This window comes from Ochotona princeps, chromosome 14 (assembly GCF_030435755.1).
Source record: "Ochotona princeps isolate mOchPri1 chromosome 14, mOchPri1.hap1, whole genome shotgun sequence".
NCBI lineage: Eukaryota > Metazoa > Chordata > Mammalia > Lagomorpha > Ochotonidae > Ochotona > Ochotona princeps.
In genome coordinates this window covers 58327630-58399718 of record NC_080845.1, presented here as the reverse complement: position 1 = coordinate 58399718, position 72089 = coordinate 58327630, and the positions used below count along the sequence as shown (strand labels likewise).

The 72089-nt window shown below is 44.3% G+C and overlaps 1 protein-coding gene and 1 non-coding gene across 2 annotated transcripts; both read right to left on the bottom strand.

Moving 5' to 3' along the window:
- Positions 1–10737: 10737 nt before the first annotated feature.
- On the bottom strand, positions 10738–10844 carry LOC118759984 (U6 spliceosomal RNA). Its single transcript, XR_004996508.2, has one exon. It is a non-coding gene; the product is annotated as a U6 spliceosomal RNA (small nuclear RNA).
- Positions 10845–23714: 12870 nt separating this feature from the next.
- On the bottom strand, positions 23715–71882 carry SPTLC1 (serine palmitoyltransferase long chain base subunit 1). The gene is made up of 15 exons (XM_058672800.1): positions 71781–71882; positions 69461–69568; positions 68651–68745; positions 61797–61890; positions 61332–61404; positions 53872–54004; positions 47376–47505; positions 44964–45053; positions 41464–41571; positions 38064–38159; positions 36727–36823; positions 35726–35780; positions 30147–30264; positions 26792–26865; positions 23715–25118 (listed from the first exon to the last, which is right to left on the bottom strand). The coding sequence occupies exons 1-15, from the start codon at positions 71835–71837 to the stop codon at positions 25025–25027; spliced, it is 1422 nt and encodes a 473-aa protein (XP_058528783.1). The 5' UTR covers positions 71838–71882; the 3' UTR covers positions 23715–25024.
- Positions 71883–72089: the final 207 nt, after the last annotated feature.

Here is a 72089-nt window from a genome sequence, read left to right as displayed (position 1 = left end):
GCCCATATGGATCACCAATTAGAATGGGGAGGGTCGAGGAATGGGGGAAGTGGATGAGACAACTGTTTCCAATCTCCTTTTTTCTTCTGCTATCTGGGAAGAGTGGAGAGAGAAGAGCAGAGGGCCACTCTAAGCAACCGAACCACATCAGTACCCAGGAATGGGGGAAGGCCACCTGGTGTCATCCCAGGGTCCCAGATGTGGAGCATGTTCTGAGGATACTGGTTTTGAAATTCTGAAATGCTATGGATTTCATTGCTTCAAGGTTGAGGAAATCCTTCCAAGGTCCGCCGGCTGACACAGTCCATCATAGAGTTATTATTTGCTCAAATACTTGTCCTTGAGAGTTGCCCAACTTGTTCTGCCCTCCATGGTACTAGATGTCCTCTGCAGGCATCGATTAACTGGTTGTCATGTCTCCCATGTGCTCTGGGCACATCATCTGCTGTACCTTCTTAAGCAGCTGAGGAGGCCTGGTTCTGACACATACACTCCACAGGAAGACCACAGATCCTGTGAGTTTTCCCATGGTTGGAGTTCTGAGTCCAGTGATCCAGTTGTGAGTGGTTCCCAGAGAAAGCTCACTAGAGGTGACCCCACTCTGATCAGGACAGGGTCTGGCTCAGCCTATATGCACACTGGTGTTTGTAGCTGCCTGATCAGTTCTGTCCTCAGATCCATCTCATGCACACCAATGGATGCTGTGGCCCAGCCAATCAGTGCCTACCACACACTTGGCCTGCATGCACATAAATAGGAACTGAAGCCTAGTCAGAGCAAACCCCAATAATCCCCACCAGCCCTGGCTCCTGTGCATTCTGGCATTTGCAGCAGGCTAGGCCAGTTTGTCCTGCATCCTATCTGGTTCTTGTATACATCAATGGGCCTTGGGTTTTAGCTCAGTCCAACCAACCCACTATCCAGCCCACACTCATGCTGGCAGTGCTACTGCTTGTCTAGCCAGGCACTCTTCCAACCTTAGTTCTCAGGCTCATTAGTGGGAGTTGCAGCCCATTAGAGAGGTGCCCACAGTTTCTGTACTGGGTCCAGTCCTAGTCCTGGATCTTGCACTTTCCAGGTGGTTCTGCAGTCTAGCTTGACAGGGCTTGTCCCCAGTCCCAACTCTTGCCAACTGATGCTGCAGTAAAGCCCAACCAGCCTGCACGTATGCTGGCCCATGCATGTATCAGTGGATATTGTTGCTTAGTCCAACTCAGCTTTCCCCCTAAGCCAGCTCACATGAAGACCAATGGCTACAACACCCTGCCCAGTGTGCTCTGCCCCGAGTTCCAGCTATCATGCTCATTTGCTGGAGCTGTGGCCCAGCAGCAGAGTCCCCACAACTCCCCTGCTGTGCTAGCCCCCCATCCTGGGTCTTGATGTGTGCTGGTGGGAGCTGCAGCCCAGGCTGGCAGAGCTTGCCTCACCTCAGCACCCATCAGTGGGTGCTGCAGCCTGGTTTGTCCCAGCCATCCCCCATTCTAGCTCATGCTGGTAGGTGCTAAAGCCTAGCCTAGCCCAGCCAGCCCCAGCCCTGGCCCTAATATGAACTGGTTAATGTTATGGCCAAACACAGCCTGTGCTGCATCCCATCCCTGTCCTCACATCTGCCAGTGGATGGTACAAACTGGCCCAGCCTGGCCCACCCCCTGACCTGATGTATTCTGGGAGGTACATATATGCTGGGAGGTACTATAATCTGGCTTGCTCTGGGCTGCCTTGGTTCTTGCGCTCATCTGCAGAGATGGTGACCTGACAGAGGAGTTCCCTCAGCTCCTTTATCAGGTCTCTTCCCACCGGCAAATCTTGCGTACACTGTTGGGTCCTTGGTCCAGCCTGACTTGACTCACCTCCTGTCCTGAAAGGAATAGTAGCCTTGCCCAGCTGGTCCACATCCATTCTGGCTCTCACCATTGGGTGCTACAGCCTAGCCATGCCTGGTCCACCACCAGATACAGCTTTCACATGGTTCAGCAGGTGCAGAGATCTAGCCTAGCCCGTCCTACACCTACCCTGGCTCTAGTGAACACCAGTGGGTGCTGGAGCCTCGCCTAGTCTGGCACACTGCAGACCCAGTCCACATCCATGCCAAGAGACACTGAACTCATGTCCAGCACAGTTCTCCACTTCCATTTCTACCCCTGACTCACTGGAACTGCAGCCCAGAAGGGGTATCCTCTCAGCTCTCCAACCAAGCTCTTTCCCAGCTGCAGGTCCTGCACATTCCAATGGTTGCTCTAACCCAGCCTATCCCATCACCCAGCTTGGCCTTTGCGTTCAGATGCTGCAACCTGTCCTGGCCTGGCCTGGCCTGCCCCGAGTCCCAACTCTCACTGGTGGGTTCTGCGGCCTAGTTCAGCCTGCTCCCCCCGCCCCATTCCTGGCTTCCATGCAAACCAGTAATTTGATAGTCTCTAGCCTAGCTGGACCTGGATCTCACCCCATTCTGGCTCCTGCACATGCCAGTGTGCTATGGTTTGACCTGGCTCTGCCCGGTCCACCTCCACAGAGCCAACTCATACACCTGCTTACAAGTTAAGTAGACCTGCCTGGCCTGACCAATACTTAGCACTGACTTATGTACTCACCAGGGGGTGCGACAGCCTGCCAGGGATATTTCCCAAGTTCCATCACTACACTCTCTCCCAGACCCAGATCTCATGTATGCCAGTGGGTGTTAGGCACTCACTTGGCAGTCTATCCACCTGTGTCGGCCTTTGTGTGTACTGGTGGATGTTGCAGCCCAGCCTGCCCAACACCCAGTTCTTGGGTACGCCTGCAGGTATTACAGCCTGGATCAATTTGGCCTGTTCTCAAACCCAGTACCCATGAGAGTTGCTGAGTTCCATGGTCTTGCCTAGCTCTGCCTCTCACCACCCCCAGCCCTTGAGTAAACCAACTGGTATGGCAGTCTCACAAGGGTGAGCCCCCATATCCCCCACAGAATCTGCTCCCAGACTGGGTTCTCTCACATGCTGACTAATGTCATGACCCAGTCCAACATGGTTTACCCTCCTGTCCCAACACTCACTGTCGGATACTGTGGCTGAACCTTGCTGGGCAGGCCTCCCAGCCATTGCTTTTGTGTGCACCAGTAGGCAGTGGTTGATACCAATGAGCTCAGCTTAGGTCTCCCATGTGGGTGGATATATTGGTTTGACCCCTAAAGGGCCTCTGGTATCCCTCCTCTGAACCACTCAGTCTCAGCCCTCATTTACCTGCAAGTGCAGTAGCCAGGTTGGTGGAAGTCCCCCAGAAGTCACTCCTCACCTGTCACGTTTTCCCTCAGCAGTCCTCCCTCGCACGTATCCCCAGACCTACTTCCCTGAGCAATCTACAACCCTCCCCATGCCCAGTCCTCTGGTGGTATCACCTGCCAAGCTGGGGCCCTGCCTGTCTACCCAGTGCCCATGTACACACCTGTGTGGGTCCCTACACCCCCACTATCTTCAGGGAAAAATAGAATAGATGACTCTGCTGGCATACTGGTATACTTAACACAAATTTGGCATTATCCAGGCCCAGAATGCCAACTAGCTATTAGCTGTTTTTCTCCCAAATGTATAACACTTGTCTAAGTACAATGCAAACTAGACAGGTGCCTACAGCGGGGGTGACATCTATTATTATTTTTTAATGTTTGCTTATTCTCGGGCCTTGGGGTTGGGGGCAGCTTGCAGCTCCCTGCAGTGTGGTGGCTGTGGGGGGTGCCCCTGCCGGACTGGACCCAATGCTGGGGACTCAGGCCAAAGTTGCTGCAAAAAAGCAGTGAATGAGTCCTTGGCTTTGCACTAAATGGTGCCAGGCTCTGCCTGCTGGCCGCAATAAACTTTGGCTTTGACCATCAGTCAGGGTCCACACGTGTTATTATCGGCTCTGTGCACCAAGTCCATCGCTGCGGGACAGTTTGCTAATTAGTAGACGTTAAAAGTCTGGTTTGCTGGTCTTTGAGTTAAGCAGGTGTTGACAAACCTAGGGGCTCAATAAACATTAATCATTATTGTTCCTACTATTGTTAATACTCATACAAACAGTAGAGTATTAAACAATAATATTCATTCAGAAAAAAATGCCTTATGTATGGAATGGAAATAATGCCTGTCCCACAGAGTTAAACACACACACACACACACACACACACACAATACAAACATGCACAATAGATAAATTTTGGTCCCAATGGGGTAGCCTAATGGCTAAATCCTCATCTTGTATGAGCTGGGATCCTATACGGTTTGTGCCTTGGCTGCTCCACTTCCCATCCAGCTCCCTGCTTTTGGCCTAGGAAAGCAGCAGAGGATAGCCCAAAGTCTTGGGACCCTGCACCTGTGTGGGAGATCCACAAGAAACTCCTGGCTCCTGGTTCCTGGTCTTGGATTAACCCAGCTCCGGCCATTGCGGCCCCCTGTGTAGTGAACCAGTGGACAAAAGATCTTTCTTTCTGTATCTCCTTTTCTCTGTAAATTGGCCTTTACAATAAAATATAAATAAATCTTTTTAAAAAGATTAATTCTACTGATATAATTTTTCTGCATATGTTTCTGGTTCTAATCCCGGTGGCCCTGCTTCCCATCCAGCCCCCTGTTTGTGGCCTGGGAAGGCAGTCGAAGACGGCCCAAGACTTTGGGACCCTGTACCCACGTGGAAGACCCGGAGGAGTCTCCTGGTTTCGGATTGGCTCAGCTCCAGCTGTTGTGGCCGCTTGGGGAATGAACCATTGGATGGAAGATCTTCCTCTCTGTCTCTCCTCTCTGTATATCTGCCTTTACAATAAAAATAAATAAATAAATCTTAAAAAAAAGATAGTGTGCATTTTCCATGAACTTTTTGTAGTAATCTCATAAAAATAAATCTCTAGGCTATAAAATAGGTAATAATTATTATTTGTTAAATATTAAGTGCTTCTTTTTCAAACATCTTTTTCTTCAAAGCTCTCTTCAAATCAATTGAACTCATTTTAATCCGGATTAGGTTACTTTTTCCAAGCCTTGAAAGTAATGTTTTAGGTGCTTCAGCGACGTAGGACTACAGGTGATTTTGTGGACATAATGTTCTCCTGAATTCTTAAAGCTTTAATGCAAGAACATGCATTTCTACAGCAAAATGTTATTTTAGATATTTTGTAGTGTAACCTTCCAACCTTGCTCAAAATGGAGTAGGAATCTCCTTTTTGGGGCAGAGTTGTGGGAGTGCTTCAGGGGAAAGGCGGCATTTCCCCTGGGGCACACAGCCTGGTTTGTTTACACACCAGAATGGTGTTAGGTAGATGGTTTTGTTAGTTTGTAACACATACACAATTTTATTCATGGTTCTCCTTTTGAAAATAGGACCATGAGGAAATTACCCGCAGTTAAAATGTCCCCCCACGCAGTAGAGAATGTTAATTTACTTATGTTTTGGCTTTGAGAAGCAGGATTGCTTAAACAAACTCCCTGAAGACCTTATAGTGTTGTTGGCCAAATACTGGATTAAATGAAACAAGTTGTGTTTCCTTACCCAAGTGTAACTGAAGACGACCATTAGCTCTGCATTAAGATGGAATTTGTTCACCATCTTTTGTTAAAACCTTGAATGGCACTTTAGCCTAAATCAGTGTAATTCAGAAAATTCCTCCTACAGAAGTAAGCCTCGAATGCCTTGCTGTTCAAGAAAGTGGTATAAATCCACCCACCAGGCCTCTGATGGAGATGAGGTGAACTGAGCACCTGCTGCTTCCTCAAGCTTCTTCAGAGATTGGGAACAGTTTAGGCAAAGCCCTCCTCCAGCAGGTGGACCAGGGCTGGCACTGTCAAGATGCCTACTGAGGGCCTGAATTCCACGTCCTCACGAACCCTGGGATCACAAAGGGCCCCTGTGAAGCCCACACGGCACTTATTTTCACTTATTTCCCGTATGAGGGAAATCCTCGGAGTGTGTCTTGTTTAATGAGAACTGAGGATCCTGGCCTGGAAGAAGCACAGTAGGACAGAGGGAAGTGGAGGCCTTTCTCAGCTGTCCACTCTCCTCCAGCTGTGCTCAGAAGGTACATTAGCAGCAAGTTGGATCAGAGGCAGAGATGCTGGGAACTGAGTCAGTACCCCAGAAGGGTATGCTTGTGCGCAGGTTATGGCTTAGTCCACGGTGCTACACAGCTGGCTCCTAAAATTGCCTTATTTCAACCATCAGGCGCCCCCTCAGTCTGTCCTGTGGAGAGGACCTCACAGCCAATGGTGTCTGAATGTGTGAGACAGCACACGCACACAGTGAGATTCAGAGGGGGGCTAGCTCTCTTTGTAATAGCTGACTCGCAACAGAAACGAATTCAGTGCACAACAAAGGCATTAATCCCCTCTGAGGCGGGTGCCTCTGAGTGACAGATCTTCCATCTGCTGGTTCACTTTCCCAAATGGCTGCAACAGCCAGGGCTGGGCCTGGCAGAAGTAAGGCACATGGAACTCCACCTGGGCTTCTGGTGTGAATGGCTCAGGTACTTGGGCCATCATCTGCTGGCTTCCTAGTGACTGCCAGGAAGCTAGGTTGGAAATTGAGCAGCTGGAACTTTGGCCAGAGTTCTGATATGGGATGCTGGTGTAGTAGGCAGCAGCTTAACCATAATGGTGACCCTAACCTCCATAATTTAGGTCATTTCTCTGGGGCCGCCCTCTTAATATTGGGTCTGAATACTACTACATTGAGAACCAAGCCCCCAGCCCACGACCCTGGGAACATAAACCACATACAAACCATAGCACTCACCAAAATCCAGGTTTCCTCCCACCAACCTTGGCATGTTGGTGAGGCCACTCTTCGTTAACATGAGCTGGCCTCACCAGCTCCAACAGTCACAGCCTGAGTCACAGGGAGAGTATCAATAAAATGAAACCATCACCAGAAGGGATTTGTACCATTTCACATGCGGGGCACAGGTGACTGCCACCGGCCTTGCCATCATTCCTCTTTCTCGAGGGGCCCATGCTGCAACTTTCTCAATTTGAGTTTCTGTGAACAGGCAAGAAGGAGGAGCCGGCCGTCTGGCACCAAGGCCAGTGTCTGTTCAGTGGATACCTGCATTGTTTCCTCTCTCAAGTTTAGCATTATCTGCTTGCTCATGTTTTGGGTGGAAGTTGATAACTCTAAGCCCCACATCCCTTAATGCAGACTTGGCCAGAAATTTCAGATGCGGCACAGGCATTTAGTGAAAAACTTTGAGAGAATGGCAGTCTGTTAAAACATGTATTTGTTAAAGAGCCACCTTGAGAGAGACGTTGAGCTTTTTGTTGGAAAGGGAAGCAAGCGTTCAGTGAGCAGCCTGCTAAGGCCACGCGTTTGTTCTGCATGTCACCATCATGCGGAAAGCTTCTGGTTAAGTCTTTTCCTTGGTCATCTTGATAAAGTTGCATGAACAGGGCTTGGCAGCGTGGCCTAGTGGCTAAGGTCCTCGCCTTGATCCTATATGGCTGCTGGTTCTAGTCCCGGCAGCTCCACTTCCTCTCTGTCTCTCCTCCTCTCAGTATATCTGACTTTGTAATAAAAATAAAATTAAAAAAAAAAATAAAGTTGCATGAACAGTTCCAAGGATGGCTTTCTTGTAATTTGGGGACTAAAGCAGGTTTGTCACAAAACAGCCCACAGTTTAAAACTAGACAAGTGTGGAGTGTATTTACTCATTGGAAATTTCTTTCTTTTTCTCTTAAGACTTTACTTATTTATTTCTGAGAGTTGCAGAGAGAGAGAGAGAGAGAGGGAGAGACAGAGAGATGGAGAGAGACAGAAAGAGATCTTCTATCTGCTGATTCACTTCCTAGATGGTCACATGGCTGAGGTTGGGCCAGGCTGATGCCAGGAGCCAAGAGCTTCTTCTGGGTGTCTCATGTGGATTCATGGGTCTAAATACTCAGGGCCATTTTCTTCTGCTTTTCCCAAGCCATTGACAGGGAGCTGGAACTGGTACTCATACGGAACACTGGCATTGCAGGCAGCTGCTTTGCGTGCTATGCCATAACACCAGCCCTTCAAATCATATTTCTTTTTTTTTTTAAGGACTTTGCTCACAAACTTCAATGATTCACAATAATTCACTTTGCTTTAATTAGCTTACTCTCCTCAAAATAACAGTGCACATTCTTCTAAAGTTATAAACATAGGTCAGGCATATAGCCTTTAATGAATACGTATTTGTAACTAGAGTAACAAGATGTTAACTGATTTAACTTCAATAACTCAGAAGCTCACTTTGCTATGATATCTGAATTTGATAATGGAGTGCTTTGGTGTGAGTCTGAGAAAGCAGTCTGCACTAGTCCGACAGGTCAGTACCTAGCAGCTAGTGTTCTGGGACATTTTCAGTCTATGGTTTTTAACATGTGTTTTATAATCTGAAAATCAGAGAGGCAAAGACACTGAGAGTTAGAGCTCTCGTTGACTGATTCACTGCTGAAATGCTCACAGGGCTGGGTTGGGCCAGAGCTAGGACTCACCTAGGATCGCTCATGGGCGTGGCACTGGCGCAGCTACTCGAGTCTTCCTTGCTGCCTCTGACACTGCATGCCAGCTGGGACCTAGGAGTGGAAAGGGCATCTGCTCCCAGGCAGTACCAAGTGGGAAGCAGGCCTCGCTAAGTGACGCCTTACCTGCTACTTCAGGTCGTTGCCCCGTGTATATTTATCCTTTCATCATAGGTCCAGATCAAACTAATATTTCTGCTAATCAAGCTTTTAGATAGTTTAAACGATTTCCTCTTATCCTCTCCAATTCATCAGATCTTTTCCTGCCAGAATGTTTCTCTAATTTCCTTCTTTCCATTCTTTTTGGAAAAGAGGTTTGTTTATTTTTATTTGAAAGGTAGAATGGTTGGGTTGGGGGTGGGGGTTAGAAACAAAGAGAGAGGGAGAAAGGGAGAGCGAGAGAGAGAGAGAGAGAGAGAGATCTGTTGATTCCCTCCCCAAATGACTACACCAGCTAGGTCTGGTCTGGGCCACAGGAGTCAGGCATTCCAGGTGAGTCTCCCACATGGGTGGCAGAGTAGCTCAAGAGCTCGGCCCGCCTTCCACTGCCTCCCCAGGTGCAATGATCATGAGAAGGATCATAAGAACGCAGCCGAACTCTGCCCAGCCCCGTGAGATGGGAAACTGGCATTGCAGGAGGCGATTTAATTCACGGGTTGTAATGCCAGTCTCTGCTTTCCAGTTCCTTATCCCTCTTACTCTGATATTTCCTTGACTTTTCACCCCCTTTTAACTGAATTGTGTCTGTCTGTTCATTCATTTTGGTCTGCCCTCTCCCAGGGAGATCACTCTTTGCATAACTGTTCCTATTTAACAGAAAGGCACAGGTTGCCTGTTGACTCTGAGGCTCTGGGGCGGGGATCTTCAGGTCGGCTAGCTCCCCACTCAATGTTATGGATTCTTTCAGTCCACAGGTCAGCACCTGAAGGCATATTGTCCAAAGAAGGGTTCCCCAAGAGGGAGGCAGTGAGCAGGGCAGAGCTGCGGGCCAGGATTGTGGAAGGCAGGCAGGACAGGTGCGGTGGACAGCCTCTTTTCAGGCAGACCCTGTTGCCCCCAGGGGCTCAGCTCTCAGTTCCTTCGGGTTCTGCCTCAGTTGCAGGAAGCCCTCCGACAGTCTTTGGCAGACTCAGTCCCTACTCAGCTCTCCTTCGGCAAACCTGTGACCCGGGGTGTGGCAGATGCTGTGGGTTGCCTCATTCTCTCAGGGCTCGTCTTCTAAGTCCATGACTCTCAACTGCAGGCCACTCTGTCAGGAGGAGCAGGTTCTAGGCCAGCGGGTAGTACCTGGAATTCAGGTACCTGGAGCAAGTCATGACAGAATGGGAGCAGCCACTCAGAGAGTGACCAACTTCCTAATGCAGCAGTCAGTACAGAGGCTCCAGCATGGCTGCCTCCCGGCTGCCGGCGACGGGAGGCTTCTTACTGCCTTGGCTCCCTGGGTTTCTTTCCCCGTCAGTGCCTGCAGAAACTCCTGGGACTGACTCCCATTTAAACGGCCTGCCCTTCAATCCTGGTCTCACCAGCTGCTTCTCAGAGTGCTCAGGCTAAGACAGGAATCACAGCAGAGATTCACCTGGATGCCTGACTTGCGTTGTCATGGGCAGTACTGCCTCCAACCGGCCAGGACGTACATCCTCAGTTTCCCCACAGGGAAGCGGGCACTATCAGCTCATTTCCCACAAAGCTGCCCAGGGTCACAGAGCTGCAAAACTCCGAGGCTGTCATTGAAGTTCTGATCTTCCTGACTCCGAAGCCCTCATAGGGCTCAGAGTGCCGTGCCTGGAAAGCAACCAGATGAAAGAGATGCAAAACACAGCTTCAGGGCCAGCCACCAAGAGTGTTAACTCCCTGAGACTGTGTATACTTTGGCTAACAAACAAGTTGGTTTTACTTACTCTCTTGTTTCTAAGAGTCCTTTCTGATGCAGATACACATCCCAGAATTTGAAAAGAGCAGAGCTTACACTAAAATATAGAAGGTAGTGGGAGGGGCGCAGAAAATCTTTTAGTTCAGTGCAACCAAGAAATGTCATTCTGGATTAAGTGTGCAGGTTGATTCAGGGTCTCAGCTGTCGTGGAGAAGCTGTGATGGACAGCTTCTCCTCAGCACACCAGCTTCCTCCGAATCCATGGGGGGCTCTGATGACTTCAAAGAACGTGTATGTGATGTAAAACCATGTAAGGATTGCATTGTTTTGTATCAAAATAACCATATTTTTAAATTCCATTTACCATGAGCTTTTTTTTTTTGCCAAAATATGGGACGCGTCACGAATCTGCGTGTCATCCTTGCGCAGGGGCCATGCTAATCTTCTCTGTATCGTTCCAGTTTCAGTATATGTGCCGCCGAAGCGAGCACCATGAGCTTTTTTTGCATCCATCTTGCTTACCCAGATGTGGGATTGCTGAATTCTACAGTAGATCTAGTTTTTGTTTTTTTATGCGCTCTGCTTGTCGGTTTCCATTGTGGCTGTGATAGCTTAGCCTCCTGCCACCGGGGCCTAAGAGCTGTCCTTGCTCTTGCATCCTCAGCAGCACCTGTTGTCTTTGGAATTTTTGACAATAGTCATTCTCCCTAGAGTGAGGTGCTATCTCATTATGTGTTTGCTTTGCCATGGAATGTTGTTCAGCGATAGCAAAGGGTAAATCCGTCATTTGGGACCATATGGATGAACCTGGAAGATGCTGTGGTCCAAGAAATAAGCCAGGCAAGAAAGAAAAACACTGCATAATGCCACATTTCACTTGCACATGGAATTCAGAAAAGCTGACAGATGGTGGATCCCAGAGTCTGAGGAGGGATGGCGAAATGCAGGTTAACAGACATGAAGTCACAGTTAGACATCAAGAATGAGTTCTGGAGAATTGGAATAGGAAGTAGTGGCTATGCAACACTAGCTCCAGGTAAGTTAATTATTGCTTCCTCATCTGTGAGAGGAGTTCAAATGAGATACAACTTATTAAGGAGCTTTGAGATAAAAAAAAAAAAATGGCAGATACAAATTTCTGCATTCTTGGATACCTCAACATTTTTTTTATTTGTTTGAGAAGCAAGCAGATTAAAATCTTCTGTCGACTGGTTCACTCCCCAAATGCTCCCGATAGACAAGCTAAGATAGACTGAGAAGTCCAGAGCCCAGAACTCAGTCTCAGTTTCCCACATGGGTGGCAGGGATCCACTTTCTTGAGTCGCCACCTGCTACATTTACCAGAACCTAGAATTGGAAGCAGAGCTGGAACTCACACCTGGACACTCCAGTATGAGATGTTGCGTGTTCCAAACAACACCTTAACTATGGCATCAAACCCTGCCCTTTGAGTACTGGGGAAGAGACTGGTGTGGTTGTGAAAATGAGAATCTGCATTCTGAGAGCTAGAAAACTGACACCAAGCCCTTCTCAGAATGTTACGCCAAAGACATGTCACAAAATCCTTTGCTGTTAGGGAAGTTCATCAAAATATCTCATCTCTGAAAAACAAATGCACTTGGAATTTATTTTTAGTTTTTTTAAGAAAAATGCTGTGTTACTATTCCTGAAACAATTCAAAAGAAGTACAGACAGCTTATAATTTCTTAGTTATAAAAGTATTTTGTCTTGTTTTTTTTTCTTTTTTCTTTCTTTTTTTATTTGTTTATTTTTATTTGAAAGGCAGATTTAGAAAAAGAGACAGATGGAAAGATCTTCCATCCACTGGTTCACTCCCCAAGTGACCAAAATGACTGGAAATGAGCCAATCCAAAAGCAGGAGCCAGGAGTTGCTTCCGGGTCTCCCACATGGGTGCAGGGTCCCCAGGCTTTTGACCTGCTTTCCCAGGCCACAAACGAGGCGCTGGATGGGAAGTGGAGCAACCAAGAGGTGAACCAGTGCCTATATGGGATCCCGGTGCATGCATGGCAAGAATTCAGCCACTGAGCCATTGTGCTAGGCCCATTTTTTTTAAAAAAATTATTTTATTTTTGATGATGTTTATACAGTTAAGAAGGATGCATGCTCCTATGGACCACCAATTAGAGTGTGGAGGGTTGAGAAAAGGGGAAAAGTGGATAAGACAATTGTTTCCAATCTCCCTTTTTCTTTCTGTATCTGGGGAAAATGCAAAAGAAAGGGAGAGGGCTGCTGCCATCAGCCCCACTCCATCAGTACCTGGGGAATGAGGGAAGGCCATCCGAAGTCACCCAGGGTCCCAAATGTGGAGCATGTTCTGAGGGCGCTGCTCAAGGGGGGGGGATTTAGTAGATTTTGGATGCTATAATTTCATTGCTCTAAGGTTGAGGAAATCCTTCCAAGGTCCATCGGCTGACATGGTTCACCTTAGAGTCTCTACTCAGCCAGATACTCATAGTCAAAGCTTGGCCAGGAGAGCTGTCCAATTTGTTCAGTCCTTCGTTGTATTTGTAATCTTCTGCAGACCTCAATGAACTGGTTGTCATGTCTCCATGAGCATTTGCGCATGCTTTCTGCTGTACAGGCTTCAACAACTAAGGAGACGCAGTTCTGACACATGCACTCCATGGTCACACCACAGTTCCTGTAATTTTCTCTGTGGTTGTAGTTCTGAGTCCAGTGGTTCATTGGGGCGGGGTGTTGCCAAAGAAACCTCACCAAAGGTGACCCCAGACATGATTCCTATGTGTGTCAGGCAGTGAGGGGTCCTGCTCAGCATGTTATCTGCATCAGCCTACATACACACTGGCGGTAGCAATTGCCTGATCAGGTCTATCCTCAGCCTCATCTCATATGCAAACCAGTGGATGCTGTGGCCCAGACTAACCTTGCCGACCACATACTTGGCCCTCATGCACACGAATGGGAACTGCAGCCTAGTCAGAGAGACCACCACTTCCAGTCCTGGTTCCTGCACATGCCAGTGTGTACACTCATTGCTTGTAGGTGCTACTGCCTACCCAGCTAGGCCTGTTCCAGTTCTGGTCCCCATGCTCACCAGTTGGAGCTGCAGCTCACAGGTGGGGTGTCCACAATGTCCCTACTAGACCCACTCCCAGGCCTGGATCTTGTATTTTCCAGGTGATTCCGTAGTCTATGTTGCATCAAAGCCCAACCAGCCTGCACTTACTCTGGTCCATGCATACACTGGTGGATATGGTCGCTTAGTCCAGCCTGGCTCCTCCTCAAGCCAGCTCACGTGCAGGTCAATGGATGTTGTAGCCCTCCCTAGTACAGACTATCCCTAGTCCCAGCTCTCACACTTACCAGCTGGGGCAATGGCTCAGCAGGAGAGTCTTATAGCCCCTCTACCTGCCTCATTACCTGCCTGCCACTACTGCGTCTTGCATGTGCTGGTGGGAGCTGTATCCCAGACTGGCATAGATCACCTCACCTCAACATGTACCTGGTTCGGCCAGGTTTACCCCCAGTCTCAGCTCATGCGCGTGAGTGCTACAGCCTATTCCAGTCCCAGACAGCTCCAAGTCCTTGCCCTATTGTGAACTGTTTGGTGTTGTGGCCAAACCCAGCCTGTGCTGCACCCCGTCCTGGTCCTCACATCTGCCAGTAGATGTTACAAACTGGCCCAGCCTGGCCCACCCCCAGACCTGAGCTACATATATATCAGTGGGTACTATAACATGGTTTGGTCTGAGCTGCTCCTAGCCTTGGTTCTTGCGCTCACCTGCAGGGACTGCGCCCTGACAGAGGAGTTCCCTGAACTCCTATATTAGGTCTCCCAGTGGCAAACCTCACACTTATCAGTGGGTTCTTGGCCCAGCCTAACTTGATCCACCCCCTGTCCTGACAGGTACTATACTCAACCAGCCCACACTCATTCTGGCTCTTACCATTGGATATTACAGCCTAGCCATGCCTGGTCCACACCCAGGTTCAGTGGATGTAGAGACCTAGCCCAGTCAATATTACACCTGCCTTAGCTGTAGTGAGTGCCAGTGGATGCTGGGCCTAGTCTAATCTGGCACACCCCAGACCTACCCAGTCCACATCTATGCCAAGGGACACTGCACTCATATCCAGCGCAGTTCTCCACCCCCATTCCAGCTCTCATGCTCACTGGTGGGCATGCCCTTGGCTTCCCAGCCAGTGCTGTGCCCAGCCACAGATCTTGTTCTGACCAACCCTGGAATAACCCATCACCCAGCATGGCCGTTGCCTTCAGATGCTGCAGCCTGGCCTGGCCTGGCCTGCCCCCAGTCCCAACTCTCACTGGTGGGTACTGTAGCCTAGCCCTGCCCAGCTTGCCCTCATCCCCAGTTTTCATGCAAATCACCAGTTGTGATAGCCTAGCTTACCTAGGCCCACACCCCATCTGGCTCTTGTAAAGTGTGCTGTGGTCTGGCCTAGCCCTACCCTGTCTGCCCTCCAGAACCAATCTACAGCCCTTCCCAGTTTGATTAACACTCAACTGACTCACATGCTCACCAGAGGGAGCAACAGGCCTCCAGGGGAGTCTCCTAAGTTCACCCACCAGGCTCACTCCCAGACCCAGATCCCATGTGTGCCAGCAGGTATTAAACCCTTAGCTGGCACAGTCTGTTCCCCCAGTCTCAGCCTTTGGGTATGCTGGTGGATGTTGCAGCACGACCTATCCTACAACCTATTCTTGGTTGTGCCTGCGGGGGCTGCAACCTGGACCAGCTCAGCCTGTTTTCAAACCCAGTGCACATGAGTATTGTTGCATTCCATGGCCTTGCCTGGCTTGCACTATTACCAACCCCAGTCCTCAAGCAAACCAGCTAGTATGGCAGTCCCACAAGAGTGAGCTCACATATCCCCCACAGAATCTGCTCCCAGATCTGGTTCTCTCATGTTCTAGTTAGTGTCATGGCCCAGTTCAACATGGTCTACCACCTGTCCTGACACTTACTGATGGATACTGTGGTCGAGCCCTGCCAGGCAGGCTACCTCAGTCCTAGCTTTCGTGTATGCCAGTAGGTGGTGGTCAATATCAACCAGCCCAGCTCAGGTTTCCCACATGAGCAGGTGTATTGGTTTAACCCCATAAGGTCCTCTGGTATCCTTGCCTCAAACCACTCGATCTCAGCCCCCTGACTTATGTGCAAGTGCAGTAGCCTGGTTGGTGGAAGTCCCTCTTCACCTGTGACACTCTCAGCAGTCCTTCCTTTCACCCCACAACCCCTTCTTTGAGCAATCCACAGACCCATGCCCACGAGTGCACAGATCCCAAGCCAAGTCCTCCAGTGGTATGTCGTGCCACCCTGGGGCCTTGCCCACTCTCCCAGGGCCCATGTACACTCATGCATGGTACACTCATCCCTAGACCACTTCTACCGATGTGGTGACCTCTGCTCCCCTTCCCCTCCAATATCTTAGGAAAAAAAAATAATAATAATAAGAAGAGGCAACTATGCTGGCACACTGGCACAGTTAACACAAATTTGGGATTAACTAGGCCCAAGATGCCCACCAGCTACTGGCTGCTTTTCTCCCAGCAGTGTAACCTTTGCCTAGGTACAATGTAAACTAAGCAGCTGCCTACAGCTGGGGTTTGTCTTCTTAGAAAATGCCAAACTCTGTTCCTGAAGGTAACACGTGCCTGAACGCAGAGAGCATTTAGGGATGATTTTCAAGAAGTTCTTGCAAAACTCTCAGTGTGAAAAAAACTGTATATGGGCTTCAAATAATTTTGCACCAAGGTGAACTTATCTTCCCCCTCCATTTCCCATGAACTTTTAGAAGGACCTTTGTTTTAAGTGCTAAAAGCTGGGGTGGAATCCTATTTCATACTCTCTTTCTCATTTGATTTAGGGGTGGTATGAGGAGGACAGTGTTGTTTGAACCTTTGACCACTGGAAATGCAGAGGTGTGATGTCCCCAGGCTGGGAGCCATGGAGTCTCTTCTTAGTTCCCAGAGCTCGTGCATGCTTGTTTTTCATAGCAAATTATTTTGTAGTGGTTGTCCTTTCAATTAATATTCAGTTGTCTGTTTAATTTCTATTGCTGAGGAAAAAAATGAAATCATCACAGAGTGCCATATGTTGAATTTATATGTGTTGTGAACGCCATGACCCCAGGTGCAACTATAAGGCGATATTCTAAACCCTTAAAATCGGCAGGCAGACAAAACCAAGTCGAGCACTGCCCTCAAGTCTGCTGCCAGCCATTCAGAGTCCATGTTCCCCTCCAAGACCATCTCAAGATGCACGGGCTGCCTGCAGTAGCAGCTCCACGGAGGAGTGGATACTGGCACCCCACAACCCGATTTAAAGTAATCAAGTCCAGATGCTGTTGCCAAAAAGGCGGGTCTGCACCATTCACTGCCGTGACCTGGATCATATTTCAAAAGTGTCAAATCAAAGCTGCCCCACCAGAGGCTGATTTCTTAATGAATTCCGCATGCATTTCATCTCTTGGATGAAAAAGTGGGGTAACCGCTGGGGAGTAAAACTCAGACTTAAGAAAACAAAACCTAGCAGTGTAAGCCTTCACGAAAGCCACCCCCGTGCAGTTGGTCTCTCTCTGTTGAGTTATTTACTGCTCCATTAAGATGTTTTCATTGAAAAAGCCACGTCTGAGAGTCATCATAATATTTACAGAGGAAGGGGAGTGTGAGCTCAAGGAAATTCAATGGATGTCTCAACATTGAAGTTTTGAGAAAATCCTGAAGTTCCGTCCTATTAATCCAGGGCTGTTAAGAGTGAAATTTAAATGTTTTGTCAGTTCTATGTTTCAAATACTGGCGTTGCTTATGGGAGAAGATTCTGGCAAAGGGGGTGTTTTCCAGGCCCAACTCAAATCTCAGTATGGAGACCAAGTTGCAACCGTCATTTCTGGGGGGAAGAAAAAAGAAGAGGGCAGCTGTTGTGGTGCCGTGAGTTAAGCAACTGCTTGGAACACCTTCTGTGTTGGAGTGCTAGTGTCCAAGCCCCAGCTACTCTGCTCATCTCCCCTGACTTCCTGCTAATGCAGTGGCAGTAGTGGATCACAGCTCAACTCCTGGAGTTTCTGTCACCCATGTGGAAGACCTGGATTTCCTGGTCCTGGCTTTGGCTGTTGCAAGCAAGTGGGGGAGTGAACAGAACGATGGACAATTGATCCCTCTCTCCCTTTTGAATAAATAAAACTTATCTAACAAAAGAAATAAAGACTGATTGATCCCCAAGGTGACTGGATAAAGAGTTCTCTGAATATGAGAGACAGGCCGATGGAGAGATGGATGGCTGTAGACAGTAGTATCAGCTTTTGGAAAATAATCTCTCATGCTTAGATCACCAGTCCAAGTGATTTTTTTTTTCAGAAATATTCATTCCTAAAGGCCTGAGGGATACTTGCCCAAGAATTCATGGATAAACTTTAGAAATGTTGAAACTGAAGCATGAAAACACGGTTGGTTCATTCAACAAATAATTCTAGAATGTCCGTGGCGCAACAAGGCCCAGCAACAATTCTTGCCATTGTAGAATTTGAGTGATTTATTCCCATTTACACCTGCAAACGCTTGTATGGCACTTGTAATTCCAGAACAAGGAAACCTGGACTCACTTTTATCTCCTCCTTTCCTCTTACAGTAATTAAGTACCTGGCAGGAATTCAGCAGACGACGCTAAAGTGATTGAGTGCTGGAAAGAAGGTAAAAACGTCAGGACTTCAGGAAAGACCACCTGGGAACTTCCTTGGATTAGGTTTTTTAAAAATCTCTGCTATGACCCTGGGCTGAGAGGCCTCCAGTAGGCACAGATAAACAATTAAACAGAGACGGGAAGTGCAACAGGATGTGGGCAGTCCTCACCCCTACTTCACAACCCCAGGGCAAGTACGCGGCCTGATCTGCTTTTAAAATCCTAGTGGGCTGAGTAACTTCTGAGTAATGGGCAGGTGCCGGGAAAGCCTAGCATTTCCCTGCCCTACAACCAGAGACACAAGATGACGCGGGCCCCAGTGTCTCCACAGCTTCCCAGTTCCCATCGCAGAAAGTGAGCTGACCACTCCAGGTGGCCGGGGAAGCAACTCTCACTCCTCCGGCAGCAATTCACGGACTGAGAGAAAGTCCCCAAAATGCTAGAATAATGACACAGACAAAAACAGAATTGCAGTGCTCTGAAAAACAAATGTCATTGAAAGCACAACCTGTAAAAGCAGACCGGAACCTGCCAGAGTACACGTCTGCCAACAGACTAAAGTGACATTAGGGCTCTCTTAGGATATAACCCACGGGGTTGTGATACCACAAAAGTGCAGTCAACACAGCAGCAGCCAGCACAATCACACATTTTTAAAATTTTAAAGTATTTTTTTTAAAAGATTCATTTATTTTTATTGGAAATGCAGATTTACAGAGAGGAGAAGGAAGAGACAAAAGATCTTCCATCTGCTGGTTCACTCCCCAACTGGCCACTACTGCCAGAGCTGAAACAATCCGAAGCCAGGAGCCAGGAGCTTCTTCTGGTTCTCCCAGGCAGGTTCAGGGTCCCAAGGCTTTGGGCCATCCTCGACTGCTTTCCCAGGCTACAGGCAGGGAGCTGGATGGGAAGTGGAGCTACCGGGATTAGAACCGGCGCCCATATGGGATCCCAGGCGTGCAAGGTGAGGACTTTAACCACTAAGTTACTGTGTCAGGCCTGAAAATCATTTTTAATGAAAAAAATAAAAGCCGATTCCAATACTGTGATTATTTGGCAAGGATTTTGAAATGATCTCAAAAAGAATACTCCAGCAAGCAATTATAAATTCTCTTGGAGCAAAAAATAGATACTCCTAACAAAGAGATAGACATCACACTGAAGAAACAGAAAAAAATTTAGGGTTGAAAAACATGATAATTGAAATAAAAAAAAACCCACAGTGGAAAAACCCAATACTAGAGCAGAGATGATGAGGGATAAGAGCTATGAACTTGAAGACACAGTAGTAGAATTATTTAATGCGAGAAACAGATATAGACAAGGAAGCAATGAACAGAGCCTCAGGCGTGTGTGAGAGCGATAGCCAGCTAAGTATCTAGATTTTAGCATTCACGTTATCAGAATCCCACCAGGAAAACAGAACCAGGGTAAGGTGGCAGCCTGACATCCTCCAAGAACAGTGACTGACAAGTCCCCAAATCTGGTAAGAGACAAAGGTCTGCAGAAAGAAAAAACTGAGTGAAATCTAAATAATATAAACTAAAAGAACCCATACAAAGATACTTCATAATCAAGTGCTCTGACGAACTGAAAACACAAAACCCAAAATTTCTAAACACAGCTAGAGGGGCTGGTGTCGTAGTGCAGCTGACTGCGATGCTGACGTTCAAATCAGCGCTGGTGCAAATCCGCCTGCTTTACTGCTGACAAGTCCACACAAGACATGAGACATGTTACAGTCCTGAAAAGCTTCCCTGCACTTTCCAGAGCTCTTCAGGTCTCCTTGCAGCTCTGATTCACCATCGGGGGCCTTTCCTTCTAAGCTGAACAAATTCCTTCAGCGCAACAGCCCTGTGTTAAAAACTTGCTGTGAGCAGAAACCTGTTGGCTAACTCCAGCAGAAATCTTAAATCATTCTGTAAGCTCCTTAGTTGGCAATAACTCTTTGGTGAGTGATGTGACTGTGAAACTGAACATGGCTTTGTTTCAGTTCCTGTTGATGAAAATTGGCACGTGATGAATGGTCCAATCATTACACCCACCCATAACCGCTTATATGCAAGTTGCCTCCCCTCTTAACCATGGTTTCACTTTCTGTGGTTTCAGTTACTCGTGGTCAATTGCAATCCAAAAATGTTAAGTGGAAAATTCCAGATATAAACAACTTGCTTTAAATTGCACGTGGTTCTAACAGTGTAGAGAAATCGAGTCTCATCCTCACCATACACTGCCCCCCTTTGTGCACAGTATTCATTAGTCACTTAGTAGCCACCTCAGGTATCAGGGATCACTCATTGTGTTCAAGTAACCTTATCTCGTAGCCTCATGCTACATCACAATGTCTATTGTCATTCAGTTTCATCTCAAGCGGGCACTGTATCATGCCATATCCTAAGAGTATTAATTATTCTATTATTACTGTTAATGCTTCACTGTACCTAATTTACAAATTACACATTATAAGTGTGTATAGGAACACCATAGTATACATCAGGTTTTGGATTATGTGTGCTTGGAAGTGCTGGAATGTAATCTCAACGTCGAGGGAGGACTAAGTTTCTTCTAAGGCATGCCTGCTTGCAGTGTTTTCCTAGCAATGGTTATTTTCCATTTTCATTTTCAAAGGATTAGTTTGCTGGCTCTAGAATTATTGGTTGACAGGGTCTTTCTTTCAGCACTTCAGCTATCTTTGTCCATGGCATTTGGCTTCTGCTAAGTCTGATTTAAAAAGTCATTGTTAGTTACATGGATCACATATACAGCCGCTTTGCTGTTTCCACGATTTTTCTTTCAATATTTTAACCACAATATTAAAGATCAAATTTGGCAAGTTTTTGGCCAGTCTGTTCAAAGCTATCCCCGGTGGTTCTTCCTCTGCTGTCACTGATGTGTCGTCGTGTCTGACACTTCCCTGTAGGGTGGATGAACTTTTCAGACTGGCTATTTGCTATTGATCCGTTGCTAAGTTCCCCAGTTCAACGCTGCATTCCCCGAGTGAATTTTTCTTTTAAGTTACTTTTCAACTTCTGAATTTTGGCATGACTTTTAAATAGTTGCTATCTGGTTGAAATTATTTGCTGTTGTTAGACTTTTAATGTCACTGAAGGTGTCCTACAGTTGCAGACACATTTATAACAGCTGTATTGGAATTTTTGTCTGCCAAATTCAGTTATCTGGTGATAATGGAGATAGCCTCCATTAACTTGCTTACTCCCTCCCCCCACCACAACAGGACTTGCAGTTGTTCATTTTTGAGTCTTGCAATATAAAAAACTCAATTCATTTTTTCTATCACTACCTGTGAAATTCCAAGTTCTGTTCCACAGTATGTAGGTACATATTGATAAACTATACATACATACATACACACTACATAGGCAAAATCCACTGCCTTGCAATCTTGTTATTCATGTCATCTGTAGTCCTAAGCACTTTTTGCTCACTCAACCTTGCTCAGACTGAAAGTTCAAAGCTCCGTCTGTGTTCTACCTTCCTTCGAGTGTGCTATGGTTGCTTTGGGAAGGCATGTTGCTGTGATCTTTAGAGCTTTCTAACGGTCCCTGTTTACGTCCTTTAGCACATGTTAACACCTACTGACTTGGATGGCACCTCGTGTGACGTTGGTCACTTTCTTCCTCCCATTCTAATCATTCACTGAGCGTCTCCTGTACCTTACGTAGCGCAGTTTCGCTTCTGTGAACCACGCTGAAAGCTTTTCATTAGGACATGAAGTGTGTGTATATTTACAAGTGAGATTAAAATGTTTGAGTTCAATTCATGCTTCTTTGTTGCCTTTGGGTTATTTCCTCTGGCTGTGGTCTTATTTTGCTTCTCCTGGCTGGTTTGCATTTGTTATCTTTGCAACAAAACCTTGTTAGGTCCTGAGCCCTGCTGTTGTTAACTTCCAGTGTTCTGACATCCTATACTCCACGCAGTGGGCTTATTCTGCACCTCTTCTCCCACGCTGTCTCTAGCAGAATAGGTAAGATTTCAACTTCTCTTCCTGTATTTTAGTCTCATATCTAATTATTTTCATGCCCCAACAGTCCCTTTGATGAAATTTTGTTACTTCTTGATTAGATTCTAGGTGGATTCCTAAGGAAAGGGGCTCATGAATACAGACAGTATAGAGTTTTTAATGTAATTTGCTTTTCTGCAATCTTCTGTTTGAAAGATAGCCTGGAGGATATAAATTCCTTTACTGATGTTTTCCTTTTGAATCCCTGAAAAACACTGTTTTCTTGGTATGTTGCTCTAGAGACAAGTTATGTTCTCTGTGCACCGCCACCTGGGTCACTCTCTGAAAGTATTCTCTGAGCAGTAATATAGATGTCACAATATAGGTGTCAAGTATGGGTATTCTGATTTGGTGTCTTTTGGAAGGACACATGGAAATACTCACATGCAGGTGGCCACCACTTTTCCGGACATCTTCATCTTCTGGGACTAAAGTTTTCTAACCAGAAGAGAAGATGGCATCAGGACCTTGCCGATTACTCCTGGTCTTACGGGTCTTACGATGCACTTTTGGCACACACATTACTCTGATACTGCAGCTCATCTGACCACTGACAGCACATTAGAGGTATTTTCTTTCAGTGGCAAATAAAATAGGGTACAATCAGAGCAAGCTCTGAGTTTGATGAAATGTTGTTACTTTTTGTGTTCCAACTTACACTAAAGCTCCCCTTTTGTAGAGCTGGAATCTCGCTCTAGACAGTAAAAAGGGAGCAGCCATGAGGGTCCCTGCTCCCCAAGGGCAAAGGTGTTGAGTGGAAATGAGTTACACACTTCTCACTCCCAACTTGACCTTTTAGCCCATCACCGACAGCATTCAGAGTCCTGTCACTCTTTTCAAGACAGAAATGTGTCTGTACATCCGATATGAAAAGTCCTCAGCATTCTGTCTCACTTGGATCTAAATACTATTTTCTAACAATTTTGGGGTGTCTGTTTGTATTATTACTGGACTGTGGACACTGCACATTTCTTTTTTTTTTTTTTTAGATTTTTTATTATTATTGGAAAGCCGGATATACAGAGAGGAGGAGAGACAGACAGGAAGATCTTCCATCCGATGTTTCACTCCCCAAGTGAGCCGCAACGGGCCGGTGCGCACCAATCCGATGCTGGGAACCTGGAACCTCTTCCGGGTCTCCCATGTGGGTGCAGGGTCCCAAAGCTTTGGGCCGTCCTCAACTGCTTTCCCAGGCCACAAGCAGGGAGCTGGATGGGAAGTGGAGCTGCCGGGATTAGAACCGGCGCCCATATGGGATCCCGGGGCTTGCAAGACGAGGACTTTAGCCGCTAGGCCACGCCGCTGGGCCCGACACTGCACATTTCTAATAGTACTTACCTAAAGTTAAATAAAGCGGGCTGCTTCCCAGAAACTTCTCATACTTTTAGAGGTAGCAATTAACATCCAGAAACTATCTTAAGAAGTATTAAAGTAAAAACTTATCTGTTTACAAAAGCACACAATGCTTATCAATAGCTTATCAATGCTTATCAATAGCAACCCAGGAAATTTCAGATAATATACAATTCTTTGGTTGAATATCAAGAAAGGGATTTAAAAAAGTAGATGAGTTTCTGAAACAAAACCAAAATAATGCTGTCCTAGGTTTGCAAAACCGCTTAAACACTCTGCTGAAAATATGACATGTGCAAACAGATGGATCATCAGGAATGTAGGTTTATTTCATTAAAAAAACACACACAGATTCACATCCCTACAGTACTGGATCCTGTAAAGCAGCAGCAACCACAAGGCACGTATGTATGAAAGAACTCAAGCAGGATAGAAACAGAACATTAAAAAAACCGTGTTTCCTAAAAAGACGATGAAGACCTCTTGTGAATGTGAACTGATTATAAAAATGACTTTCCTTTTGCAATGTTATTCCTCTACCTTTAATAAGGGAAGGAATAATGTAATAGTTATGCAAAATTTTATAGTACATCTAGTGAATCTTTACACCACTGACTTGATTTTTTAGAGAAAAGGAACTAAAGCACAGCTTGAACATTTCACTCTTTCAGTGCCTTCACATCTTTTTTAGATTTCTGGAATTCATAAGCTGAAAAGGAAAGCAAAAAAACAAAAACAAAGCAAAAACCCTAAAACTTCTCACTTATTTTAGCTTACAAAAAGCCTACAGTTGTGGCTCCTGAGGCAAATTCTCTCTACATAAACATCCACGATACTGTAAGATAGCAAGGATATGATTTTTATTCTGGAATCAACATGATAACCCTCTCTTTAAACAGGTTAGAAGTCAACAGGTAAGTGCAAAGCTCAATCATATTAAAATAAGATTTGATTTAAATTATTGCTTATGTAGAACTATAATGAATATTCTCTGGATAGGGACGCTTACATTAGAAATGGTGTCACCTTAATATTTAGTGTATATAAAAATTCTAGGAATCAAATATAAGAAAAAGTCCACAGTAATCCCACAACAAAGTGCTCCTTTACAGAGTTTTGGCTTCACATGATGAAGACTGGAAAGGTGCTGGTCGGATCTCCAGCTGCACATTTTGTTGCGCACATGAAGCCTCTCCCAGCTTTGCCGCTGCGCACTCGTCTATGCCGGATGTTGGAGTCCGTACAAAATCACGACCAACAGAAGGAAGACAAATCGAAGCTCCAGTTTTAAACAATGACAAAAAGAACATAAAGTACAAGGATAATAAAGCTTTTAAATAGTACTAAATAGCACAATTTAAATATTTGTTATATGCTGTCATTAGCTGTCCTGTTTAAAAAAAAAAAATCAGTTCCTGGGTTTTTAGATTTTTTAAAAAATAATCAGTGTCTCTCTCCCGGGCTCATGTTTGGTCCATGTGCGCAACGGCCGGTGGTAATCCTGGTTAAGCCCTGGGCTCTCCTTAGGGCTGTCTCCGGGCGACGGGAGGTCTCTGCAAGTCCGGAAGTTCCTCTGCATGTTGCGTGGCAGGAGTCATTGGGGCTGGGCTCAGCTTAGAGCAAGACAGCCTGGGCCACCTCCTTGATGGTGGCTGCAGCTCTCTCCAGCTCTTCTTCTGTTTGTTCCACTGTCACCACGACCCTGATGCTGAGACAGTGAAAGGACACAGACAGCCATGAGGTGAGAGCACAGCCAGGTTAGCTGGCTGGGGCCACAGGAGCTCAGCCTGAGCACTAGTTCCCTCCCGTCGGCAGCCAACTGCCCGCTGCTGCAGCAGAGGTGAGCAGCTCTGCCGCGCCCTCTGTGCACTCCAAGCCCAACACATCTGCGCTGCGGCCCTACAGAAGCCGCTGGAAGCTTGGCCTCTGCCACTACACATTTCTCGTCAGAGGCACCCTCCTGTGTACCTCTATTCCTGAGGTCCTTCCAATAATCTATGGCTCCAAGTAGAATGGGCCACATGGCAGGAATAATCCTTGTCAAATTACTGGGTGCTTGGTTGTTACATTTGTGATTTTATCTCCTACACAGATAGTCTCTAACTCTTGGGGGCAAGAGAGAAATTCTCAAGCTTTCAGAAAGTAAAGCAAACAGTATCTTGACAGGCTGAGTTGGTTCCTTCACATCCTTTAACTGCATCCTTCATGTTTGGCTGTTCACTTCTGAAGCCACACTGCACTGGGCACGGAGTTCTTCCTACAAGCCAATGCAGCATCACATCTGAACCAGCACAATGAAGAATAAGGCCAGCCTTTTCAAGGTATCTCTGAGCTCCTGCCTGAACAGTGTCTCCCAGCCCCAGGTTGTGCCTGCTCTCCTTGGGGTGCTCCCACACTGCTCAGGTTATACCAGACCCTCTGGAAGCGTGTGCTCTGGGTGTCCAGGCAACTGTCAGCTCTGTACCAAGCAACTCTCATTATCACCTCATCTGCCAGAAGGCATGCTGTCCCAACAAACATATCCAGATAGACTCAATGATGGGTTACATCACTGACAAACTCGTGGGAAACTGAAAATATGGCAAGTTCAAAAGAGCAACAAACCCTTGACCTACTAAACATTCTCAGGTAGCCTCACCTACCCAATATGAGCTCAGAACATTTCTGTCAGCAGTTGGGCAAAATCACCTCACACAAAGCCTGTTACATCATATAATGTGGAACATCTCATGTAATTTACTAAACAGTGCACTGAAAGAAAGTGCTTCTCTCATCACCATTAAGTCAAAACATGAATGGAGCCGGCACGTGTCAGGAACCGCCTGTACTCGTCTCTCCAAGGCTGGGCTCAGGGGCTCCCTGCTCTGAGCAGCCTGAGCATGCTGCCGCTGACGCAGTCTGCGTGCCGAGCTGGCTGGCTGTGTGCAGGACACAGCCCAGGTTTGCTCCCCATCTCTCACTGCGAGTGTGCACTGCTGCCTCTAGAGCTCCCCAATCTTGCCTTGCCTGACTGCTGGATGAGGCGGCATGTGCCCATGGCCAGCAGAGGTGATGTGCCATCACATCTAGGCTGTCACCCCTTCCTTGTGGGCCTGTTCCTGGGGCAGAGGGTGTTGGCAAGGAGCATGCCTCCCTTGTGACGTGGTAGAGATAAGCTGACAGGATCCTCACTTGTTCCTGAGTTAACTGGAGGGCACACAGTAGGCCCTATGGAGCTGTACAGCTAAAAAGTGAAAATATTTAAGAATGAAAACAGGTGATGTACAGTTTTAGAGGACATTGTTCCTTACCCTGTGATAGCCTTCCAAAATTTTTTCAAACATTATTTTACAGTGTTTAAGGAAAAAAAAAAAGTAAAGTCCTATTTTAATGTGAACCAACCTTGGAGGAGGGAGGTACTTCTCTTCTTTGTCCAAGTAGCGTGCCTGAGTTAATGCGATACTTCTGTTCATGCACTGTAGGAAGACAAGGGAATATATTGGCAGCATGAAGTTCAGACTCCGAGGTAATTAAACCCGGGAGGTACACTGAAATCCCTCAATAGTTTTCACTGACTTTCCAGTTTCATCTTCTAGAAGACAAAACACAGCTGCGTAACGTCCAGCAGCAGCCACTCTCCACAGAACACCCTGTAGTGACAGGCATTCCTCAGAGTCCCACCATTCTGAGATATGGCTGGCACTGCTTGGGCTGCATTTACTATGTACTTACTTGACTGAGGGGCAGAGACATCTTTCCCACCTGTTCACCTCTCAAATGACCAACGCAGTTGGCACTGGGCAGGCCGAGCTCCTCGCACTCTCCCCGCTGCGTGCCAGGGTGTGTCAGCAGCAGCAGGAGTCAGAGCCAGAGCTGGCCATGGTAACACTAACCTAGGTCGAACCCCTGCTCCGAGGCCGCACTTTTAAACAGCTGCTACCATTTCAGACAGAACAGGGTGAGAACACGGAGAGACAGCATGACCACAGGCCTCCTGCTCAGGCTGGGGCTGGACATCAGACACACTGGCAGTGTTACTTTGGAGAGAAACTGCTGCCTGTGTGCGATGCACAGCAACAATGACCTACATGCGTTACACCTGCTCCTAGGGTCTGAGACTGAAACATTTCCGCCTCTTCTCCTTGACAGTCAGCCTTTATTTTATTTTAAATTAGAACATTTTCTAACAAAACACAATTAAAAAAAAAGCACAAACACCAGACCAAGGTAATAGGTTGTGGAAATTTCTTTTCAGGGTGATGAAAATATCTTGCAATTAATGATGACTGTATAACCTTGTGAACACACTAAAAACCCTTGAGCACTTCCCAAGAAGCTCATTTTATGGTGTATGACTTGTATCTTAAAAAGCAAACTGAGCAAGAGGCAGGACAAAGAGAACAGTCGCTCTAAGCAGCTGGCAGCAAGGCTTCTGCCTGTAACAGGGCCACGCTGGCCCCGGCTGACCCTCCACTCGGGAAGCGTGAGTACTTCCTCAGAACATTTGGCTGGGCTTCATGTTCGGCCCTGCCTGGCTAGGAGACAGCATAAACCATAGCTCAATCTGCCGAAAGCGTCCTTTTCAGCAATTTAACATAAACTTGAAAAAGACCTCTCCATTGTACAAAGCTTAAACAAGACAAAACAGTACCAAAATTATTTTTTCCTCCTTTAACTATTGAGAAGGAAAACAGGGAAGTGGGATAAAATAACTTAAAGACTTTTAAGATGGTTGTGCCAATGCTGTGAGCCAAGGTGCCACCTGCAACACTGGCATTCTCTATCAGAATGCCAATTCAAATCCTGGCTGCTCTGTTTCCAATCCACCTCCCTGCTGATGTACCTGGAAGGTTGCAGCAGAAGGCCCAAGTGCTTGGACCCTTGCCACACACGTGAGAGAGTCGAGGGAACTCTGGAGCCCTAGCTTTAGCTTGGACTCATCCTTGGCTGTTGAAGTCATTTGGCAACTGAATCACTGAGTGGAAGCTTGTGCTCTCTCCCTTTCAAGTAAATCAAGCTTAAATTTTGCTAAGCTGGAATCTGTGACTACACAAATTAATGGTGAGATCTGTTTTCTTTCTATAAACACAAAATGAATGTTTACAGAATGCTTTGTCCCTGCACTGACCCCACTCTGCACCCCTTCCTCCTGACCTTCTTGATGGCTCCTGATGGCCAGCACTTAACTGGAGCCCAAAGGGGGGCTCTGGGATCTTAGTGCCCTTCAAGGATGTGTGCATGTGTGGGTGCTTACTGGTCTCTCTGCAACAAAGCAGGTTCCCTACTCTCTAACAAGACAACACAATTGGATTTCACACTGTGCCTGTGTGACATGAAGCACACACAGACCTGGCCTGAGGGAATCTGAGGGGGAATGGAGTGATCTTGAGGAATCCAGCACAGACCAGGTACTGCAGCCCATAGATGCTCACCGGGCCACACTGCCAGTCGTGGTTATGTCATTAACCAATTTACTAGTCCACTCTGTTTCCCTTAGAACCTTCATCACAATGATGTTGTATTTACTTCTGTGACTATGTACACTTATGCAACATGAGAATAAAAGCTTTGAGGCGGTTCAGGGAGCAGAAGCAAGCTCGGTCCCTTTAAGGGAGGCCTGTTATCTTCCTGAGTGCAGACTTGTGCTTGGAAACAGCAGTGATATCTCACTGCAAGTCTGACAGTTCCTTATCTGACTCTCCCCTTACGACGACTCTCAGGTTCTGGGTTTGTTTCCACTGTTGGTTTTTTGATGACTGACTCTACAAGGCCACCAACTACATGCAGCTCTCATTGAGCCACTGTTCCGGTGTCGGTGGCTCAGATCCTGCAGGACAGAGGGAGGCTAAGCCAGGATGCACAGAGTTCACCTTCACACCCAGTCTGTATTCTGAGCTGCCATGTGACAGGAAGTGCTAAGGACAGAAACGGGCAAGTTTCTGACACGTTTTGTTCCATAATGAAGTCATAATTAGTAGGAAAATGGCTTCCCAAAGACAAAGAATTCTAAATAAATCTCTCAAATTAGGCACACTGCACAAAGATCTTTCTCCCTTTCTGATAAGGAGCGTCATGATTCCTGAACCATTTCTGAGAATGCTGGGGATCCCCCACCTTGGCCTGCAGTCCAGGAGAACCAGCTATTCCCACTGCTTTCCTGTCCTGTCCTGTCCTGTCCCGTATGCTCCATAGCCTGGCCTTGGATACAGAGAGGGAGTTTCCTGGAAGGTTAGTTATTTACAGTAGAAGCCAAGTGTACTTACTACAATGCGGCATTGGGTGCAGCAATTTCAGTGGGAGATGAAAAGTGACCCAAAGCCTGTCCTTTTAGGGCACTGTGAACGTGGCCGAGTAGAGCTAGGTACCTCAAGGGACCCTGAGTATCAGGGCACAGCTCAGTCACACCACATCAGACAGGTATTTGGCAGAGTGGCTCAGACACCTGAGTTCCACACTGGACTATCTGGTTTCAAGTCCTGGCTCTCACTCTGGATTCCAGCTTTCTGCTAATGCAGACCCTGTGGTGCAGTGGTGACAGCGGACATGCTTGAGTTCTTCCCACACACCTGGGAGGCCAGTATGGAGCCTCCTAGTGATTAGCACTGGCCCAAGCTAACTGTGGCCGTTGTGGGCATATGGGAGAGTGCAGCAGCAGATGGGAGTTTTGGCTGGTGGCATCCCAAACAAACATCTGAAAATCTGCTTGCGGTGAGGGTGGAAGTCAACAGTAACATTGGCCCGAGTCACCAATACTTACCTGAGTCACAATTTCCTGAAGCAGCTTAACATCCTTCTCTCGCGACCCAGTGCTCTCTTCCAGATGCAGGTGAAATGCTGGAGAGAAGGGCTCCCCCATGACTTTTAATCCGGAAATGCTGGGGAAGGAAGCACACACATGTCCATGAACTATTTTAGGCCCAAAAAGAACTCACACCGAGCTCACTTTAAACCTGCACTGTCAAGGCTCACTGAAATGATGAACCAGCACCCATATGGGATCCTGGCACTTGAAGGGGGAGGATTAGTCAACATTGCGCCAGACCCCATCTTCTTTCTTTAAATGTAATACATGTTAGGATCTCTCTCAAAAGCAGGCTGCAAGTCAGATCTGAATCACTGAATCCCAGCATCTGGAACATGGAGCAATCTTCTAGATTAATTCTTTCACCAATGTAGAAACCATGCAACACAGTTTCAAAATCCATATCCTATGTGAATTGTGAAGTGTTAAACCGCACACCAAGAAGTATTGTTTTCGTTTAAGTCATGTATTCTCTGAGGAGAACTTAAAAAATTGCTTTTCAAATAGCATTTCACATGAATCCAATAGCCTAATTTTCCTACTACCTACAAGCCACCGCAGCTCCATCTGGCTTGGGCTTTGATCAAATAGGCTCATCTCACGTGCTGCATGGGGCAGGCTGTTGGGAAAGCAAATAAAATGTCTTAGGTTTCGTTGCCTACATGTGGAATGTCAGAGGTGCTTAATATCAAACGGACACAGGACTGTAGCTTGAATTCGGAAACTTAGAGGCTAAACTTCAAAGCTTATTACATACTGACTGAAGAAAAACTGCCAAACACATCAATTTATCCTTACGGGTAAATAAATACTGAGCACTGGGTTAGGTCCCGGGGACAGAGAAGTCAACCACGCAACCAGGGCGGTGCTGTGTATTCATGGTTCCAGGGGACAGACAGGAACTACCAAGTATGCTTGCTGAAATCTGGGCCACGTTCAAATCTCTGCTATCAAGTCTAACTGGCACAAGCTGCGGACTCCCTCTCCCCTATTTCAGAGACGAAAGAAGATCATTCACTGATTATAGGAAATTCTGAAAACTTTCTTTTCTTACAAGTGCCTCTGCAATGTTAATCTTTACTATATTTACTGCAAAATAAGGAATAAAATCATTACAGAATGACTGTCAATACAATGAATGCAATGTAATGCAATGAAGAGTATACGAAAAGAAAGAACAAAAAAAGAGAAAACCTACAAAACCACATAAAACCAAAGTTGAAAGAAAAAGCAAAATGGAGAACTAATACATACAGAAGAGAGATCATCACAGACTATCTCCTATCCAAAGGCACATCTAGGCAGCCTTACGAAGGGCTGCCCAACTTCAGGCAACATTCAAAGCAGAGAGACGAAAGGACCAAATCATTTGCTCAAGTTATGCTAACACTGATTCCCACATTACTGAAAAGTGGTAGAGGGACCAGCTCTGTGGTGCATGGTTTAAGCCACCGCTTGTGATACCAACATCTCACATCACAGTGCTGGTTACAGTCCAAGCTGCTCTGTTTCTGATCCAGCTCCCTGTTAATTTGTCTGGGAAAGCACTGAATGACAGTCCAATTACATGAAAGAGCAGGTGGAGTTCTGGGCTCCTGGCTGGTTAGAATTAAACCTGGCCACTGCGGCCATTTAGAGAGAATCAGCACATGGAAGATCTCTCTTATCTCTTCCTGCCAGTCTGCCTTTCAAATACATTAAAAACAAATAAATAAATAAAACAAAACAAATACATTTTAAAAAGTTTAAAAAGGGGAATATAAGGAAACGTTTAAATCCATTTAAATTATAAAACATCAAAATGCGGTGGTTGGGTGGTGCTGTGATTAATACGCCATTTGGGACACACCACATCCCCTGTTGGATGCCTGGGTTTAAGTCCTGGCTCTGCACCCTTTGCAGCTTCCGACTATTGTGTACCCTGGGAAGCAAGAAGGATGGCTCCAGTCCTTGAGCTTCTTGGCCCCTACGTGGGAGAGCTGGAATGAATCCCAGATTCCTGGCTTCAGCCCTGGATGCCATGGGCATCTGGGGAGTGAGCAGCAGATAGAAGACCTAGGTCTCTGACTTCCAAATAAACAAAAATAAATTTAAAAATTAAGGTCAATTATCAGCTAAATAAATCTAAGTTTAAAAAATAGAATCAAATAATCTGGAGAGTAAAGACATTAGGCATTAGAAAAATCAATGTGATTCAGTCATGAGACAAACTTTAAAGTTCAAGACCTATCTGATTTTAAAAGCAGGGTCTCCAAAAAAATTCAGTAAAAGCCATGCATCAAAAGCCTACACATAGTTTTTTTACGTAATGAAAAAATATTCCTTACTGGGAATTATAAAGAGAACATTATTTGCTACTACTGATCAATCCAGTACTACAGATACAGGCCAATGTAATAATAACAAAGGAATGGGCTTGGCGGCGTGGCCTAGTGGCTAAGGTCCTTGCCTTGATCCCATATGGCCGCTGGTTCTAATCCCGGCAGCTCCACTTCCTCTCTGTCTCTCCTCCTCTCAGTATATCTGACTTTGTAATAAAAATAAAATAAATCATAAAAAAAAAAAAGGAACTAAGATGTATATGAACTAGGAAGCAAAGACAAAAAGCTATTATTTCAGATCACAGAATTTCTATGTACAATTTCATACCTGAACAAACCAAATTATGGAAATTAACAACTTAGAAAGTCTGCTCAATAGAATGCAGTTTGGAGAAAATCGGTATTATAAACAGCAATAATCCTGGGGCTGGCGCCATGGCATATTCTAAGTGTCTATCTGCCAAGCACCAGCATCTGATATGGGCATGATCCATGTCCTGGTTGCTCCTTCTGATCCAGTTCCTACTGGATGGGAAAGTAGTAGAGGATGGCTCAAGCTGTTGGGTCTCTGTACCCATGCAGGAGACCCAGAAGCAGCCCCTGGCTCCTGGCTTCAGACAGGCGCAGTTTTGGTTGTTGTAGCCATTTGGGGAGCGAACCAGCAGACAGAAAATCTCTGTCTCTCCTTTTCTCTGCAACATAGCCCTTCAAATACAAATGAATATTTTTTCTTATAAAGACAGTAATAACCAAGAAGAAAAAGGAAGGAAAGCTAACAGCAATAAAATCAAAAGGATATCTAGAAACTCCCTCATGGAACAAGGACATTGTGGGATAAATTTAAACTCTGCAAGAATACACAAAATACACGAAAGAAGGTTCAAACAGCACAGTCATGTTCACGGACGGCAATTCCCTCCACATTAATCGAAAAGTCTGATGCAATTCCAATGCAAATTTTAGCGAGAATTTTGGGGGAACTGTACTCTAAAGCTCATACAGTAGTAGAATCAGATACAGCAATAAAAACACAGTCTGAAGACTGACCAAATACACTAATGAAAATACTTAGCTCAATCAGATACAAATGTGAAACTGGGGCACGACAGACACTCCGACCGAGCAGCAGAAGAAAGGGAGTGGAATTTGGATGCTATTCAAAACAAACAAGGCATCATGTTCTTGACCCATTTCTTCCTCCAGTCACGATACTGTTTCTTGGTTCCTATTCCACAGCCAAACTCCTCCAAATAGTTATCAAAGCTGTGTTCAACTCTTCTGAGCTTCTCTTGAGCCTACTTCTTCTTTTTTTTTTTTTTTTAAAGATTTACTTATTTATTTCATTGGGAAGTGAGATTTATACAAAGAAGCAGAGACATAGAGAGAGATCTTCCATCTGCTGGTTCACTCTCCAAGTGGCCACAACAGCCAGAACTTAGCCAATCCAAAGCCAGAAGCCAGGAGCCTCCTCTGGGTCACCCATGCGGGTACAGGATCCCAAGGCTTTGGACCATTCTCCATTGCTTTCCCAGGCCACAAGCAGGAAGCTGGATGGGAAGTGCGGCAGCCAGGTTTAGAACTGGCGCTCATATGGGATCCTGGTGTATGCAAGGCAAGGATTTTAGCCACAAAGCTATTGCGCTAGTAGGCCCGAGTCTACTTCTATCAGGTTTTTTGCTCCTTGACAGGCTCATTAACTCACAGAAACACCTATCTTACGAAACCCAATCCCTTGTCTGACTCAGAAGGCAGCCACATGCCACAAGCTGACCCTCTATGTAAACTTTCTTAGTGGACTCCAGGATCACAGACTCTTTAGTCCGTTTCTTCCTTATGGGCCATTTCTTCTCCTGAGCTGATTTTGATGTCTTCACACTGAAATGCTATAATCAGCAAAAGACTCAAAAAATTTATTTCTAGCTCAAAGCTTTCACCACCTAGTCAACTGCTGCTTTCCTGATATCTGACACACTGATACCTTACAGACATGTCAAGCTTAACATACCCAACTCCTAACTTCTCCAATGTGTGCTGCCTCTACAGGTGCACCTCCCTCTTACTAGCAACTGTATCTAGTCCCTCAAAACAGTTTGGCATATCAATATTTCACAAACTAACGTGCCTAGAACCAACCTCTATCATAAATCATGCAGAACTTGTCTATCAGACAGACACACCCAGAGCTTCAATTGTCCCCGGCTGTACCTCACTGTAACAGCTGTGATGTGCTCAGCGACCGACTCTCCCTTTAGCCAAGTCTCTAGTTTCTGCATTTGGAAAGAGAGCTAGGACTTTCACAACTGAGAAAGGCAAAAGGAAATACCTTGGGCCATATGAGAAAATCAGCCTGAAGATATCACCAACCTAACTCTTTTCTTCAACTCCAGAGGATGCTTAAAGAACTACCTCTCTGCATTCTTTTTTTTTTTTTAAAGAAACACTTAGAAGTTTCACTTCAGTTTTCCCTATTTCCTTTCCTTGTCATAATTTAAAATAAAATTCACTTAAGGCAATGATAATTTGCCTTGATATCTATGTACTAATACATAACTACATCCTTTCTTCTGCATACATGTGAGGAGATGCTCAAAGTTTAACCTGGTTGAGCCCGGTGCAGTGGCCTAGCAGCTAAAGTCCTCGCCTTGAATGTGCTGGGATCCCATATGGGCACCGGTTCTAACCCCAGCAGCTCCACTTCCCATCCAGCTCCCTGCTAGTGGCCTGGGAAAGCAGTCAAGGACAGCCCAATGCTTTGGGATCCTGCACCTGTGTGGGAGACCTGGAAAGAAGTTCCTGGCTCCTGGCTTCGGATTGGCGCAGCAGCCACTGCGGTCACTTGGGAAGTGAATCATCAAACGGAAGACCTTACTCTCTGTTTCTCTTCCTCTCTGTATATCTGACTTAACAATAAAAAAAAAAAAGTCTAACCTGGCTAACGTTGGCAGTAAGATGATGGGTTGCTTTGTATCTCCTATATGGTAATACGTTATGAAGAATTTGATTAATTTCTAGAATGATTCTTTAGAAGAAACAAAATGGCTGCTCTAGTTTTACATAAATAAATTAACATTTGTGAAGTTTTTGGATTCTTAGTTGCAAATTCAGTCAAAGTAAGCCAAGTCTATTTAAAGTTCCCAATAGTTGTTTGAGGGTGCTACAGATAAAACTTACATTGACTAAAAGTTCCCACTGATCGACATACATGAAACTTACCCTTGTAATGCTTTATGAATTTTTTGGCACTTTTCCTTCAAAACTGCAAAAATACCTGGATGAAGAAAAACATTTGACAGTGTATTTGGAACATTTGATAGCACTGATTCAAAAATATTTTTAAAGGTTCAGTTCAAATTCATCAATATGAACTGCAGCCAATCCTTGCACAGCCTCACAAGGCAGCAAGAGAACACGCTCACTGGCACCAGCTGCGCTCTGCCCTCGCTGCCACCTCACTGTCAGCACAAGCTGGGATTATGCCTTCCGAGCATAAAAGTGGCTTACATTCTTACTGAGATTCCATAGATAAAACGGCTAAAAATCAAAGGGCACGAATCTATTATTCCTGGTCCTAAACAATTTGGTTAATAACAGAAAAAAAAAAACATACTGAAAGAATTTTTTGATCTTTTCTTGATATTTTCCTTTCATTCACAGGGGGCAACTGCAGCAAGCAGGAACGCGAGGCCACACTGAGTGTGCAAGCATTCCTACAGCTGCTTCTCTCAATACTGGGTAAAGCCTGCCTCTCCCTGTGTTACGTTCTGTTCTACGCTGGCAGAGCTGCAGCAGCCAAACACCATGTGACATTTTTAGCTGACTTTTATTTCTTGAGCACTAAGCAAGTTCTTTGTGAGCAGGGCTGTTTTGCCTTTAGTACCAAACGATGATTAGTTAGATGGATAACAAGGCAGTGCACTTCAGTTAACTTCTGAAACAACTACACACTCAGCAACAACTGGCTTATTGACAGATCAAGAACCAGCCAGGAGCTCCTCCTCTGACGGGCTGCTGTGCTTGACCTCAGCTCTGACCCACGTCCCTGCGGCATAGACAGCTTCCTCACTGTCACTCTGCCTGTGAATGCCAGACAACAGAGTTCAGAGCCAGAGTTTTGTGTGGCACTTTTCTCTGGGTCATTCCTCCAAAAGCAAACCTGGAACACGGTCCATGTCCCTGGCAATTTCTCTGACTTCCTGGGCTTATGAGGGTTTTACCTGGGTTCTCTTCCATGATGTTGAGGGCTTCGATGGCGGCAGCAGCCAGCAGGGGAGGTAACGAAGCTGAAAAGCAGTACCCCTGGCCAGAGAGTCGCTGAGAACAAAATAACAAATCAAAAACATACACACATATTGGTAAATATTCCAAAATTACTGATTTCCTCTACACTAACTACTTAAACAGTATGTGCATAGGATGAGAAAGTAAAACCCAGCCACCAAACACACAGGGTCAAAATTGTGGGTGTAGTGGGTAAAGCCGCAGCCTGCAGCACCGGCATCCTATATGGGTGCCAGCTCGTTTCCTGGCTGCCCTTCTTCTAACACAGCTCCTAGAAAAGCAGTGGAAGATTGCTTAGGTACTTGGGCCCCAGGCCCGTGAGTGTCCCAGATGGAGCTCCTGGCTTCTGGCTTTGGCCAGGCCAGCCCTGGCCACTGTGGCCATTTGGGGACTGAATCAGTGGATGCCAGGTCTGACTCTCCCTGCCTCTTCTTCTGTGTAAATACCTTCAAATAAAACAAATAAATCTTAAAAGACAAAAAAGACTGTTAAAGACGTAATTCCTAAATGTTTATATTATAGACAAAAACAGTGTGATAAATTCAGAGCAGAATATTTTGAAGTTTTGGGCCCGGTGGCGTGGCCTAGCGGCTGAAGTCCTCGCCTTGAACGCCACAGGATCCCATATGGCACCGGTTCTAATCCCGGCAGCTCCACTTCCCATTCAGCTCCCTGCTTTTGAGGACGGCCCAAAGCTTTGGGACCCTGCACCCGCATGGGAGACCAGGAAGAAGTTCCTGGTTCCTGGCTTCGGATTGGCACAGCACCGGCTGTTGCGGTCACTTTGGGAGTGACTCATTGGACGGAAGATCTTCCTCTCTGTGTCTCCTCCTCTCTGTATATCTGACTTTGTAATAAAAATAAATAAAATCTTAAAAAAAAAAAAAAGAATATTTTGAAGTTTCACCTGGTGCAGTTTTGTTTTTGTTTTAAAGAGCCTAACTGTGGAGCCAGAGGATAAGCTTCTGCTTGTGATGTTGGCATCACATTTCAGAGGACCAGTTTGGGTCCCAACTGCTCGGTTTCTGATCCAGATCCTCGCTAATGAGCTTGGAAGAATAGCAAATGACGGCCCAAGTACTTGGACCCTGCCTCCCATGTGGGAAAGCCAGATGGAGTTCCAGGTTCCCAGCTTCGGCCCGGCCCAGCTCTATCTACCGTCGTCATCTGGAGTGAACTAACAGATGGGAGAGCTCTCTCTCTTTCCCTTTCTCATGTGTCACTCTGCCTTTCAAATAAGTAATACATTTTACCAGAGGGAAAGAGAGCCCACCTGGTGGTCAATCACGAAGGACCTGCCACAGCAGAACCCTCCCACAGAAGCCAATGCGTTCTCCATATTGGCACTGATCAGGTCAATATCATCAATCTGCCAGGAAAGCAAAGAGAGTGAGTTACTCCACAATTAAAAGGGCCACAATGGCAATGTCAAACTTGGAGGAAATCTTCAACATTGACCATGTCTGTCAACATTCGGACTGAACGAGATAGCCTAGGTGAGGACACAGGACGTATCACAGGAGTCTACGGGGTAACAGCTGTGGCTTCACGCCACCTCTGAGAACGTGGCACCTTGCATACTTTATGCCATTTCATCATGCACTGACACTGTACTCACAGTGTAAAAGGTAATCAAAGATGACATAAAATGTCAGAGTTCTATCAAAAGATTATTTCCTTCCTAAAATAACAGCATGCTTTCACGCTTGGAAGCACTCGAGATAAATAGAAATAAATTTATCTAAGTTTTAAGTACTTGACTCCTATATTCAATTTACCTTTTATTGTTTGAAAAATCCCAACATCTTTGCAACAGAATTTCCAACCAAACTGGAACAAACGGACCAGTCCAAGTGTTCCACTACAATGCCTCTGTTAGGAAACAGGCTCTTGCCCCTAATTCTAGCTTCCCATAATGGGAGACAGTGGTGATGGTTTCAGTTACTGGCTTCCTGACACCACACAGGAGAGCTGGCCTGAGTTCCCACTTAGCTTCAGTCCCAGATGGTGGTCCCTGTGGTGATTGAGGGAGCGAGCATCCTTTGTCTGCATCTCTCAAATAAACAGAAACATCTTAAACCCTCAGAATCACCAAGGCGGGTAATAATTACAGATATCTGAAAACAGATCTATCATATGACTTGTCACCGACTCCTGAGAATTTATCCTAACAAAATGAAATCAGTATTACCAGAGTTACCAGTAATCCCATGTTTATACCAGTGCAATTCCCAATAGCTAGGAAATGGAATCAACCCAGATGCCCATCAACAGGTGAGTGTAAAAAGAAAATGGGGTACATATACATTGTAGAATACTACTTTGCCACAAAAAAGAACAAAGTCTTGCCTTTTGGAACTAAATGGATGTAACTGGAAAATAACATGCTTTGTGAAATTAGCCAGTCCTTACAAAAGGAAAAAATCATGTTTTCCCTAATCTGTGATCACTGAGCACGAACAATGTCACCTTAGGTATAAGAGTGACACTGTAGGAACGGATTATTGTGTGGAGCTTGTTTATACTCCTGAGGAATAGTTTTTTTTTTATGTTAATCATTTTCTATTATTATTATTATTCTTACATATGTTGGAACCTCACATAATTTTGATAAATAATTCTTACAAAATTATGCAAAAAGTACAAGAATGTCTGGTAAACAATCTGTATTTTCCAAAAAGACTTTTTACAACACGCAATTCTTAAGGCAGCATCCTCCTTACAAGGAAAGGGAATCCTTTGTACTCATCAAGAAATCTGCTGCAAATAGGCTAAGCAAGCCTGGCTTCTTCCATTAACGCCTTTTGTCTTTCCTGTCTGATTTTCGGTCTCTTTCACTTCTTGAAGATCTTTTTCCTGATCGACTACTCTCTGATATGGACCTCTTTCTGTCGGACCGGGAATTCTTATCCTTTGATCCTTTTGTGTCCCTACTACTACCACCTTTTGAAGACTTGTGGCTTCTTTCTAGACCTGATGTGTCCCTTCGCTTCCGATCCACACTCGGTCTACGTTTTCTATCTCTGTTATGTCCCCGGCCCCTACTTCGACTTCTACTTTCACTGCTACTACTAGTGCTGCTACTACCGTCTGCTGCTGCTGCCACTCGTACTGGAACTGCTCCCGCTGCGGCTCCTGCTTGAACTACTACTAGAACTGCTGCTGCTACTGCTCCTACTCTTGCTTGTTTTATTTCTAACTCGACTTCTACTTCTGCTCCTAGTTTTGGTTTTGCTCTCTGCATGGGTTGTTAAGATGGGCTCTACTGGCACATCAGTGAGTTTTACAGACTCCACAGCAAACTCCTTTCTTTCAGGAGGAAGATGCCCTTGCTCCTGAATAACCTGAGGTGGTGGCTGTGAAACTGCTACCGCACAGTCTCAGGCAGTGGCTGGGGTACAGACTGGGGCTGGGGCTGCGGCTGGGGTGGAGCCTGGGACAGGAGTGGAGCTGAGGCTGCCACTGGACTTGGCTCTGGTCCACAGGCTCAGGCTGGGGTTCAAGTTCTTTCCCTTCTTTTTCCTCAGACTCCTCAGACTCCTTGAGGAATAGATTTTTTTTTTTTTTTTTATTTTAGTTTGCTTATTTTTTCTTTTGTGCTTAGTTATTACTTTCTACCGTTTGTGGATATCATTAATGAAGTGCTAAGCATGTGGAAAAAACATACATGAAAAGATTAGTTAGTAAGTCCTTAATATCACCAAATATTCAGTATTCACATACCCTTGATTACCTCACAATGTTTAATAGCATTTGTTCGAATCAGTATCCAGGTGAGGCCCAAATATTCTGTGCTCTAAAACCCTCATGTTATATTTCGCTGATAACTACTGAAAACATTTAGAAAACTATGAAGAGTGAAGTCAGTGTTTTTCCCATTTGCATTTTCATAATGGCTCTTTTGTACTGCTAACTCTGCTTGAATGATGTTTTCACTTACACTGCATTTCTCAGTGTATGGAACTGCTAGCACAGGGCAGTATGGGTCTGTCCTGGGGCAGTGTGCTCCTAACTACCTTCATGTGATACTCACTGCACTCTTTTCTCTAAATGACGGCATGATTAGTGGGCTACAGACAACTTAAGGCAACCTTTTATTGTACAGTTTCAATTTGTAAAGCAGCTTTCAGAGCTTTTCTGGTTAGGGTTTGGAGAATAAGTTCCCGCAACTCTTCCTGCGGTGGTTGATAAAGACAGTTGTGAGGTTCTGAAAGCGCAAGCTGATAAGTGCTTTGGGCAGCCTGGGCCAGTTCCTTCAGCTACAGGAAACGGCACACGATCACTGCTGCCGTTGGCGGTCTCCAGGGCTTGGCTGAGTCCATGTTAGTGGTGTTTCCAGGGTACTCTCTATATAAAAAAGTGGCCTAATTGCATCTACCTCCCCCCGCCCAATGAATCATATGGAATTTTAAATGCCAGAAACTCCTTCACTGCCATCTTAAAGGTCCGTAAAAGAACATTAACGGGACTCTGGATGATCTTAATAAATATGTGGAAGGCAAGATTTGTCTCTAGAGACCTTAAAATCCAGGGTCAAATGCTCCCACGTGAACTGGCTCCTTTGAGTTTACAGGTACACAGGGACGGTGGCCCCTGGCATGCATGAGATGGCAGGTGAGTGCATGCCTAGCAGACTGAACTTCCTACGACCTAGATGAGGGAAATGAACTTACACTGATTCCGAAGTGCTCAGTGACTCCTCGGCCATGCTCCCCAAGGACCCCAAATGAAAGGCTTTCCTCCAGAAAGATTCTTGCTTTGTATTTGTATTTCAATTTGACCTAGGTGTTAAATAAAGCACAACTTTATCACATTGATGACTGGCAGCACACAGAATGCTAATTTTATTTTATTAAAAATAAAATAAACATACACAGTTAAATTTCACTGCAGATTTCATATAGGTCAATTCACCTACATGCTAAAATTTCTCTTTTCTCCAAGACCAAAACTTGGAGCACCTTTCAGTCATGTATAGCTGCAGTTATTAAGAAATTAGAGATACAGTGGTCTTACCCACTTTCCCCCAATCCTCGGCCCTTCCCCCCACATAATCAAAAAAAGGAAAAAAAAAAAAGAGAGAGATCTGATGTACAATGCCACAGGAGTGACTGAGTACCAGTTCTGAAATCTAAACAAGTATCTTTTCCATGGTCTACATATGCGTTGACATTTCCTCTATTTTGAGGCTTTTTTGGGGGGTAATTTTACTGTTTAAAATGATCCCCAGCTGAAGCGCTGCCTAGTGTCCTGTCCCTAAGCACATGAAGGTCATGACATGTATTAGAGAGAAAATACACGAATCTGGGAAGCTTCCTTCAAGCACAAGTTATAAGGTCATAGACCAAAAGTCCAGTGTGAGTGAGCCAACAGTATGTATGAAATAAAGTGCCTTTAAACAGCAACACGTTAAAAACAAGCTAATGTAGTAAGCAGCTGATCAAACTGATGGAAAGGCTCACAGAAACCTAACCACATATTTGGAATACATGGATATTTCCCACTTCAGTTTGTGATGACTTTATGGAAAATGATCACCAAGAATAATGGAAACCGACTACAGAGGCTCTAAAATGACTTGATTTTATTCAATAAGCGATAGCACAATTCCAATTTTTAAAAAGGAAATATTTAAACATTTAAATGTACAGATATGTGATCTGTTAGAAATTGGTCTGCCTATATCTAAACATTCATGGGGAAAGGTAGATTCTATCACCTTAGTGGCTGTGCTGTAATTTTCATTCAATGAACTTTTAAAATTCAGGATGCTTTCATTATTATGTATTAGTCTGTTTTTTTCTCCCATTTCTGAGTTTATAAAAAATTCCTTTCTCATCTAGGGGTTTAGGTGTATATGTATCATTTTCTAATTACTTCACATCTTAAAAAAAGAAAAAACAAAACACAATCCATAATTAGAAAATGCATATACAGTATATGGCTACAGGTATATTTTTCCACATGTGTAACTGATTTATCCATGAATGGTACGGAATCAGTTTTATGACTGATTTAAAATACAACAATTACCAACTATTAAATTTACATATATGTGACACAACAAGTGGTAGGGCTCTCAAGATTTTCTCTGATTTGTGCATCTTTTTCTGGTGCCAGAATCCTAATTTTAATTGCTATAGGCTTAATGACAAAGAGCTTCCATTAAAACTACAGAAACAGTGCACAAAGTATTTAATGATTTGCCATATCACAAATCTCTGACTGTGTCTTCAACCGTTAAAATATTACTGACTACTCTTGCCAATTAGTGTCAGATTGCTGGGGGTCAGGGAGTGGTTTCTGTTGTGCGTTTGGTTGAATTTTTACCAAAACCAAACTAATTTTAGAAGAATTACACCTTCTCAACACTGATTCTTTTCCATCTGCTAATATCAATGAGACATTATCAGCTTCCAAAATTCACCTTATAGAAAATATTTAGCAACAGTACCGACATAGTAACAGAAAGATCATTAAAATAAAACAGGAATCCCACAGTCAATTAACCACCTCTCATGATAAAAAACAATAATAGGAAAAGAAGGAAGTTCCTCAACTTGGCAAAGGCATTCATGAAAAGTCAAGAGGGAGCACCATATCAAACGGTGAAGCACTGAGCTTGCACTCCAAGATCAGACACAAGACAACAATGTCCCCCCTTGTTAGCTAATAGCACAAAGGAAGTGCTAGCCAGGTGAACCAGGTAAGAAAAAGAAAAAAAGGCATTTGAAATGGAAAGAAGTAAAACCACATTAGAAGATATCTTCTATGTAAAAACAAAAAAACCACTACATTTACTAATAAAATCAGTTACACAAGATCAACACAAGAAACCTATCACGCTCTATAAACGAGGTAGTGAACAAAAAGGAAATGAAGAAAATAATTTCAACATAGAATCTTTGAAAAAAAAAAAATCAGACACTGATGAATTTAATCAAAAATGTGCAGATGAAGTTCCTGGCTCCTGGCTTTGGACAGCCCAGAACTAGCCATTTGGGCCATCTAGGTAGTTAATCTATCTCTCTGGCTTTCAAAAAGAAAGAAAAAAAAAAGCCAGAAATTCTGCATGGGAGACCCGGAAGAAGCTCCTGGCTCCTGGCTTTGGATGGGCTCAGCTCCGGCCACTGCGGCCACTTTGAGAGTGAATTAGTGGATGGAAGATCTTCCTCTGTCTTTCCTTCACTCCTTCTCTTTGCAAATCTTTAAAAAAAAAAAAAAGCTCAACAAGATTAAATGTCTTATCTGTATTTGTGTTTGTGTCTACTTCTCAAATAATAAAAAGCTTATTTAAAAAAAAGTACTAAGTAAAAGAAGACAGCCATAAAAAGGTTGAACAATGCATGACAGTATTTACAGCAAATATTCAGATTGTGTAAATCCTAGAGACAGACATTAGACTGTGGATTTTCAGCAGCTGAGTGACAGGGTAAGGCACCGAGAGAATGGAAAATGACTTCTCAATGGGTAAGAATCTTCTGTTTATTAAGAACTAGGGTTCGGGCCCGGCGGCGTGACCTAGCAGCTAGTCCTCGCCTTGAATGCCACAGGATTCCATATGGGCGCCAGTTTTAATCCCAGCAGCTCCACTTCCCATCCCGCTCCCTGCTTGTGGCCTGGGAAAGCAGCTGAGGACGGACCAAAGCTTTGGGACCCTGCACCCGTGTGGGAGACCCGGAAGAAGTTCCTGGCTCCCGGCTTTGGATCGGCATAGCACTGGCCATTGCGGCTCACTTGGGGAGTGAATCAATGGACGGAAGATCTTTCTCTCTGTCTCTCCTCCTCTCTGTATATCTGACTTTCCAATAAAAATAAACAAATCTTTAAAAAAGAGCGTGAGGGAACTTTATAGAGTGATGGAAGTATTCTGTGTCTTGACTATGGGAAGCAGTGACTGGGTTGTATACATCTGTTGAACCTTACGGCATCGTACATCTGGTGCATTTTACATGTTAATTTACCACAATAAAGTTGATTTTTAAAAGCTAATTAAGTCTTAATTGCTCTTTAAAGGCATTTAACATTTTCCTTGTTAATACTTAAGATGCTTACAATATCTATTGTATGAAGCAGTACAATTGTTATACATTAAAAGTAAGACTTTTCAACATAAACAAAAGGTATTTCTGCCAAATAGTCCAGACATTGAAAACTAAACACAGTTCCTTACCAATTCTGGAAGAGGACAAATAGTTCCAGTGTTCATGTATAAACCTTCTACTACAATGAAACGTCGAGTTACACGAGCCTTGCGAGGATTCTTTACAAGAAAAATAGAACAGATGTCTTAAATTTCAGTGGCTCCCAATATCAAATCTATTACACATTCGTCAATATTTTTACAAGATTTATTGATTAAAAATTATTTACATGAATTCAAAACCCAATGTTTGATTGCCTTTGAGATAAACAAGTAACATGGTTTTCATCTTCACTATTACAAGGGGAGTTCGAAAAGCTTGCCTTTTATGACATACATTTTCCATGAATTTTTTTGATTACCCTTACAGGTACCTCTCTCTCTCTTCTCTGTCTCTCTCCCATACACACACACACACACACTGCTGAGGAATTTTGAGAACATTAAAACACAAATAAACCTTCCAACTCTAGAATGACTGGGAAGGGATCTAAGGGAACTGTCTGAGAATATGAAAATGTTTTTCAGACCAAGGTGATATTTTAGGCAAAACTGTGTAGCTAGTATTTATGCATTTAGATGCCTATATATTTATCTAAAAGATAAACAAGTATAACAAAGATCAGCATCATCACTGTCGGAATGGAGACGGGGTTGGGGGGGGAGGGAGGAGGAGGGTAAGAGACCGTCATTAGGTCATATTTTCCTTGCATGTGTTGCCAATGTTCTATAACCAGCAGTCACAACGCAGAAAAAAAAAAGACAAAAACAAAACAAAATAAAAATCACCCCACTGTCCTCACCTTCTAAAACCATGAAACTCTTCCTTTCCTACTGACCCATCACTGGGACCAATATTACAGACACTCTGACCCTGTCCAGAGACGATCCAAGCAGTATTTTAACTTGCTTTCAAGTAGAGATATGTTCAAGGAGAAAACATTCAGGAGTTTCCAAACTTATTATTTAGATGAAAATGAGATTCAAAAAGAGCACTTCTAAAATCCAAAATGTAAAGCTTACTGTTGACAGGAAAATACATTACAAATTTTAAAAAAGGTAAAAATGGTAGAATATAGGTAAATCCTAAGATGATTTTACTTTTTGTTATACATACACACACATATACACACACACAGCCCCAGTCCCAGGAATTACAAATCTCAATAAAAGACCCACAAAACTTGAATATAGTCTCCAAAGTTGTACCAACTAAGTTGGTAAAATAAACTACAACACACTGGTTCCCTGTCCTAATTTCCAAAGCTGTGTTCTTCAATTGGTGAGGCTGGATTCATTACTGAATCAGAGTAAGGCACATATTTTTATAATTTATAGAAAAAGATTAACCAGTGGAATGGTCTCAAATTTAAGATATTTTTCCCTGCATATTTTTAAAAGTTGTATAAATAAAAACTACTGGCCTACCACAGATCTAGCATAAAATGATGAATCCATGCATATTCATCATAATTGTATATTCATGAAGTCCCATACTTAAGCTGTTATCTAAATAAAGACAACAAGATCCTAAATGAATAATGCAAATATTTGGGAAAATGGAAAATTAACATGATGAGCACCTTTGTGGGTTATTTACATTGGCACAGCCTGTTGATAGTAGTATTTGAGACAAAGCATAGGTGACCAGGCTCCCAGATCCCAGGGCAGTTCATACCAGTGTCCTTCAGCTGAGCCACAGAACACCACTATCTCTTCCATTACTATTGTCAGGGGGAAATAAATTCCAATTCCAATGGCAGTGCTTTGGACACATCTCCCTCTGTAGTACTCTAATCAGAACACAATGGAGCTGCTTCCAAGCCACCGCAGCCACCACCACTACCACCACTAGCAGCAGGGGCCATGTGGGCTCCCAAGAGGAAAAACTGAAAACTAGGCTGTCGGTCAGGAACTCTTGCAGGAGACTGGCAGGGGTTTTTCACAGGCAGTAGCTGTGCGGAGCTCCAAGAGGAAGGTGTGATGGGATGAAAGAGTGTTCCTTTGTTCATAAATTAATGTTAAAATGTGCTGCCATGATTTATACTGAAATACAGAAGTCTACTTTAGATGAATAGGTGCATCTCATTAAAACCCCAATGAGCTCTGGTGTTATGCACATCTGAGACCATACATCCCCTCGCCTATCCAGTGTCCCAGTGCATACTGTTGTTTCTCTCCCTACCCCTGCCCTTCTGTCGTAGAAAGCTGCCTGGATTACTTGCCTGCAAATTTGCTATATGTAATTAGGGCAATGACAAGGCAATTACAATCAGACTTGGCTCTCCAACACGAAGCACATTTAATAAACAAGAACGCCTTTACTTAATATCCAAATGTGATCTGCAGGCAAGTTTTCAATGACAAATTACCATTTCATATATAATTTAGCTGGTTAGAAAGTATAAAAGAACTGTATAATTTTCTTCAAAAGACTCATACCTTTTGATCTTCAATCTCTTGTTCTTTTAGTAGTCGCTCCAGGTCAGCCATATCATTATGCTGAAATACCTTGATGTCACTACGTGATGCCTGTAATCCTTTCTGAATAGCAAAGCAGGCGGCTCTATCTCTGCAAGAGAGACCCACCAAACTAGGGTTTAAAGACCTTGTCAACATCCTCAGAAAAAGGCCTGCTTTTGTTCACATCTCCAACTGCTAATGTGAACACAGTAAGTAATTAAACACACTTGAACATTCGGATGTCCTGTTAGCACTTCACTTTACAAGTTCTTTCCAGAAAACTGCAACATTAAACCTATTCTAAGCTCACATTTTTTGCCTCTCTGAAACCACCATTCCTCTTGGCTCAGCGGTTCTATTAATTACCTTACACACTTTCATATGAAATACATATGATCCTGGTGCATGTTTAGCATCAGTGGCATCTCTGATTTTACTGACATGTTACTCTGCCATTGCTACACTATGAGAAGCAACTGGAGCCTTGCCAGACAGAAATCGTGGGGTAATAACCACTTTTCTGTAGCCAAAACCAGGGAAAAACATCATTGTCAGGCAAGGCTGAGTGGGAAACCAGGACTTCAACCCTTGAAAAGCTACCCAACTCCCCTGGCAGAGTGGGCCGAGCGGGCCCAGAATATGGTTTCATGAACACCAACAGACTGAGCTTCGTCTCTGACTAGACGCAGTGGGGCTCCCGACTCGCTCCCACCTGAGTAGTGTAGAGAAGGCTTAGCAGCGGTTACCAACAACGGAGACAAGAAACTCTCACCTTGGATACTAAGGAAGGAAGCCAAACAGAGACCCTGGATTAACCCCCTCTGCCCCAGTGCTGGCAATCATGACATAACCATATCCTGACTCTTTCCCTGTTTCACAATGTCAGGAAAAGCCAATCAACAGACGATTTAAATAAAGGATAACATAATATGAAAATATCCAAGATACAAAGAACTATCACATCAACAATCAAAAGATATCAAATAGCATGAAAGAATATGATAAATGCCAATAAATGAGATCAGTTTCACCAAAGCAAAAGAATATATGGGGAAGAATTCTGTATCAGAACTGAAAAAATAAGAAAACCTCAGCAGCAACATGGAGGGGACAGAGACAAGGACCAGTGAACTGAAACAGAACAAGGAGAATCACTCACTGTGTACGACAGACAGAAGACAGACTCAGCAATGAGTAGAGCCAGTAGAATTACAAGAGATTTGGATTATTAGAGCTCAGAGAAAAAGGAAAACAAGAGTGAGGCTAAAAAAAAGTGCTCAACTTAAAACAAACAAACAAAAAGCCCACCCAAGAGGCTGAGTGAAATCTAAACAAGAAAAGTCAAACCAACAGAGGCCAAAACATGGAAATGCTTGAAAGCAGTCAGAAAACAAAACAAAACAAAAACCAAAAAACCAGACTTGCTAAACGGTATACAGACTTCTCGATACTTTCTACAAGAATTAAACAGACTAATTTAAAAGGGTATAGAAAGTAAGATGGCACAGACTGTAACACCTGACTGATCCCTGTACTGGAACCCAGTGCAGTTGAAGTATTGCCACTATTCAATAAGGAAGAAATAAGGGTGCAAACACAGTGCCTGTGCCTAATGGGAGTTTTCAAATTCCAATTCCAAACATTGTATTTATCTTTAGCATTTATTTTTGCATTCAAACCAATCCTATCCATGAAAAATTGAGTTTCTAATGACTCAATGGAAACTAAAGTTTTAAGAGACTTGGTATAATACATGGAAGTAAATTTAGCTTAGGCTTAAGAGCAAAAAAATAAACAGGAAAACACATTATTTATTATTTGACAAAGGAAGTATACATGTTCACATGTAACAAACATTTTTTTAGGACAAAAACGGTTTTACAATGGGGTGCTTGCATAAAGTAATAACGAATGACATGCAAGTTCTGACCATGCTTTTATAAACCCTAGAAACACTATTTAAACGAGTGAGTCTAAAGCTTGTGGCAGGTCAGTTAGCTCAGCAGCAGCACAGTGCAAGGATCTGTGGCTGGGAAAGTACGGCAGCGCGGGAGCCAGGCTACTCTCAGTCAGCTGGAGCCCTCTCTGAATGCTAGATTTCAGTCAGTCACTCACTCATTAGATCACTACGTATTATTAGGTGCTCCTAAATGGTAAGACAATCAGAGGCCACAGTTTCTTAGCAAGAAAACTGAAGCAAAAAGCGATTCAAAGTTACAAACTGCTCTAAACGCCACTGAAGACCAAAGTGAGACAGAAGCAAGTATACAGAACAAGGTGTGAATGTGTGTGTGAGAGAGGTCTCAGCATGATCAGTGAGTGTCCACGTGAGCAGGCTGGGAAAGACACCACATTCTGACTTGCCCTGTTCTCAGGGGCTGAAGAAGGCTCCCCTGCGGAGGTGATGCAAGTGTAAGGTGAGCAAGTTTTAAGCAGGAAGAACAGTAGATTAGGCAGCAGGATCAGCAAGTGCAGAGGCCCTAAGGAGAAATGGGAAACAAGCAATCTCATCACCTGCGGGAAAATGGTGCAAGGGAAGTCTGCAAAGGTACCCACAAGATTACATTAAGGCCTTAGGTCTTTATTTTAGGAAAGATGGAAACTCCTAAATACTTTAAATGGAGTGTGACTTAATCAGATCTGTATTTTTTAAAAGATTACTCTGGCTATGGTGTTAAAAAGGAAAACAGGACCGGGACTAGTGATGTGGTGTGGCAAGTTAAGCCACTGCCTTGAGTGTTGATATCCCACATGGGCACTGGTTCTAGTTCTGGCTGCTCCACTTACAATCCAGCTCTCTACTAACGTGCTTGTAAAAGCAGCAGTGAATACAACCAGTGCTTAGCTCCCTGCACCCATGTGGGAGACATGGATGAGGCTACTGGCTTCTGCCTGGCCTAGCCCGGGCAGTTGCAGCCATGTGGGGAGTGAACCAGCAGATGTAAGACCTCTGTTTTTCTCTCCCCTCACTCTCTCTCGTAGTAAATCTTTCAGATAAATAAATCTTAAAAACAGGAAACAAAAGTAAATTTGAGACTTAAAATGAGAGCCCTTAACAGCTATCTTAAAAGATAAGAGGTTTGGGCTGGAGGGACAGATGCTGTGGCTGGTGCAGTCAGCTGCCTGGACTGGGCCAGCCCTTGCTCAGCTGCTTGCTGCCCCTTCCCTTCACCGCTCCACCACTCTCTGCACCAGTGTGCAGATCTGCCTATGGGCAGCCAAGAACATTCCTAACTCATGACTCCAGTGTCCCTAATAAGCCACAAAGCAAGGTCTGCAGAGGTCAAGGACTGAGAGAGATGGGTGACAAAGAGCCAAGGGACTCCGTCATGCAATGGGGGTACTTTCACGAGGACATGACCATGGACTTATGAGGGGAAGATGGTACATCTCAACTGGACATCAATCCAATGGTAGATAAGTGACCACTGACATTGTTAAACACCCTTTGAGTAGAAGATTCACATCTCTAATCTGGGGTAATCATGTGGGGTAGGCCAGGCTGCAACATTCACCAGCTCATACAAGGCCAAATGGAAGGCCAGACTATGCCAGGCACAGGCTTAAAACCCACTGGATGAGAACTGGGTCAAGGAGTGGGTCAAGTGGAGGAACTTGGGAAACTTCCCTGGCGGGTCACAGCTTCTGCTGGTGAACACATGGTCCAGACCTGAGGGTCGGACAAGCTGGGCAAAGTAGCTCCAACAGCTGGGTAATGTGTCAATTGGTAATGGAACAGGGTGGACCAGGCAGGACTGAACAATGCTTAGCTCACAAGCAAAATCAGAAACCAGGATGGAAAGCAGGTCATGCCGAGCTAGGCTATAACACCTACTGGTCTGCGGGAGCCAGGGATGCTAAACCACAGTGTCTAAGGCAGGGGCTAGGACATGTGAGGGGCTGTGCCAAGCTGAGTCAAAGTAACCACTGGCATGTGCGTGATCTACGGTTGGGAACAGGCCCAGTTGGGGAGCTAAGGGGACAACCCTAGCTGGGTTGAGGTTCCCACCAAGAAGCGTGTGGGCTGGAATGGGGGCTGTTTTCTGATCAGGATATGGTTGTAGTCTCCCTTGGCATGAGTGTGGACTGGGGTTGGATGCACCGAGCCGGGTCAGACTCCAACACCATCTGGTGCTCTGGAGGAGCAGGGTAGATGTGGGATGGGCTAGGTTAGGTCTCAGCCCCTACTGAGCCATGTGTGAGTTGTATGTGGGTATGAACAAACCATGGCTGGGCTGAAACATCCAACAGTAAGAACCAGATTGTTCTGAAGGCCAGTCAGGAAAGGCTACTGTTCCTACTAGGACACAGGAGGTGAACTGAGTGGGGCTGGCTCATGGACCCCCTGGTATGCGCAAATTCTGGCATTGGGAGCGGTTCCGATGGAGGAGACTGGGCAACTCCTCTGGCAGGACACAGTCCCTGCAGGTAAGTGCAAGAAGCATGATAAGAAACAGCCCAGAACAGGCCATGGAAAGTATTCCACTGGCACACATTTGGCATGGGAAGGGGGAAGACCAGGCTGAATCAGTTTTCGGCATCCACTGGCAAATCCAAACACCAGAACAGAATGTGGGTCGAGCCAGGTTCAGTCGCAACAAAAACCAGTGCACAATACGGAATGACAAGGTGAGGTTGCCTGTACCAGATGTGACTGCAGTGCCCAACAGCACATGTAAGAACCAGGAGGGAGGGGGCAGAGCTGGCAGGACAATAAGGGGGGGGCTCCCCTGCTGGACAGCTACTCTCACTGGAGAGTGTGAGCTGGGATGGGGGCAGACCAGACTAAGCAGGGTTACAACACCTGTGGGCCTCATGTGCGCTAGATCAGGGAAAAGCCAGGCTGGGCTAATTGTTCCCACTGGTACAAACAAAATTAGAATGGGTGAGGGTTGTTTGGGCTTAGCCACAGCATCAGCTGGCAGAAGATGGCACACTGGCGACTAATTCTGTCAAGTCAAACCACAGAACCACCTGGAGAGTGCATAATCCAGGAGTGGGAGTGGCCTAGAAGGGAAATAGTGGGCTCCTCCCTCTTGGGTTACCACTCCCACGGGAGGGCACGAAAACTAGGACAGGGACTGGGGTGGCTAGACAGAGAGGCACCCAACAACATCCATGAGGGCTGGATAGTTGAGCTGGTTAGATGGAACTAAGCTTTAATACCCATGGACATTTACGAGAGCCAAATGGGATGTTGGACAGACTGGACTAGTCTGCTACACACACCGGCAAACCAGGGTAGGGGGCAGGCCTGATGGGGGTTATTATGGGTCGCTCTGACTAGGCTGCAGCTCCCACTGTTTATGTGAGGGCCGAGTTTGTGCTGGGCAGAATCAGGCTGGACTGCAACACCCATTGGTTCCAGTGGAAGTCGGGGCTGAAAACAGAACCGACCCAGCAATTGCAACCACCAGCTGATCAGGGCAATGAACTGTGCCGGGCCCTGTGCTTGCTAGTACATACAAGAATCTGCTCTGGGAACACCTCAGACAAAGTTTCTTTGGGGATCCCCCAAATGAAATGCCGGACTCAGAACCCTAACCATGAAAAGACAGAGGACAGAACAGGTCAATCAATCATCTCAGCTATATTTGGCAGCGAAATACTGGGCAAAAGGAGACTCTAGGATGGACTATGTCAATTAGTGGATTCTTCAACGACCTCATCGTGCTTGGAGTGGCAAGACTGGCAGCGATGCATAACTGGTGAACTATCAAAACCACCTGAGCAATAACCTCGGAGCATGTTCTACATCCGGGACCTGGGGAGGATGGGAAATTGGGTGGGGCTTCTCCCTTAATACCCCCTTTTAAACATGAAGGAAACAATATGGGAATAATAGTCTTACCCACTTTCCTATAGCCCTTGAACCTTTTTACCCTAATTAACTATGTAAAGATTGTCAAAAATGTAATTTAAAAAAATGTGTGTTGGGCCCGGCGGCGTGGCCTAGCAGCTAAAGTCCTCGCCTTGAATGCCCCGGGATCCCATATGGGCGCCGGTTCTAATCCCGGCAGCTCCACTTCCCATCCAGCTCCCTGCTGGTGGCCTGGGAAAGCAGTCGAGGACAGCCCAAGGCATTGGGACACTGCACCCGCGTGGGAGACCCGGAAGAGGTTCCAGGTTCCCGGCTTTGGATCGGCGCAGCACCGGCCCGTTGCGGCTCACTTAGGGAGTGAATCATCGGACGGAAGATCTTCCTCTCTGTCTCTTCTCCTCTGTGTATATCTGGCTATAATAAAATGAATAAATCTTTAAAAAAAAAATGTGTGTGGAAATGATAGTTTTACCCATTTTTCTGTAGCCCTTGAACTTCTGTGCCCTAATTAACTATGTAAAGATTGTCAAAAATACAATTAAAAAAATGGAAAGAAAGAAAATAAATTAAAAATGATTATGCTCTTGGTAGACAGCTTCTAATGAAGTAACTCTCTAATACAGTCAGTATTTCCAAACTGTAAAGAATACTTACACAAAGACAATATCTCCTCTCTTAGAGTAAGCGGGAATAGCACTGGCTATGGTGGCAAACCCATATGAGTATATAATGGCTTCTTCTGTCTTCATAAATTTTGCCAAGCGGTCTTCCAAATCCAAATGAACATCTATTTCAACAAGAAAGTTAAACAGTTAAATCACTTTATAACTTTTGCCTCTACTAAAGAATAAAAAAACATAAGCAGTTTAATTATTAATTAAAGCAAAAAGTGAAACTATTTTTAAGTAATAAATTATATACAGTATTTATTAAAATAATTTTAGGGCAAAACTATTTCTGAAATAGATGAACTAAATCGATTGCTCATCTTTTTGGAAAAGGTGTTCCTGGATGATTCTACTTTCGTATTATTCTAAGATAAGGATTTAAGAGCCACTGGCTTTACCCCTTTAAATTTCCCTCATTCAAGAATGCTAACGCTGTGCCATAGCTAATGTTAACTGACTAATGTATCCTCGCATTTAAGCAAGAAAAAAAAAAGTCCTGCATCAAGACGAGACACCTCTTATAATTTCAACAATCTCTAGCAGTCTGTCAGAAATCAGTGTGACACCTGCCAGCCCTTCCTAGGACACACCACTTTCAGCTTAAATCCCTAAAAGTGTACCAGGGAATTCAGACTCATGTACCAACAGAAATGTGAGGTATGTGGAAAAGCCAGTAAGACATCACCTGGGGTACCAGGACTCCATTTTTGTGTGCCTGAGTTGGAGCCCCTGGCACCAGTTCCAATTCCAGCTTCCTGTTAACGTGTACCCTGTGGAGCAGCAGATGATGATCTCTGCCACTCTCGTGGGAGGCCTGACTTGAGTCGCACACTCTGGTTTTGCCCTCGCCTCTACCTGGCTCTGGAGAATGAAATGGTAGATGGAAGATCTGTCATATGAATCGCTAAATATTTAAAAGCAGTCCTTTGACAGCAGCAGCTTAAGAGGAGTACTAATGGGGGTTGGTGCAGTGGCACAGCAGGCTAAGCTGCTGACTGTGGCAGGCAGCAGAAACCAGCCCACACACCCACAGGAGCCTTTTGGCCCCTGGCTTCGGATCAGCTCAGCTCTGGCCACTGCAACCACTTGGGGAGCGAACCGGTAGCCAGATCTCACTGTCTCTCCTCTAACTTTGCCTTTTAAATAAAATTAAAGAAGAAAATGTGTCAATTAATCTTGGGGATTACAGATTTGTTTTTATTTCCTCTTAAAATCAGGGTTCTTGATAGCTTTTCTCCTTCCAGGCTGAGCCAAGAGGTCACAACTAGAAGGAAGGGAAGAGTGGGGCTCAGAGAAAACAGGCCAATGACCTGCTCAGAATCTTAAAACTTCAAAATGGTCTTAAACTAGCACATTACTGAGGTAAGAAACTGATTTGCAGCAATCCCTTGAGCTCAGCCCGGAGGATGAATGTGCAGAGGACTAGATCAGAGCTTCAGCACGCGGCCTTTGCAAGAGCACTCAGACTGCGACAGCAACCTAGTGGGGCAGGGAGGAGAGGACCTGAGGCCACAGAGGCAGATTTCGGTTGGTAGAGGAGGGAACTATGGTGTGAGCACTGAGGGGACTCACGTTTACAAAAGGCAGGAGATCTAGAAAGTTCTAAGTAAATGTTGGGTATAGGTTGTTGATGACATCCAACAGAATGTGGTTTATTACAAACTTCTTACGGGATCACCACATTGTTAAAATTGACTATCTCGTCCCAACAGCAAGCAGTGATAAAATATTAAGCACGCCTCTTCCCATTTGCAAGTTGAAAAGCATACAGTCTACTGCAAAAAAAAAAAAAATCATAAAGTATTACTTGATTTCTACTACCAGTTCCAGTACTTTAAAAGCTAGGATACTTTTCATCATGTCAATATTAAATAAATGAGGGATTTTATCCCACATTCAGACAAATGTGTCCCTGCAAACCTGTAAGTACTCTGTGACATTAAATCACACAGTGGCCAACATCTTCAACTCCTGCCTTCACGGACAGAGGTTACCAGTGAAATGTTTCAGGCAAAATCCAGCAAGAAAGAGGAAAGTAGTCAAGGACTTAGGGGTGCCAGTCCACCTCCAGGTAGCTAAGCAGGTGTTCCTTAGACATGTCTCCCTTCCATTCTCTGTGGTGTTCTCTGAGCACCACCTGTTGCCTCTCACTTCCCTAGCAAGCAGGCAGAACTTTACAGTGTAAGTCTGCCTCCAGTGGTTTTGAAAAAACCCTAACAATGCATTCAGCAGACGGATGACTAAGCTGGGTGAACTGTTTTCATCTGACATTTCCATTTCAAAAAGAGCAATATACTATGGACACAGGTAAACTGGTTCTGTTAATTACAGAAGGGATTTTAAATCACAGATGTCCTAGTTTCAAATGACTCTTCTCACTGGTCAGTATTGAGACTGTGGAACTGAATACAGTTTTGGTGTAGGTTGAAATATTTAGCTGATGGAAAATCCACAAGTGCTCCCATCACCATACTCACAGCTGTTTATCCTGCAGCGTCAAGAACCTCTCAATACCAACACAACAATGACTCACTGCTTCTTGCCTCATCTCAGTTTCAAGAAGATAGGCCTTTGCTCATATCAAAAAGACACTGGGTTTCAGCTGATGTCAGCCTTATAAAGCAGGTTTTGTGACAGGTAAATACGATGCCTGTAGAACTTGTTTCTCTTCATGCTACTCAGTGTAATGAAGAAACTCTCAACCTCGGAGAGGTGAGGCAGCAGGGAGGAAAGCCACCAGGCACAGCTCCTCCACTTCTGATGCTCATGTCTCTTACGGGTGGGATCCATTTCACTAACTGCACGAAACTCAAGCACTACAGTCTCCAGCTCCCAGCGGCAGAGCAGCACTCAGAAAGCTGGCACTAGTCTAGCAGCACTTGCTGTGGCTTCCTAACCAGAACATGAGAGGCAGCAGGCCTGGCCTGCGTGATCATCCTAAGCTCCGACTAGAGCTGGGCTGTGGGGGGTTCACACCTGGGCTTCCCCTCATCACCAGATGTGCACTTGGACAAGTCTGAAAATGCTGTTCCTCCTAGTACTTTCCTTTGCCAAATGGGATTAAGAGCAGAACCATCCCGAAGGGACTGGTAGAAAAGCAATGCAGGTTACTGCAGATGAAACATTACTGTGCCCAGTACTGAGCAACACACTCTACTGCAGGACTGAAGGGGCACCTTTTTTTTTTCTGCCAAGAACCAGTTGCAATTACAACATCATTTGTGGCCCATACAAAATAATTTAAAATTTAGCCTACTGCAGACTTGTTGAATTTTAGGAAAGTCATCGATGGTTGCCTTGCAGGGCCAGACAGACCAAATGATTTTGCAGACTCTACACAGCCTAGGAATTGGATGGTCTACCTCTGCTCTACAGTAAATTCAATTAAAACAATAGATGGGACTGGTACTGTAGCTTAAGCTGAATCCTGCGGCGCCAGCAGCCTGTATGGCTGCTAGTTTGAGACTCAGAGGCTCCACTTCCAATCCAGTTCCCCATTCACATGCCTGGGAAGGCAGCAGAGGATGGCTCACATGCTTGGGCCGCAGCACTCACATGGGAGACTTAAAAAAGCTCCTAGCTTCTGGCTTTAGTCTGGCCTGTCCATGGCCACTGCAGCTTTTGGGGAATGAACCACCAGATGGAAAAGCTCTCTCTGCCTCTGCCTATCTGTAACTCTGCTTTTCAAATGAACAAAATAAAGAAACCAAAAAAACCCCACAATGTGTGTAGTGTAAAAGGACTACACTTTAAGCTCTCCTCTGATTAAGTTCTGATCACCGACTGAAGAATTCTTTCTATTCAGATGTGTTTAACCTCTTTCCGACAAGGTGGGAAACCATAAAAGCCAATCTTACAACAGTTTAGAAACAACTGACCAACCTCATTTTCTCTTAAGGGTTTCAGACTTTTACACAGGTATTTTTCTTAAAAAAAAAAAAAAAAAAAAAACTATGTAATTTTTTAAAGTACAAATAACAGTACTTATAAATGCATTAAAATGTATAGTCCTGAATGTTTTTTTTTTTTTAATTTTATTTTAAATTCATTAATTACATTGTATTATGTGACACAGTTTCATAGGTACTGGGATTCTCCCCACCCCTCCCCAAACCCTCCCATAGTCCTGAATGTTTTCCAACAGGTGTTCACATGCAGAATCTCACAAGCACCTTAGCAGTGTGTTACAAGTTGTGTAAGCAGTGACTGTTGTATCCCACACCTGACAGCACTGGGATTCAGTCTGGCAGGAAGCAGCAGCAGATAGAGGAATGTTACAACTAGACACTCTTCCTACTAAAACATGCAGTCATGTATAGCTGACTAAAACAAAAGATGAAAAATACTTTCCTCAAAAAAAAAAAAAAAAAAAAAAGAAAGAAAAGAAAAAGAAAAAAAACAACTACCCAAGTGAACATGTTTGCTACTGGCTCTACACAGAATAAAATGCTACCACTGCTGTCCGTGAAACCTTACCTAACAACGGCCTTCTGATGTAGTTTTAAGACCAAGAAGGTAGGTAGGCATTATATACACGTTACAAACCCTAGGGCATCAGGAGCTTGGGAGATCACAGAAAAGCTTTGAATAGATTAAAAACAAGAAATACAGAGGCAAGCACAAAAAGCTGCGACAGTGTCCCACATGCCTTTGAGGAGCCTGTTGAAAAGATCACTCGGACACCTGCAGGAGAGTACGACCCAGAACAGAGGAGGCAAGCTGTCACGATGGAGGAAGGCCGTCAAGACGGCGTCTGCAGTGGTTATTCTCCTGTTGGAAATTCTGGGAAGCTCCAGAGTGGCAGCATGCTGTAGCTGCACTCCACTGCTTTTGGGGAAGCTTGCTTTTCGCACGCAATTGTTTTGCATCACAGCGTTAAAGAAACAAATCCCAGCAAATCCCATTCATTGACCTTCCCATGAGAAACTACTATGGTAAGCATGCAGTTTGAAGTCTGTTTTTTTATATAACATAGGACAGGTGTACTTTTAAGTGTACATTTGATTTTGTGCTTTACATTTATAATTTTGAAAAGAATCCAACTAAGTGATAATGTTCATACAGGGACTGTTTTAGTCTCCCCCACTGTGCCTGAATCATTTCGATGGGTGGATCGCTGGGTATGCAGCGAGAGGCATACAGCTGTCACCAGACCTGTGATACTTCCTTACAGAAAGGACGAGTATGATTTCACAGCTTTTCTTAGAATGGTAGAGATACTCTTCTGCATTAAGCAAAGCCCACATTACAGAATACAGTTCTGGCCAGTTTATTACTAAATCTCTATTTGTCTTAATGATGCTTCCAATACAGTACTGACATGTTAACTGATTTCCTTTAGTAATCAATGCGGTTATTTAGCCGAATTTTCATCGTGTGATACACCTACTGCACTCAAGGTCCTTTGTACAGCATTTTGAGCAGTGTGTTATCTGGCAGAATGGCAGATCTTTCCTCATTTTGGTTTCAGAAAGACATACACAGTGTGTTTACTGTAACTCCTGTCATATTTACCACTTTTTAAACCAGTACTTTTTCATCATAAATGCTGGCAGTGTTTGTCCTGATTACTCTGCTGTAGTTTTGGTAATGTGGATGAATATCTATTTCTTATGGCTTCAGTAAATGGCAGCGGATGCTCACATCAGCTTGTTTCTGTGCTTTGACAGAAGGGACAAAAATACTGAAAGACAATGGGAGAAAGCCGTTTTGCTTCTAGATGCTCCTGTATGTGCCAAAATACTGTTGCAACAAAAATTCTGATCAACTATAACAAGCTGATCAATAATTTATCAAAACCAACTTGTACAGATATAACTATTTTCCATAGTATCCAGGTTTCAAAAAAAAATAAAATAAAAAGAACATGTAGGCACTGTGGTACAGCAGGCCATTGCATAAATCCAAGTCTCCTACCAGAGGGTGTGGTTGAAGTTGCAGCTGCTCTGCCTCTAGTCCAGCAGGAGCTGATGCCTTGAGGACTCGGGTTCCTGTCACTCACAAGAGATCCAAATGGACCTGGGAGTTTCTGGTTGCTCTGGTAGTGGTTGTTATGGGCATTCAGGGAGGGAACCAGTGATGGAAGCTTTCCTAAAATGGCTTTTCTAGTTTCTGATACCTAAATTTTAGAAAATAATTCCCTATGAATAAAAACCAAGCAGATAATTCATGTTTGTGTTAGGCCATAGCAAAGTGGGAGACTTGATTTGAGCTCTATTCTTTGATCTTGCCACCAAGACTGAGGTCAGGACATGGGTTTTCCTGAAATGAGTGAGCTGTGACAATGAGGGGGCAGTATCCTCCTTGGACATGTGTGTCTTCTGAACAGCTGGGATGATGGGTATACAAAGCTCCTGAGGTCTTTGCCAGCTGTAGGAGTCTTGGACCCTAACTCTCCTCACCTGGTTTCAACACCATTCATGTAACCATCGCACTAAGGAGTAAAGACAGGTGTCCTTTACATGACAGCATCTTGTTAAAACAAAACTACACCAGAAAGATCCAGACAGGGATATGAGAAGACAGAAGGTATTTTCTCTGCTCTACTTTTGCCACACTGTGACACTAGGTAAACCAAAATGTTATTTTTGGAATATATCCCTTGGAACAACAATTTAATGCCATGTATAAAAACAAAGAATAATGTAGACTTAACAAAAACAACCACAAAAGAACAGTTCATTTGATGACTATGAGTCAAAGAGTTCAGGGTTTTTAGAATTTTACGCTTCTCTGAATGTTGAGTTTGCCTGCCCCCAGGGTATCCACAGGCAAGGAAATGAGTGATCCTTCATCTTTAGGTCCTTTCTTCATTTCCAAAAAGAAAAAGAGCTACAAGTTTATCTCCACCTCCCCTCCAAGAAAACATTACTCCCTTTCTCCTTGGTACAATGCCGATAGGTTGGTGGCTAGCGTGGCCTGGGGTTGGCTCTCACCTGTGGATCTGGGCATTAGTAATGCGCAAGGGTCTCCTTTAATGGAAGAAGGACACTGTTATTCTCCCTGTGACCTAACAACTGCCAGGTGGGCAAATGTCAGTGGCTCTTTCCATTACAACAGCGGGCTGGGGAAGATGCAGGTCCTTGCATGGCTATGAAAGGGAGAGACACTGTACTTGGACCTTCACCTCTGCGGACATGCACAACACAATTTCGGTTCTCACACCACAGTTCCCTGGTGGTGAGCCATGAGCACCACCTGCTCTCCTGAAGCAAAACCAGAACCTAGGGACCTGCAGCTTTCCTCATCACAGGCCACCTCAGCCCCAGAACCAGGTGTCCCCACCAATGCTCCCAAACAGGAAGTCTTAGAAAGCTAGTAAGAAATCATGCTCAATAGCTTAACACTGCAACTAAGTAAGAGTATGTACTCTGAGGTGTTCCGAAATAAAACTGAATTTGAACCCTTCAAAGTAATTATCTGAGTAAGAGCATGACAGCAACTTACCAAACGTGCCATAAAATCCTCTCGGTCCACAGGTCCCCACACCATACTTCTTTAGAGAGGCTAAGGCTGCAGCCTTTATTGAAGTAAAAATTATTTTTAATCATTTATCTTTAAGAGTGCAAAACTGACCCTTCAGCCCACACAGCTCGTTCCTCTCCCCTCCACTTCTTTGTTTCTTAGTCTGATCACAATTCTAACAGGACAGAAAGGAAGTAGTGATGGAAAAACTTAGGTATGTAACCTAAACCACGGAAAAGTCCCAAAAGCTTGATTCTCAACGCCTGATTAACTCAATGACTTTACAGTTTCATATTTATGGGTCTTGTTCTGTCCTGAAAAATCTTTGCTAGTCCACAATCTCAATGTGAGATGAAAAATTTACCATACACTTTTCTGGCTACCCTCAGTTCCCAGGCTGTCACTCAGCATGAAGCCCCATCACAATCAGCACCGCATGACACTCACCTTCACCCGAGGATTATCCAGCAATCCAAGAAAATTAAACGAGGCAAAGTTTACACATTCTTTTCCATTCACCACAATGTTGTGGCTCGGAGGGCTAAGGAAGAGAGACAGAGTAGAACTCTTCAGCATTTTCTTAGCAGACAGGGTCACTTCACTCTGGTGACAGGTACTAACAGTTCTGGATTCTGCCCTACTTGCACACCACTCTTCTAATTTTTGTTTATAGTAGATAAAATCAGAGAATGGTGCATTAAAACTCACATACCTTTCTATTGATACTGTTTTTAGTTAGATGCCCTTGTACTACTTTGATAAAAACAGCTAGAAGTTTGCTACAGCTTGAATTTCAGTTCCCGAGCTCAGAGGTTTGGAATGCAAACTGTTACGATAACAGCAGGAAGAGTGAAGAAATGTAATCCGGCTATGGAATTTAGAGGTGATGCCCCCAATGAATAGATTCACAGACACGTGATGTCCTGTGCCACCCACAACACCAATGCCAGAGGCTAAAAAAGGGGAATACACCCAATCTTGGACAATGAACCTCCAAACCACAAGCCAAAATAAACCTCTGTTCTTTATAAAATCAGGTTGCCTACAGTATTTTATTATAACAACAACAAAAAAGTTGATTTATACATATTCCAAGGTGGATGAACGGAAACCTATTTTTTGGTTTCAAAACTTACTTAAGAAAGTAAATATGATCTCAGATAGCATCTGGAACGAGATGAACAGGAAATGTCACAGGTAAGAATAAAAAAGTAAATTATGATTTTACAAAATGTTATGTACAGGACACTAAAAGACTGTGAAATATGCTTTCCACTTCTAAAGTTGGTGTTGGTTCACTACTTAAAGGGAATCTCCATGTTCAACAGCAAAAAAAACAAAACAAAACAAACAAACAAACAACAACAACAAAAAACCCAAAAAACAAAAACCAATAGTGGTCAGCTACACAAGAGCTAATTTCAGCACAGTAGTAGCAGGCAAATGGGCATGTGTGGAGGCAAGTCATAAACACTGCCAATATATTCCTAAGCTCTAAGACAGGCATCAAAACCCAGTTTCAAACCATGGTTCATGAACCACTGCTGGGCTACGAGAACAAATAGTCACAGAAACTTATCTTAACTGCAGGAACTGGAAGACGCAATTCAATAGTATAGAAGAGTCACTGCACAGTTAGGGAAAGGGTGGTATCAGGGAAGTCGGGTTTTGATGATGTATCTGAATTACTCTGCACACTATTAGTTGCTCTAGAAAATTCACTGCTGCCAGGAGAGACTGAAAATATTGCTCTCATCCCCACCTGGCAATTCGTACAAAAAGTAACACAATGCTGGGAAATAAGGGAAGGAAAAGAGTGACAGATTAAAGTGAATTCACTCATGCATACCGCTCACTGAGTATGTGAGAAGCTCATGTGTTGTACAGTAGCCAACACTCCCATGCCTCCTAACTAATACAGGTTTTGGAGGCTCCGGGACATCACCTGGCCTGTAAACCTCTGCAAAGTAAAGAAGAATCTAGCTTGGAGAGTAATTGTCATTATAAAGTGCCTCACCCTAAGAACAGCTTTGTAAACATTTTCCTCCTTTTCCCTCAGTGTCTCCAGAGGCTTCTCTTTCAAACCAAGTATCACTCACTTCTTCAACCACTGCGATTCAAACCCATCATGTTATTTAGTTTCCAACTATCTAGAGCTTTGTTTCCTAAGTCCTTCATGATGGAGGTGCTGGAAGTCACATAACAACGAAAACACAAATTTCATAGGGAAATAAGCCTGTCCTAAAAGCTACTGTGTGAGAGCTGAGGCCATTCTACAAACACTGTAACACAAATAGAGGACAATCAGAGTACGTACACCCACAGTCCTGAAACTGTCAGGTGAGAGCAGGCTGAGACACAGGGGTGCTCTGTCTAGCATCTGAACTACATGCAAGCGTACACAGGCAAAACAGAAGCAACAGCTTCTAGGAACTGGTGACAACACTGTTAAGACACTGTAAAGAAGAGAAAGGGAGATTCATCCAGTAACCACATATAATTTCTAGAAATAGGACTACCAGTCAAATTAGAAACCTAAAAGACAGATTAAATCAGACACAACAGGAAAGTTAAAGAGTTGAGAAAGTTAAAGAGATATAAAGACAGAAACGGGTACATAATAGAAATGGGGGAGTCAAATCACATAAAAAGAAATTCCAGGGCCCGGCCTAGTGGCTAAAGTCCTCGCCTTGAATGCACCGGGATCCCATATGGGCACCGGTTCTAATCCCGGCAGCTCCACTTCCCATCCAGCTCCCTGCTGGTGGCCTGGGAAAGCAGTCGAGGACAGCCCAAGGCTTTGGGACCCTGCACCCGCGTGGGAGACCCGGAAGAGGTTCCTGGTTCCCGGCTTTGGATCGTCGCAGCACCGACCGTTGTGGCTCACTTGGGGAGTGAAACATCAGACGGAAGATCTTCCTCTCTGTCTCTCCTCCTCTCTGTATATTTGACTTTGTAATAAAATAAATAAAATCTTAAAAAAAAAAAAAGAGTGAATCCAACTATTTAAAAAAAAAATAAAAAGAAACTCCAGAAAGAAAGAATGGTTGAAAAAGGCAATAGATAACTATATTTTCTAGATTCCATACAAGACAGGAACTCACAGACCAAAGAGGAAAATGAATATAAGTAAGAAATATGAAAAATACATGATAATGGTACTGCAGAACTGTGTAAAGGTAACTGTGACAGCCACCAGAAAATACAACAGACAGACTGATATAATCCCACCAGAGTCTGGGACAGGATATGCATCAGGAAAAAAGGAGTTTAAGTCCCAAAAAACTGGCTGGATAAAGTAATAAACACCTAAAAGTCAGCAAATAAACTAGTAATAAAGTAAGTAAGTGATGACTCTCCAATAACAACCCTGGGGAATATAAAAATGAAGAACTCAAAAACCTTAACCAGGCCATTAGGGAAAGGAAATACTTAAGTTAAGCATGATGGCAAAGGAAGGATGAAGAAAATACAATCAAGGAAACTTGACCAAGTAGAAAAAAGGCAAGGGGAAAAAAAAAGGAAATGAAGGTAATAAGAACACACATGATATTTCGAAAAGATGACAGAAACAGTGTCTACAAACAAACATCTTGTCCTAGTTACTGACCCTGTAGCATCAGGGAGTAGCCATGTAGGTGAGTTTTCGGTCTCTCCCAAGGGCACTCCTGCAGTTACACTATGCTGTTTGTGCAAGGCATGCAGCAGAGACTGATTGCTGCCAACCCAACATGTAGCCTCTTGTTCCCAAACTGCCACCTGGAACCGAAGACTACATTTTCCAGTTGCTGTTACAATTAGGCGTGGCCAGCGCTGTCCCAACCAAGCTGACAAAGCAAGAAGGTGCCTCTTCTCTGCCCACGTGCCTGTCATCCTATCTTATGGTGCCTTAGGAATGGGGTCACACACCTCAAGTGTGGGGCAACAGGAGAAGCAGCCTGGGTCCCTGATCTTTCGCAGAGCTTTTCTCTACATTTATGGGTGAAGGAAAATAAACATCTATCTTTCTCAAGCTATGGACATTTGGACTTCCTATTACATGCAGCTGTACAAACTCAGCAAGAAATGATTTTGATCAACACTAACCTGAGATATTTTGACAAAGTCGGGATTATTTTTTCCCTTAAAGAAAAGTAGAATAATTCAACACAGAGACACAACTATGGTCCAACTAACAGCATGTATTCTTCAGAGTGGGACTTGCTATAAAATGCAAAGCACTATAAAAAGAAAATACCCTTTTGGAGATCATACAAAAACAATAAGATCAGGAGTGGAACTGCAGCACAGTGAGCTGAACAACCACCTGCAATCCCTGCATCCCATCTGAGTACCAGGTTGATCCACCTGTGATCCAGCTCCTTGTTGATGTGCCTGGAAAAGCAGCAGAAGCAGCTCTGAAGCTTCAGCGCTGCCTCCCACTTGGGAGACCAGGCTGGAGTTTCAGGCTCCTGGCTTCAATCTGGCCCAGTTCTGGCTGTTGCAGTCACTTAGGAAATGAACCAGTGGATGGCAAAATCCCTCTCTCCATGTAACCTGAGCTTTTAAATAAATGTGCAAATAAATCTCAAATGAGATTACTTTTGACTGTTCCATGCACATCCTCTTAAGTTAGCATATTAAACGGAAGAAAATTTGTTGTAAATTTCACCGGGTGAATTACTCATCATCTCATATTTCAGCAGGATATGAGCTTTTATTATATAAACAGGTTAATCGCAATACATGTAATCAGATTAAACTCAGTTAAGACTATGTGCAATTATGTACAAAAGAAACAACTGCACAACAGCACAGTAATCATGCTAATCACTAAGTGAAACTGGGGTAGCTATGCTGCCATGACACAGACAAACTTCAAGGTGAAAAGATGAGGAATGTTACTATATAACAACACAAGAACACTAAAAAGACCGTAAAAATGTTGAGCCCATGCACAAAAATGTGCCATCGAATTAAACAATTTAAAACACAAAGAAGAGAATGAATTCACATGGCGAGTAGCAGTGATTCTGTCATGGCTTTGTTTCTCACTCATTTACAGATGGCTGGCTGAGTGACTTGAATAATTAAAATGCTTAATGCAATGGACATGAGATACCCTGAAATAAAACAGGCATGGAAATGAGGTCTTTTTACAAACCAAGTCTCATCCAGAGCACTATTATCATTAAAGTAATGTTTTCAGTTCACTAGGCAGAAAAGAAAGTTCCACGAAATTATTATGCTTTAAAGAAAAAAAAGCAAATAAAAAATAGAAAGCATTCAGATTTGAATAACACATATCAAAGAATATTTTACAGCTGAATCAGCACTTACAAGGAATTTAAAGCCTTGGACCAGACACAGAAGTTCTTTATGCCTTACAATTTTCAGAGTTTGTAACAAATTCGTTTGGTAGCAAAACCTGCCCTAAACTGATGATAAATTAGAGTATTTCCACTGAATGGACACACTCAGATGAGATACTGCACTTGATGAGAGGAATATGTACTTAAACATCTTTTAAAACCCCCAAATCCTGAATTTTACTGTTTTGGAAAAGATTATGAATCTTACTACAATAGTTAAAAAACTGTTTAATATGTTTGCTAAATTTGAAAAAGAAATGAGCCAACCTAAAATATATAGAAGGGAGTTAAACAAAAGCAAGCATGATTTCATTTCAGATTGAAAACAATCAGGAAATCCATACGGGAAAATAGATGGGAGGGTCTGGGAAGGGAGAAGCAATAAGAGTGACTGCTAATGAACATGGAACTTCTTTTGTAGGTATTGAAAACATTCTGGAATTAAACAGTAGTATGGTTGTATAACAGTGAAAATACTACAAGAACAATTTAATTGTTCTTAAAGAACGTGCCTTAAAGAATGTTTTTTAGAGCTGGTAATGGTGGCACAACAAGCTAAACCTGTGCCTACAGCTCCAGCATCCCGTATGCGTGCCAGTTTGTGTCTCAGGTGCTGCTCTTCCAATCCAGCTACCTGGAATGGAAAGCAGTGATGGATGGCTCAACACCTTGGGACCCAGGAACTACGTGGCAAACTGAGAAGGTCATGGCTCCTACTTCCAGATTGGCTCAACTCTGGCCACCGCCGTCATTTGGGAAGTGAACCAGCATACCCAAGATTCCTCTATCTCTCCTCTGTAAAATATGCCTTTCAAACAAAAATAAATCTTAAAAAATGAATTTAACAGGAAATGGATAATCTCAATAAGGCTATTATTTAAAGAAAAAATCCAAGCTAAATTCTCTTACTTGTGTGTCAGCTCAATAATGTATATAAATAATATTACATTAACTGTAGAAAAGCCACCCATGGGCCTGGCGGCATAGCCTAGCAGCTAAAGTCCTCACCTTGAATGCACCGGGATCCCATATGGGTGCTGGTTCCAATCCCAGCGGCCCTGCCAATCCAGCTCCCTGTTTGTAGCCTGGAAAGGCAGTCAAGGACAGCCCAAAGCCTTGGGACCCTGCACCTGCGTGGGAGACCCGGAAAGATGTTCCTGGCTCCTGGCTTTGGATTGGCACAGCACCAGCTGTTGCGCTCACTTGGGGAGTGAATCATCAGACGGAAGATCTTCCTCTCTGTCTTTCTTCCTCTCTGTATATCTGACTTCGTAATAAAAATAAATAAATCTTTAAAAAAAAAAAAAGAAAAGCCACCCATATGTAAATACCAATAAAATATCCTATAATTTTTTCTTAAAGTCTTTGCAAAATAATGGTCTTGAAAATTTAACACTCATTAAATACTGCAATAAAAATATTCTGTATATTGAAAAAAGTGAATGCATGCTAAAGACCACTAGATATCATTATCAGGTATAGAACAAGAAACAGAGATAATCAAGAACTAAAAATTAAAGTTGATCAGACAGTGGAAACAAGGAGAGTTGGCAAAAATGAACCAATTTCTTAACTCATAATGTCAGGGCTCAACAGGGATTGTGCATAGTTGATGAATCAAGAAACAGCAATGGAAGTACAAGCGTTAATTTTTAGAGTAATGAACCTCAAATTTAAAACATATAAGATGGGGAAAATACAGGACTCTGCTGCTTTTCATTTAAAGTGCATCTGACCATCTGAAACGTTACTATGTGCATCATTGATTTGAAAATTTTCTTTTTTTGGAAAAATTTCTAAAACTTGGGACTTATATAAAATTTTATATGGGCAACTACAGCACTTAGTTATTTCAGTTTAAAAATGAATACTATGTAAAGCAGAATACACGTGAGCAAATAACCTACAGAAAACCAGATACAAGTCCTTTGAGGAGCAAAACTGACTTACCCTGAAACTATGTTGTAGTTGAGAGCAGGATGGTCTTTTGAGACAGGAGGAACTAGAGGTTCTGGTTGCCACTCTTCAATCAATTCTTCCTTTTCCTATAAGAGAAGAGAACATAAAATACGGCACGGTGCTGGCCACTCCAGGAATATAACAACTGTGCAGTCTTCAACACACTGCAGGAGACGCCCCGTGCAGCAGCACCTGCAGTGAAGCTGTGCTTTTGCTGAACGGCTCCTGTAACCATCTTCTGGCCACTCCAAATCTAGCAGTTCTGTGTTTCCTTAAAACCATATATCTGCCAGACTGTTGTTCATTCTGAGCAAACTGCACAGCACCCTAACAGAGTACTTTGCTGAGCACTGACTTTAGCTCCAGCTTTCCCTGTATTCTGCCTGCCCTCATAATATTTTATTAATCTTGATTTCCTCACATTATAGAAAACAAGTATTTATTTGTTTTTATTTGAAAGGCACAGTCACATCTACTGGATCATTCTCCAAATGGCTACAATGGTTGGAGCTGAGCTGATCCAAAGCAAGGAGCTTCCTCTGGCTCTCCCATACGGACACAGGGGCCCGAGGACCTGCGCCATCCTCCACTGCCTTCCCAGGCCACCAACAAGCAGCAAGCCAGACTTGAGCCAGTGCCCCTAGGGGATCCCAGCTCCCCAGGTGGAGGCTCAGCCTACTACAACATGCTGCAGATCTCCATAGAAAACACTTTAACAATACAGTGAGCCCTCAGAAACTCTTTTGGGAAAGACAGACCAGCTACCATCTTATGCCAAAAAAATGAGATTAAATTTCTTACCTTGAGTGTAAGATCAGATCGTTCTTGCAATTTATAAGTTTTAGAGAAAAGAAGTCTGATTATCCAGAGTATCAGGATTCCTTCCAAAATAAGATGGTAAGCAGGAGCCTAAGAGTGAAAAACACAATAGAAAGCAAATGCGCATAAATCCAGGGCATTCATCTATTACTTACTACAACTTACTTGAAAAGGCTGCATTTGTACCCCTCACTTCTCCTATTTCTAACAGTAGGTGATTTATTTTTCACATGAAAAACCTCTAATACTTCAGCTTTTAAAAATCTCTAGTAATAAATTTCAAAAATAAAATCTGACAGCAGAGTGTGCTAATATTTAAAATAATTATCACTATCAGAGCCCTTAGGTAACTAACAACAACAACAAAAATCCTTATTCGCCCCACCCAAACTGAAAGACAGAGAGCGACAGGAGGGAAGCAATTCCATTTGCTGGTTCGCTTTCCAAACACGTGCAGGTCTCCCAGGTAAGGCAACACTGCTGTCACCCAGGGCCAGCACAGCCGGAACATGGAGTCAGAAGCCAGAGTTGGAGATTCAACCTGAGCCATTCTATTTAGGACACAGGCAGTAATTCAAGTGCTAGCAGGAAATAGTGTACAACAAAGATTTCACAGCTTAACGAGTTTTCTACCTTTTCCACATATCAAGGGATGCATTAAGAGGGTTAATGGAAACCAGTTTCCACAATTAAGAGTGGCAGCTAGCACCTCTTGATAACCTTCTTTCAGTCCTTTCTGGATTATGACCGAGGGGAGCAGACTGTATGTGGTGAAAGGAGTAGAGGGCCTCGTGTCTGTCAGTTCTCAAAAAGCATGCGGTATCTTCTATATCAAGACCTGTGAAGGCACCTCACTGAAATCATTCACATCATCATCTTTTCAATTTCATTTTCATGATAAATATCAGGCTTTCATTGGAAAATGCACTTAAAAACTTAAACACAAATTGCTTCCAAATATCAGAAAGTCATAAGGGTGTGTGACTTTGTAAGAAACAGAACCAGCACTTGAGACTAGAACACTGTTGACAAAGTCACTTTACGTCAACGCACAGGCAACTTTATGCACACAGGCTGTCTGCTCACACGTGATTAGGGTGATTTCTAAAGTAAACTGGACAAGACTCACTGAATTCTACATGCCAAACGCATAAAACTTGCAACAAGAACACTGTTGTAAATATTTTTAAAATTTTCTGATTTCACTCATCCAAGAGGTAAGTCAGAAGACTCTTAATTTTCTGACACAGCCCACCCCAAAAAGAAATCATCCGCAAAGAAGCTGGGAAACTTGTGTAGCAAATTAAGAAAAATCACAGCGCCACTTCTCTGACAGGAAATCAGGCATACGGGAGTCCTTGATCCTCCCTGCAGACCAGCTTCAGGTAAAAGGAGCTAAACACCGACTCCTGAAAAAAAGAGAAAGATCACCTATTTCTTTAAAAAAAAATTTTTTTTTGACTTCTCTTCTTATCCAGACACTACACTTAATCCCATGTTGAACATCGGTTAAGTTAAACAATACACGAGACTAGGAGAGAGCCACAAACTCTTGCAACTATTTTTCAAGGGAGAAAAATGTTTAAAAATCCCCAGACATCGTGCCATGGAAACCACCGCCGCTGCTGGCGCCAGCACACAGCAACACAAAGTTGCAAAAGAGAAGTTCAGTCCATCCTAAGTGAACGTCAGCTCTGTAAGCACGAGGGTGCGGCTCCTGTGTGCACAGCACCACCTCCAGTAAGAGCTACTCCAGTAGACACAGCTGGCTACTCGACTTCAAGCTCAATGAAAAACTCAGCTCATCGGTGCCTGACAGCCACCATGTGGCTAGAAACTACTGCATTTAATGGGTCTGGGATAGAAGACTCACAAACGGGGAGAGAGAGAGAGAGAGATGCACGAAACCCAGCTACTTCATGAACGAAAGATGAAGGGATCAGTCTCTAAGACACGCATTTTGACTTCCTATCACCTTACACATTCGGAATAGCGAGCTCACCTATCTCCTGTTAAGGTATATACACATAAATGGACTTAGGCGGAAGACTGATAACCCCAGCACTGGTCAATCCCGCGTCCTCCTCTCCCCGCCTGCACCCACCCCGGCATTTCTGACAGTGAGCCCCGGGACCTTCCCCTCCACACTGCTCCTCTCACACCCAGTCCCCGCGCAGAGTGTGTGGCCGCGACCACCGGAACGGAGGCCGGCGGAGGCCGGCGGAGACCCCGAGTCCAGCACCCCAGAGCTGCAGCCTCGGCCCACACCTCGCCGCCGGGCCGCTCGGGCCGCCGAGCCCACCTCATAGAGCGCCTGGACCATCTCCACCAGCACCCATTGCTCCGCGGCGTTCGCCATGGTCAGCTGCTGGGCTTCCTTCCGGTAGGCCAGAGGCACGTCAAACAGCGCGCGACGCGGCACAGTGACGTCCCACGCCCTCCGGGTAGGGGCTGGGCCCCGCCTCCTCGCGCATGCGCGGTGCGCTGGAAGAGGCCGGCTTGCGGTGCGGTAGCAGGGGACAAGGGTGGAGGAGACGTACCCGGTTCCTTCAGCAGGTGATTGTCCTGTGCCGGTTAGGGACGCTTTTTCGGTAATATTTTTTTTTCCTGG

Coding starts and splice junctions, on each gene's coding strand:
- SPTLC1 (XM_058672800.1), bottom strand. CDS start 71,837: ATGGCGAACGCCGCGGAGCAATGGGTGCTGGTGGAGATGGTCCAGGCG. Junction 61,405..61,796: donor TGGATAATCCTCGGGTGAAG/GTGAGTGTCATG, acceptor ACTTCAATAAAG/GCTGCAGCCTTAGCCTCTCT. Junction 25,119..26,791: donor AAGTACCTCCCTCCTCCAAG/GTTGGTTCACAT, acceptor TCACTGTCTCAG/CATCAGGGTCGTGGTGACAG.